Source organism: Giraffa tippelskirchi, chromosome 9 (genome assembly GCF_054371585.1).
Source record: "Giraffa tippelskirchi isolate mGirTip1 chromosome 9, T2T-mGirTip1v1.2.pri, whole genome shotgun sequence".
NCBI lineage: Eukaryota > Metazoa > Chordata > Mammalia > Artiodactyla > Giraffidae > Giraffa > Giraffa tippelskirchi.
The window spans coordinates 81,747,270-81,819,358 of NC_137283.1; the positions used below are offsets into that span (position 1 = coordinate 81,747,270).

Sequence of the window (72,089 nt, forward strand, 5' to 3'; positions counted from 1 at the left end):
TGGGGAAAATTTTATTTTTAAAATCTGTTTCTCCTGCAATAGGTCATCCAGAGGACCCAAGGCATGGTGGTTATTAATAGATTTCCCACAGTACTTCTTCATTCCACGTGGACTCCTACAAGGGCAGTGAGCATCACAGCTTCCCTTGAAGCTCTGGTAAGTCTTGGCCTCTATAAGAAAGTTTCATGCCTGTCTAATCTGGTTTTCTTTTATGGTATTGACATGATTGTTTTGAAACATAATTTACTTTCCGGTAATTTAAAATGTACAGAAAACTCCTAGCAATGGGAAAAAGTGCTCACATTTGCCACATCATCTAAAATACTCTGTGTGTTTTATCCAAAATGGGTGCATTCTCCTGAAGAACCAGCACATAATCTCCAAAATCAGGAAATCACATGGTTTCTACATTATAATGTAATCCACAGCCCCACTTCCCTTTCAGTAGTTGTTCAATTGTATGAATATATCTTTTCTTCCCATCCTTTTTCTCATCCTTTTTTTTTTTTTTTTAGAGTGTTATTGAGATTTTCAGTTATTTAGACAAACTTGATGGATTTAAAGAAGACATGGTGAATATGGGATCTGGGTGGCCTTTTCTTTATGGATTTTTTTCACTAAAGATGGTTTTAATGTTTATTCATGTTGTAACATGAATGAATCCTGCATTCTTTTTTTTCTCCATAGTAATTAAAAATAAATAACATGCCTTTTACCATTTAGATATTTGTAAGCACACAGTGTTGTAGTATGAGCTACCTTTACTTGTTTTGCAAACCAGTTTAATAATGTGTACTTGGTACATGCTTTGGAGAAACTCAGGAAACTGAGCCAGTGACTGAAATGGCCCAAGATATCATCTTAGATACCATCTTCATCTAAAAACAAAACAGGGGCTTCCTGGTGGTCCAGTGGCTAAGACTGGACACTCCCAAAGAAGGAGGCCCGGGTTCAATCCCTGATCAGAGAACTAGATCTCCCATGCCACAATGAAGAGTTTGCATGCTGTAGCTAACTATCTGGCTTGCCTCAACAAAGGTCGACCTGGCTCAGCCAAATAAATATTAAAAAAATAAAACCAAAGGCAAGGAAGGGTATGGTTGTTGTATAGATTTATGTCTTAGCTTTCCTTATTGATAAAAAAAAAAAAGAGTTTCACAAGACTGTCATCCTTCTATCTGGTATATACGGATGATTCCTTTGAAATGAGATTTCTCTGGTAAATGTGACTCACAGAAGAGCCGTCTTGAACTTGGGTTTCAGAGATGATCATGTGTCCTCTTAAAAAAAAAAGTTAATTAGGTCCAACTAATTCTCATGCTGGAGAGGTATATTTTGGGGTAGCATTTGCTCCCCTTCACTTTGGATGTATCCCAATTTGCTTACACGGTCATCTACCAAAGACATCCTGATATTTGGAAGTTTTTAGTTATTACAAGTAGAGCTGCTGTGTATAATTGTGTGATAAGTTTTGTCTGGACACTTTTTCAAAGCTGTTTATTAAGTTCTAGACGTGTAGTGTTCAGGTCACAGGTGAGCCTTGTTTAGCTGTGGAAAAATCCAGCTAAGTTTCTCTGGCATGTGGGATCTTCCTGGGTAAGGGATCGAACTTGAGTCTCTTGCATTGTCAGGCAGATTCTTTACCACTGAGCCACCAGAGAAGCCCCAACCCCCCCCCCGCTTTTTTTTTTAGTTTACTGGATCTAATAGGTACGCAGTTCTACTTCACTGTTGTTTTAGTTTGTAATTTCCTAATGATATATGATTTTGAGTATTTTTGATACGCTTATTTACTATCTGTATGTTTTCTTTAGCCAGGCGTTCAGATTTATACATTTTTAATGAGGTTGTTTGTTCCAGATTTTTTGGTATAGTTGGAATACAATCCTTTATCAATTATGTATTTTGTAAATATATTTTTCTGTGGCTTGTGTTTAAGTTTTGTGAATAAGGTTTTTCACAGTTTAAATTTATAAGTTTTTAAAGTTCATGTTATTAATTTTATATCCTTTTTTGGATAGACTTTAGTGGGTTTTTTTTGTTGTTGTTGTTAAATTTCATAAGCAAAACTAAGGTACTGCAGATACAGTTTTAAGCAAAGCTGAGGTACCATAGATACAGTTTTGCCTTTTGTCTGTTGAGAAGTTTGAGCAAGGTTGGTGTAAATTATAAAATTATGTCTACATTCATTTGATTGGATATGGCTTCTAATGATTTGTATAATTGGTTTTGGAGATGTCATGGGAAGTCAGTTTCCCCAAGGGAAACTGGGTGGGGTCCATGAAACATGAACTCTCTTCAATCCCTGGGAAACACATTCTGCTTTTTCTGGCTTTGGATTTGACTTGTTTGGATATCTCATACTAGTGGAATCACAGAACATTTGTCTTGTTTTGGTCTGGTTTATTTCACTTAATATAATGACCATAAGTTTCGTCCACATTGTAGCATTGTCAGAATTACCGACTTTGAAAGGCTGAATCATATTCTATTGTGTGTATACCACAGTTTGTTTATGGAATTGGCTGTCCATGGACACTTAGATTGCTTCTGTTTGTTGGCCAGTGTAAATCATGCTATTGTGAATATGACTGCAGAAATATGCTTTTTTTTCAGCCCCTTTTTCCAAACCTTTTGGGTACATAGCATGAATTAGAATTGAAATATATATTTATTCCATGTGTTAGTTTTGGAGTAATTTCTGTAATGTCTTGCACAGTAGCAGAACCATTTGCCTATTTTTTTGTATGGTAGAATACTGTTCAAGCTTTTGAATATACCCTGTTTTGCATATTCATTCACCCACTGATGGACACTTGAATGGGTTCTACCTTTGGGGTATTGTGAATAATGTCGGTATGAATATTTGTGTACCAGTTTTTGTTTGAATTATTATCAAATACATAGTACTATATATGAAAGAAACCACAAGGACCTACTGTATAGTTTAGGAAACTGTATTGAATATCTTATGATAATGTATAATGGAACAGAATCTCAAAAGGAATATATGAAAAAGACATAATAGCCATGATAATTATTGTGCCAACACTATGAGTTATCATAGCACACTACTCAACATGTATTTGTACATGCCACTAAAATATTCACATCTGTAGGTATATTTCACTGCTTGATTATATAAAAATAGAGAATTCAAACAGAGAATAAATAAACTTCCTGTCATTGCTCATCATCATTTATGCACTGTTACTACCTGTAACACTCATTGTATAAGTGCTGGACTAGGAATTTACGTTCGTGTAAACCAAGAGATTGTGAAGGTATAAGGAAGTATAACTTATTTAATCCCTTAACGAAGGATCATAGAACTCTATGTACATCAAGTGAATGAAAGTCAAACAGTTTAATTGAGCCACATTCTTACTAGAGTGATGAGCTTCCACCCCACCCAATGTTAGCTCACAATTAAATCCTGCAGTCATCTGGCCTCAATGTCTGCTTCCTGCCATCCAGAAAGTAAGGTGAGGAAGTCCTGACAAAATCGATGCTAGTTTTCTTTTTATGATTTGTATTTTATCGCAGGGGTTGGCAGAAAGAGGGCCTAACCTGTTTTTAGAGTTCCATCCCAAGGCTTGCTCTGGCTTGTTCCATATGTTGACAAACTGCTGATTATTTTCAACAAAGGACAATGATCTGCACTTTACTATCTGTTGCTTGAGCTGGAATAGTAAGCATCCCTTTATGTGCAGTCCTTCATGCTGAAGTAGGCATACCTGAAGCAGTACCATAAGATGAAAACATTTATCATGTAGACATTGCATCCCATGAATTTATAATAATTTTTCAGTTATACCTATCATCATTGGAGGAACTGACTTGTCCCAGTAATAACTGGAGTACCCAGCATAACAGTTCCTTGACTAAATAATACACTTACGAGTACTCCTTCCAATGTTCTTTCTCCTACTTCAGTCATGAACTGTAGAAGCTGATGGCAGTGGTTCTTGAAATGTATATCGATTCCTGTGTGGCACAGTTGGTAAATGATCTGCCTACCAGTGCAGGACACGTTAGTGATGTGGGTTTGATCCCTGGGTCGGGAAGGTAACAATTCATACACTTGTTTTACTGAACAAGTTTTATACTCATGAGTTTTTTCTTCTGTATAAAGAAAGCTGAGTGCAGAAGAATTGATACTTTTGAACTGTGGTGTTGGAGAAGACTCTTGAGAGTCCCTTGGACTGCAAGGGAATCCAACCAGTCCATCCTAAAGGAAATCAGTTCTGGGTGTTCATTGGAAGGACTGATGTTGAAGCTGAAACTCCAATATTTTGGCCACCTGATGTGAAGAGCTGACTCATTTGAAAAGACCCTGATGTTGGGAAAGATTGAAGGCAGGAGGAGAAGGGGACGACAGAGGATGAGATGGTTAGATGGCATCACCGACGCAATGGACATGAGTTTGGGTAGACTCCGGGAATTGGTGATAGACAGGGAGGCCTGGCGTGCTGCAGTTCATGGGGTCGCAAAGAGTCGGACATGACTGAGCAACTGAACTGAACAGAACTGAACTGAACAGAAAAACAAATGCTGTTCAAGGACACTGAAAGAAACTTAATGTTGAAAATCAGATCTGTATTGTGAGCAATGCTTAGAAATCCATGAATTGAAGCATAGTATTATGCCTATCATCCTTGTAGTTCCCTCAGTGAAATATTTTGAGAAAAGCTCTTCATTCATGGTATAGATTCATGAAGAAACTAAATAGATTAATCCTTTACGTTGACAACTGTGAATTTAAATCTCCTATGAATCATATGTGACAACCACACACATCAACATGATTTATTAATATTATATCAATATTTTTAGTCCTATTGTATTTCAACTAAAAATATCAATATACAACTGTATATGAAGTCAGGACATAAAATCAGTGCAAATACAAAATATTCCATCCTTTGAGAAAGGGAGTGAAAAATCTACATGCTTTGCCTATTGCATTTTTATGTATTAGATCCTTAAGTATTTTATTCACCACACCCAACTGAATGATTACAAATGTTTCAGAGAAGAAAGGATCATTTCTCTTTAACAATGAGTAGTTCAACTCCTCTCAAAGCAAATACCGGATGGTAATAACTATGAAGGCCGAAGTTGATTATTCATATTTATATTACTCATTCGTTAGCTTGATCTGTTACCACATTTTTTTAAAATAATATCCGCATGTGAAAGTGAAAGTGGCTCAGTCGTGCCTGACTCTTTGTGACCCCATGGACTATACAGCCCATGGAATTCTCTAGGTCAGAATACTGGAGTGGGTAACCTATCCCTTCTCCAGGGGATCTTCCCAATCCAGGAATCAAACCGGGGTCTCCTGCATTGCAGGTGGATTCTTTACCAACTGAGCTATTAGGGCCTCCCTGTGGCTCAGTTGGTAAAGAATATCTGCATAACTGTCTATAAATTTGGAATTAGCAATCTGTCTGTGAGCAGGACCAGTCATAAGCAGCTTCTGTGATAAAACAGAAGCACGTCTATCTGACTTTCTTCTACAAGGGTCATTCACTGTTCTTGTGCTAGTAAACATGAAAAGTATTAGATTCAGTTTCTAAGTGAGAATTACAGTGAGAAACTAATGGCTAATATCACAGCTGGCCATTTAAGTACTTAATGGGAGAGGCAATCCTAACTCTACCAAGTAGTAGCCATCATGAAATTAGCTATTGTCATTGTAGCCATTTTCCTTGAATTTGTAGTGTTATTTGCTGTGTTATTCAAGAATATGTCTTCACCCTGTTAATAACACATATTTCCATAACACATAGCGATGCACTAAACCGATGTGCATCCTACAGTAAATCCCAGCCCTGATGTCTTATAGGAGCCTCTCTGGCCATTGTCATAAGTGAGTCTAATTTTGTGTGAGACCATGAAAACTCAGTGTTTTTATTATGCTTGTGCTTATGATGGGAGGTCTGAGAAGGCGCTTCTGAAGGCTTATTCATACCAGTCGCTGTCATCTTTATAGAGTCTTTAAAGGTTTAATCACTGAGGTGTTGCTTCTACACTTCTACTAGGCTGAGTAGCAACATGCCCTTTCTCCCTAAGTGCAGTAGAAGTCATTCCCACTTCCCAACATGTCTGTCTTCTGTCCTCTGGAGTATGTATTGCTTGAGCTCACCACAGCCTAGTAGATGGAAATCGCCAGGATATTCTAGAAACCCTTTTTACTGTAGTCTCTTCAGGAGGTTACAACTGCTGCAAACCTCGGGATTTTACAAAGCACTTTTTACAACCTCAGATGAAGGATAAGTCAACACTCGTGACAGTCACAGGCTTCCATGGCCTGTACATTATCATGGGCTTTGCTTTCATAATCATCCTGTTTCTTATACCAACTAAGATATCACTGCATGTTTTTTTATCATCATTTTATCTTTGATGTTTTTTAGATATATTATGGATTTTCCTATATATCTTCACTTATTGATGAGGGTCTTATGTTAGTAGTAGTTACTAAAACTGACTGCCAGCCAGTTAGCTGTGGTAGAATAGGAAAAAGAATGACCAACTGTATATTATTAACATTATGTATTAATATATTATTAGTTTTTTTGTTTGTAGTCATCCAATTCTAACTCTCTGAAATAAACGTTCAGAAAAACCATGTCCTTTTGAATGTCCATTTGACTGTATAGGAGCACTGCAATGTTATTACATAAAATTGTTCAGTTTCCATTGTTTCTCCTGTTTGATGTAGATATTGGCCTTTGGTTCTACCACTAGCACTGCAAGTAAAAAAAAAAATTAATTAGAGCTCCAGTGGTAATTTTACTGTTAGCAATAAGTATAGCATAATGTGAACACAGAAGAGTAGACCAAATATGAAGGTTAGTTTAAAAGAAAATATACAATGTTGAATGATTACAGTGGGATTAAATTTATAGTTATGAAGTTCCTTTAATATAGACAAGTATCATTCTATCCTTTCAATTTCCTTTGCAGGGGTGTTAATGTAGAGATTCCAGTACCATGGCTAGAGTGAATAATACTGTCATTCACGAGAGCAACTCTACTAATTCTTAACGCTCATGTTACTCAAGGTATTTTAATACCTATTATGTTAGCAGTGTTTGTAGTTTGTGAAGTCACATAAGTTGTATTCATTCAAGCAATAGTATCAAACAGCTACGGCATCAATTATAGATGTGAATAGATATAGAATGTGACTCTTTTTCACTGTGATAAGTTATTATTTAAGGTATTAATACCAGTAAAAAAAAGCTGTGCAGAAATAATACAATATTTATTAAGAAAACAAGATTTACTAATTCATTTTATTATTCTATATTTCTTTTAAACTGATTTAATGACAACAGGCTTAACTTTTCATTAACTTGTATGACCATCAGCTGTTTGACCAAGTTGAAGAACATGACTCGTTCGTAGTCTTCCTCATCAGCTCATTCCATCTACTAGCTTTAAAATCATTTAGCACAGAGCTCAAACACTGTCTAGGTGTTATTCCAATGTTTTCTTTGATTATCATGCAGGATCATTTTAAAAGTTAAAGTATGCCTGTATGAGTTAGAGCTCTAATTCCAACAGTCCATGTAGAAGCTTCCACTGAGAAATATATGGTTTTTGCACAAATGCTACTGAAATTTGTGGACGTGGTATACCGCAAATAACAATAAGTGTAAACAGCTTCACATGCTACTTATTTGAAACCACCACTACTAATGACATTCTCATTCATTTGAGGACTAAATATAGCCAACTTAGGCTGTGCTTGCCAAATCGACTTTGAAGTATTCTTCTCATAGTCCTTCATTGGTCCATGGCTCTTGTCAGATCGAGGAAGCCCTCACTACATCAAGGTTATGAACAAGTATATTCATGTTTTGTTTGAGATTTTAAAGTCATTCTTCAGTTTTCTTTGAGGAATGGTTCTATATAAGCCCCGTGGATCCCCAAATTCACTGATGTTCATGTGTCTTGGGGCTTTCCAGGTGGTTCCCCTGGCTTTGCTTTATAAGCTGTAATTTTTATTTTCCTAATTAAAAAGAAAATTAAAAGCCTTTTGCTTTTTTTTAAATTAAATTAGTTTATTTATCTATTTTTTAACTTTACAATATTGTATTGGTTTTGCCATACATTGACACGAATCCACCATGGGTGTATATGTCTTCCCCCTCCAGAATGTCTCTCCCACCTCCCTCCCCATCCCATCCCTCCGGGTCATCCTGGTGCACCAGTCCCGAGCACCCTGTATCATGCATCGAACCTGGACTGGCGATTCGTTTCACATATGATAATTTACATGCTTCAGTGCCATTCTCCCCTATCCTCCCACCCTCGCCCTCTCCCATAGAGTCCATAATACTGTTTCTATTTATCTGTGTCTCTTTTGATGTCTCGCATACAGGGTTATCTTTACCGATTAACTAAATACCATATATACGTGTTAGTATACTGTATTGGTGTTTTTCTTTCCAGCTTACTTCACTCTGTATAATAGGCTCCAGTTTCATCCACCTCATTAGAACTGATTCGAATATATTCTTTTTAATGGCTGAGTAATATTCCATTGTGTATATGTACCACAGCTTCCTTATCCATTCGTCTGCTGATGGGCATCTAGGCTGCTTCCATGTCCTGGCTATTATAAACAGTGCTGCGAGGAACATTGGGGTACACGTGTCTCTTTCAAGTCTGGTTTCCTCAGTGTGTATGCCCAGCAGTGTATTCCCAGAATGTTAAGATGTGATAGCATTTCAATTAAATTTGTCATAAAAGGGATTTCAGAAGATCTTCAACCATTCTCCCTGGAGTCATTTTTCCAGGTAATTCCATGCTTGTGAATGAGTTCACAAAAATGTAGGTGGATTTTAAAAGAAAAAAATTATTGGTATATAGTTGCTTTACAATGCTGCTAGTTTCTACTGTACAGCAAAGTGAATCAGCGATTTGTATACATATATTCCCTGTTTTGGATTTCTTTCCCATTTAGGTCATCACAGAGCATTGAGTAGAGTTCCTTGTGCTATATAGTAAGTTCCTATTAGTTATCTGTTTTATACATAGTAGTGTACACATGTCAATCCCAGTCTTCCAATTCATCCCACCTCCTCTTCCCTGTTTGGTATCTATAAGTTTGTTCTCTATGTCCATGTATTCCTTCTTTGCAAATAAGTTCATCTGTACCAATTTTTTCAGAGTTTTTAGTTTGTTTAACATTTTTTCTTCCTGATACATATGACTAATTTCTATGAGAACAGGAAGTGAGATGTAATTTGGGCTTGCTTCCACATAATTAGGAATCTTACATTTTTAATAACAACATCCCTAAGCATCTTTTAGCAGATCCTTCTGAAAGCACAATTACAGAAACTCAAAACATACACAAATCCACAGTGTTTGCATATGAGCCTTGCTGCATCTAGTTAACAGAGAGAAAGTGTACCGCTGAGTGTGAGAAGGCAGTTACAGACAGAGATAAGTTTATTTTCAGGTTATTTTATTTCAGCAAGTCCTCTCCCTTTTTCTTGCTTTTATTCTCTACTGATTGAACAAATGAGTAAATTGAGGAAAAGTCTCGGAATGCAACACAAAGAGACAAATAGAGGGAAAACAAAGATTAAGCTTGTGGGGAACAGAACAAGAAATGCCAGTATTACATGGAGTTAAAGAGAAAGAACAGAGGGACTTCCCTGGTGATCTAGTGGATAAGACTCTGTGCTTCCACTGAGAGGGGTGCAGGTTTGATCCCAGGTCAGGGAACCAAGATCCCATGAGCTGTGCAATGTGGGAAAGACAGAAGTACTCAGTCTGAAAATATTCATAAAGTTCTGAGCAGACATCATAAAAGAAGGCAACAACAAGGACAAAGAGAAATTCTAAAAGTTATAAGAAAAAAGATGATTCCCTACAAAGGAGTGAGAATCAGAATGGCACGTAGGCAATAACGGATACAAGAAAATGAACACCTTTAAGACGATGAGGGACAATAGTTTTTAATCGAGAATTCTACAACCAAATTATTCACTACCAACCAGTGATCAGCTGTCAGCTTATAAACAATCTAAGATCAAATTAACAATCAGTAATTAGGGAAATAAAGCCTTTCTCAGAGACAAAATGACAGAAACTTGACCACTCAAAGACTAGAAAAATAAACTACTTAAGGGTATACTGAAAAGGAAGTAATATAAATGCACAAGAAAGTAATGAGATGCAGGAAACAGTAATGATGAAATGATCAGTAAAGCTTATTAGTAAATATAAATAAGAATTGACTGGAAAAGAAAAGTTTGATGTACTTATTTATAAAACAGTAAAAAAGTTGTAAAATTATCAAATGAAAAATTCCAGACAGGAGATGCCTGTGGAAGAAGGGAGAGTTACAAGGATGGGATGAGGTTACAGAGGCAGAAAAGACTTCTAAGGAGTCTAAGAAGCTAAGAGTTTTTTAGATTCACGAAGCACCATGAAGCTCAAGCAGAAGAAAGTTACTAATTACATCATAGTCAAATTGATGAAAAACCAAGAGAAAATGGTTGAAAACAGACATATAAGACACATTACCTACTAAGGGACAAAAATAAGTCTGACAGCTGATGTCGCAACAGAATAAATGGAAGCCAGAAGACAGTGGAGAGATATCTTCAAGAAATAATGACCAATAAAGTTTATTACAGGAAGGTAAGATCAGTTTAACATCCCCAAACCAATGTAGTTCACTATATTAAAAGGAAAGAAAGAAAAAAAATAATCACTACTTCTATTGAACATTGTACTAAATGTCCTAAGTAATCCAAGAAAGCTCCAATACTTGCCACCTGATGAGAAGAGCCAACTCATTGGGAAAGAACCTGATGCTGGGAAAGACTGAGGGCAGGAGGAAAAGAGGGTGGCAGAGGATGAGATGATCAGATAGCATCACTGACTCAGTGGACATGAATCTCAGCAAACTCCAGGAAGCAGGGAAGGACGGGGAAGCCTGGCATGCTGCAGTCACGGGGTCTCAAAGAGGAGGACACGACTTAGTGAGTGAACAACAACAGCAATGCAAGAAAACTTCTTTAAACTATACAACAACTGGAAAAGAAGAAACCAAACTCATTATTTGTGGGTGTCATAACTGTGTAGGTACATAATCCAAAAGAATTCACCAACTATTAGTATTAATATGTGGATGCAGTGAGAATATAACGTCAATATATAGAAACCAACTAGGTTTTCATTCTCCAGCAGAAAACAAATAGAAAAAAACTTTTAAACATTTACAATAGCATCAAAATAATAATCAAATATTTGGAAATTAATAAAAGATATGCAAAACATACACACTGAAAATTATAACCATTATTGAGAAGAATCTCAAAAGAACTAAATAAAAGAATGAATATTTCATATTTATGGACTGGAAGACGATACTGGAAGGTGAATTTTCTCCAAATTGACCTACAGATTCAAAGCAATTCAAATCAAAATCAGCAGAATTAAAATTTAGGAGCATATTTCAAAGTTGACATGGAAAGGGAAGGAGGCAAGAATATTAAAGATAAGCTTCAAGAACAAAGCTGAAGAAATTACACTGCCAGATATTGGCTTGTTCTAATGTTACAGTAATCAAGTCACAATGGTATTGCTGCATATAGACAAATAGGTCAGAAGAGAGTGTAAAAATAGAGCCACACATATACAGTTTGGAATTTAAGATAGATGGGAAAAGGATTGTCTTTTCCACCTAATGGTTTTGGCTCAATTGGATAGTCATGGGGGAAAAGATACTGATTCTACTTCATACACAAGTATCAATTCTAGGTGGATTATAACTCTCAGTGTGAAAGGTAAAATAGTAATGTTTCTAGACAAAAATATACAAGAATAATTTTATGATCCAGAATAAAGCAAAGATTTTCTAGCCAGGATACAAATAGCTTACACATAAAGTTTAAAATTAACAACCTATAGCACAACAAAATTAAGAACTTCTGTATGGGGACTGGTAGCCATAAATACATTTAATGGAGAACAAAAGTTGAAAATGAATTAAGAATTTAACTCTAGAAATTAAAAATACTATGCCAAGGTAAAACCCATGTAAAGAGAAAAGAAACAAAAACTGAAATTTACATAAATAGAATTCTTTATAAACTCTGAGAGTTAACAAGACTAAAATCTAGTTCGTAGATACCTCAGAGACAAGCCTTTGGATGGTTTGAACAAATAAAAATTAGACAAGGAACCAGAGAACACGTTTGGGAATGAAAGAGACATAGGTACAGGTGAGTTTTTTGTTGTTGCTGTTTTGTTTTGTTTTAGTGATAAAGGAAGGCTATGATTACATTTCAAAAGTTAAATTTGAAAAATTAGATGAATTGGACACTGTTCGAGAAAATAATAAATTGCAAACGTTTATACTTTTGTGATTCATGGCACACGGTTAAAATGAGATGGAATTCTGACTGAGAGGAATGATGAGACAGGTAAATTTTATTTTCTGTTAGACACTGAACTGTATCCCCCACAAAAAGTTATGCTGAAGTTCAAATTCACAAAACCTCAGAAATGATCTTATTTGGAAATAGGGTTTTTGCAGGTCTAGTCAAGCTAAGATGAGGTCATTAGGATGGGACCAACCTAGTGTGACTGGTGTCCTTATGTTACCGACCAGAGGTCTTGGCCTCCTTGATCAATAGAAATTGATCAGAGGCCAGATAATAAATTCAGGCGAGACTTTACTGCAGCTCCTTCTGCAGCGCTAGGAGAAAGAACAAACAACAGATTTCCCTGCTCCCTGAGGGGGTGAGAAGCAATCCTTAAATGGGGTGAGGGTAGAGGTGTGTCCAGGGGGTCAGACTGGAGGGGTGACTTAGGTGGTTTGCCCACCCCTTAGGTAGTGACGTGTGCAGGGGGCATGCTCACTACTCTGCCTTTGTTCCCGACACCCAGTTTTGCTCCTGTCACCCAGTTTTGCTCCAGGCTCTTCAAAAGTGGCAGTTGGGCTTTTCGGTCTCTTTGGATCTTTTGTCTAGAATCTGCCCCAACTGTGCATGCACACAGTTATTTTTAGCCCATATAATTTATTTGTGTTTTGTCACATGAGAGGTGTGTCCAGGTGCAATCACTGCAGTGCCAGGTCCCAGGTCCCAGCCTGTCTACTTATATAAAGTGAGACATTTGGGCACAGATGTGGACATGCACAGAGGGAAAGTGGTGTGAAGAAAAGGTAGAAAAGTTAAGGATTCAAGAAGCGAGGAGAGAGGCATGACCGAATTCTCTTTCATATCCCTTCCAAGGAACCCGTCCTGCCCACATCCTCATTTTGGACTTCTAGCCTCCAAAACCGTGAGATCAATAAACACCTACTGTTTCAGCCACCCAGTTTACTGTGCTTTGTCACCGTAGGTTCAGGGAGTGAACGCATGCACTGACTTTGAAAACTGTTCTGCTGTGTTTTGAAACACCTGTGGACATGGGAATTTAGCCACCGTCTGCACCACACTGCAAGGCTCAAATCTTCTCTTTGAGAGAGAGGAAAACAGATAGTTTCAAACCCTCTCATCCCTGGGTAAGTTAGATGTGCTGCCATAATTCCCCAGAAAGAAAAGAGAGACCTTGCAGGTAGAAAACATACCCAGTATCCAGAGCTGTGGTTGGAGGAAACCAGAGACAGAGGCCTGCCCAGCTGAGAACCAACATGAGTGTACTTAGGGCCAGCAAGCTGTACAGTGAGACATGGTGAAATAAAGACATTTTTTATTTTACCACAATAAAAAACATTTAAAAAAAAGAAGAAACCGGAAAATATTTTTCTACAGAAATACAAAATATCCAAATAGAAGAAAGAAGATAGACAAGTAACATGAAAAGGAAGATTTCAGACTATGAGGAAAACTTTTTTTTTTTCCTCAAAGAGGGATATACTTTTTAAAGAGGGGAAAAGCCACGAGCAATCTTTATTAAAATAGTTAACCGTGGAAACAGATACCTTTCTCAAAGCCACTTATGTTTATTTTACTAGATTATTCTCAAACACATATACTGAAAGCAGATATTCACAAACATCTACTTATAGATACTCAGTAAATTCTTACCGAAAGGAGAGCGCCTTAGGGTCTAACCAACAAAGCACACAGCATCAACTACAGGCTTGAGACTCTCCACTGCTACATGGCGGCCACATACACAGATTGCAGAAGCAAAATAAGAATATCTCAGGGGCTCACATGCAAAATACTGTGACTCAGTAACAGAGTGACAAGGGTCATCCACAGAAACAGATCATTCAGGAAAATAAGGATGCTTAGTGAGAAATCCACTGGGAAGAAGAAAAAGTGCACTTTTTCAAGCAAGGTCCAGTCATGAAAATATAGCATCTGAAAAAGTAGAAAAAACGAAATTCCATCTCATTGGTGCAGTGAGTTGCCAGATTTCAGAATCGGCACAATAGCCACAAAAGAATCCAGCATCCCATGGATGCCTTCACGTTTTACTCATCACGTCAGAATATAGTTGTTTTCAACCTTCCATTTATTAAAAGTCCATGTTGTTGTTGCTGTTGTTCAGTTGCTAAGGTGTGTCCAACACTTTGTGACCCCATGGAAGCAGTGCAACAGGTTTCCTTGTCCTTCACTATCTCCTGGAGATAGCAGAGATGTCCATGAAATAAGGTCCAATCTAGGAACTGTATGCAAAGGGTGCCTTTGTATTTCAGTGCACCCAGGACTGAGTGAAATTATTAACAGCACTCTGTGGGGTAGAGCTGATGGAGGTGATGGAATTCTAGCTGAGCTCTTTCAAATCCAAAAAGATGATGTGGTGAAAGGGCTGCTGCACTCAGTATACCAGCAAATTTGGAAAACTCAGCAGTGGCCACAGGACTGGAAAAGGTCAGTTTTCATTCTAATCCCAGAGAAAGGCGATGCCAAAGAATGTTCAAACTACCACACAGTTGCACTCATCTCACATGCTAGCAAAGTAATGCTCAAAATTCTCCCAGCCAGGCTTCAACAGTACGTGAACCAAGAACTTCCAGATGTTCAAGCTGGATTAGAAAAGGCAGAGGAATCAGAGATCAAATTGCCAACATCTGTTGGATCATAGAAAAAAAAAAAAAAACAGAGTTCCAGAAAATATCTGCTTTATTGAATACACCAAAGCCTTTGACTATGTGGATCACACCAAACTGTGGAAAATTCTTAAAGAGATGGGAATACCAGACCACCTCACCTGCCTCCTGAGAAATCTGCATGCAGGTCAAGAAGCAACAGTTAGAACCGGACATGGAACAATAGACTGGTTCCAAATTGGGAAAGGAGTACATCAAGGTTGTATATCGTCACCCTCTTCATTCAACTTATATGCAGAGTACATCATACGAAATGCTGGTCTGGATGAAGCACAAGCTGGAATCAAGATTGCCGGGAGAAATATCAATAACCTCAGATATGCAGATGACACCACCCTTATGGCAGAAAAGAGGAACTGAAGAGCCTCTTGATGAAAGTGAAAGAGGAGAGTGAAAAAGTTGGCTTAAAGCTTGATGTTCAGAAAACTAAGATCATGGCATCTGGTCCCATCACTTCATGGCAAATAGATGGGGAAACAGCGGAAACAGTGACAGACTATTTTCTTGGGCTCCAAAATCACTGCAGATGGTAACTGCAGGCATGAAATTAAAAGACGCTTGCTCCTTGGAAGAAAAGCTATGACCAACCTAGACAGCATATAAAAAGCAGAGACATTACTTTGCCGAGAAAGGTCCATGTATCCATGATTTATCCATTAGGCATGTATCAATGTGAGAGCTGGACCATGAAGAAAGCTGAGCACCAAAGAATTGATGCTTTTGTGCTGTGGTGTTGGAAAAGACTCTTGAGAGCCCCTTGGACTGCAAGATCAAACCAGTCAATCCTAAAGGAAATCAGTCCTGAATATTCACTGGAAGGACTGATGCTGAAGCTGAAACTCCAATACTTTGGCCACTGATGCAAAGAACTGACTCACTGGAAAAGATCCTGATGCTGGGAAAGATTGAAGGCAGGAGGAGAAGGGGACGACAGAAGCTGAGGTAGTTGGATGGCATCATCGATCAACTCGATGGACATGAGTTTGAGCAGACTCTGGGAGTTGGTGACGAACAGGGAAGCCTGGCGTGCTGCAGTCCATGGGGTCGTGAAGATTCAGACGTGACTGAGCATTTGATCTGAACTGAACTGAACTGTGGGGTAGAGCTGGTCTTCACATTCTCTCTCAGGTTGAAGCCAGCTCTTCCTATTTTTTTTTTTTTAAAGATCAGTTGTTCTTAGTGATTGGAATGGAAAGAGACACAGTAAAATACAAGGTTGACCATCATTAGGGACCTCACACATATTCTTAACCTCCCACTTGAAGGAGAGCCATCACTTGATTGCCTCATAGGCCAAGGAGAGATGAATGGAAGCAGAGTTCCCAATCTTAGTAACAACACAGGCTGAGTAGTACTACAGTGAGTACTGCAACACAGGCTGGGAGTACTACTGTGCTCCAAAAAAAAAAAAGTAACCCATGGAAAAGGATATTTCCTAGAAACCCACAGAATTTGGACAAGCTTGTAAGTCAGGGAAAATCATCAGAATTATTCTTGCTTCATCACAGCATCTCTGATTTGCCAAATTCTTTCCCACCAAGTATACCGCATTCATGAAAGAAAATGGTTTGGGCATGAAAGTGAGGCTTTATTTATGCATGAGTCAGACAGCTGTGTGTAACACCCTCTTTGATAAATAATGTATATATTTTTAAAACCTTTCTAGTCAAGAGAGATCAAAAGCTCTCCAGAAATTGAAGTTAAAACCCAGAATTGTTTATTAAACCTGAGAAAACTAGAATTCAAGAGACAGGAAAATAGAAGACTGAGTACAAATTTATACAGTGGCAACATGCTGCTAAAATGCATTCCATTAAGAGGTGAATACATAATTTGGACATAAAGGTGTAAAGTAATTTTTGAGTGTTGTTTTTTAAGTTGCTAGGTTGTGACTGACTTTTTTGTGATCCCATGCCCTCCAGGCCTCTCTGTCCATGGGATTTCCCAGACAAGAATACTGGAAAGGGTTGCCATTTCCTTCTCGAGGGGATCTTCCCAATCCAGGGATTGAACCCAAGTCTCCTGCAGTGGCAGGTGGATTTTTTTTTTTTTTAACCACTGAGGCGGCCAGGGAAAACCCAATTTTAACTACACATATTATATATGACTGTATTTCTAAGAATTAAATTTTAGAATATTATAAGTAAAACTAAGATCACTCCCCTAAAGCACTGATACCCTCTAAAATAGCCACTGTTTTCTCAGTGTTTTCAGTTTGGAATATATCCTCTCAAATCTTAAAAAAATGTACATACACACAGACATACACATATACATATATGTACGTGTGTGTGTGTACAGACACACTCGAAGTAAATAGTTTATGTGTGTATGTGTGTTTATGCATGAGGTCAATAAACAGCACATTTTCCATGTTAATACCTTCACCAAACACAACCATAAAATTTTAACCTTTGTGGCTATTTTTCTCATCCCATCACTGTACTAATGTTTCCTACTCAATCAGAGGTCTCTAAATTGACTTGAGAGGAATACAGATCTGAGTAGGAATGAAAAGAGAATTTTTTAAGAGGGTACGTTTGTGTTTGTGGGTTTTACTGCTTTAGCATCAAATGGGAAAACCTTAAGAGAAGCAACCCAAGCCCAGAATTTATGTACAACAATGGGTGAGGGAAGATAGAAGGAAAGAGAGATGACAGTTAGGGCTTCCCCAGAAGACTTTCCCAATGCTGCTGTCAAGGAACAATGTTGGGTTGATGCTTCAAGGGTCTGACACAAAAGTCACTTCAATGTCTAGGAACGGCAAGTGACGTCCAGGTGTGGCAACTTAAACATCTATAAATGTGTATACCTTCAATGTCAGGATCACATGAGGGCCCCGTGTGGACCATGGCAAGTGAGGACGTGTGCCCTGTGAAGAAGGCAGCTGTTACACAGCTGCAGCCAATTTTCACCATGGCGGAATGCAAGCTGGTGGTCAGACATTCCCATTTTTAAAGTGAAGCAGGGAAAAAAAAAGAACACTGGTATTTTAATGTTAAAATCTCTTAATTTTTTTAAAGGTTGACAATTTAAAACCCAAAGTCTCAAAACAACAACTCCACCCAGACTGACACTTGGCTGGTCACACTGGAGGCTGACTTTGCAAACAGGACAGCAGTTTGCAACTCTCCTCCAACTCCAAATGTCTTTCTCTGCTGGCACAATCAATGCTTTGATGAAACTTTGATAAGTTAACATGGAACAGTTCTTTATAAGGCACTGGGTCTTCTCACAGGTAAAGATCTTCCTGGCAATTGTAGCTCTTGTCTTTCTTCCCTTTCCATTTTGAATGAGTTTCCCAAAAGGGATAGATAGGACAAAACCATCCACTGAAACACCCCTTTCTGCATGTCTTAGGTATTTTTGGTTGTATCAGAAGAATTTCAGATTGTGTCACCTTGGAAATACATTGGCCACTGTATTTCATGTCCTCTGAGTGAAAGAAGATGCCCCCGATTTACCCAAGAGAGGGGACACAGAGCGCTGGTCACAGGAAAGAAGAGTTCTTGTGAGGGGACCTCGTGACAGCTGTCCAGACAAGTGCTCATGATGAGACATTACTGGGAAACAGGAAAGGAATGTAAGGGAGGGGCCTCTGTCTTCTCTGCTCTGCTTTGCAAGGAGAGCAACAGAAGAGTCGTAGTTTAAGACATGGAGCATTTAACCACAGACCATTCTCACCGAACTTCATCGAGAGGTTTAAAACTGCACACAGCAACCAGAGACTACAAATTCAAAACAATCATTCCCCTATTAGAGTGAAGTTTGTTTCTTCACTATTGGGGTTGAGGAACAGAACCTTGCGAGAGTTGAATGATTTTTAAGAACTGACTGTCAAGGTGAAAATATTAATGACACATGCCCTGTATAATAACAGTCATTGGCTGACAACCAAACAAACTTGCTCTTTTTCAAATTCAAGATGTGCTGGGCCCCTGATGCATGACATTTTATGCAGAGACTCATCCTACCTTGAAGATGAAATCAGCCATCAGAGGTCCTGGAATCTTAAAGGTTTGCCTCTCTGAGACCTTCGTAAATTCCACTGTTGTGTTTTCTACAACAAAAACTCCAGGGCTGTTAAAGCTGTGCTCTCCTTTGCTTCCTTCAAGTGTTTTTGATTCAATAACTAAAATTTAAAACTAAAGTTTTAATGAAAGTATCTTAAAAGCATTTCATTTCAAAAGATATTTTAGTACATGTAACTGCATCTGATATCAACACAACATCAGCACATCCACTCAGTTTACAAACATGGATTCAAATTGGTGAAATATATAAGCTTTTCGTATGTGCTAAGTTGCTTCAGTAGTGTCTGACTCTGTGCAGCTCTATGGACTGTAGCCCACCAGGCTCCTCTGTCCATGGGATTCTCCAGGCAAGAATACTGAAGTGGGTTGCCATGCCCTCCTCCAGGGGATCTTTTTAGTTGTCTATAAAAAGGAGCAAACAAGATTGCTAGGTCCAGTAAGGTCTACTCAACTCTGGAGTCATAAGGGCAAGAAGAAAACTTCCCTCTATATTTTTTCATGATGTAGTTATTACTTAAAGGTATGTTACTAATTTTCTCACCCCTTCAGATCATAGGCCTAGACTTTACTAAACGACAATAAAATTTGAATTTGCTTTAAGATTATTTTTTATTTTGAAATAATTATAGATTCACAGGAAGTTGAAAAAGTAGTGAAGAGGTCCTGTATACCTTTCATTCAGTTTTACCCAATAGAATGGTTACATCTTATCCAACGATAATGCAATATGAAAACTAGGAAATAGACGTCAGTACAATGTGTGCCTATAGTCCTGTGATATTCTGTCACACATCACCATAACCAAAACACAGAACTATGACATCACCACAAAGATCTCTCTCATGCGTCATCTCTTTAGTCACAGTGGCTTTTTTCAAAATTTATTTATTTTTTGCCCGTGCCACGAGGCATGCAAGACCTTAGTTCCATGATCAAGGACAGAACCCGTGCTCCCTGTAGTGGAAACATAGAATATCAACCACTGGCTCAACGAGGATGTCCCTCACATTGGCTTTTTTTTTTTTTTTTTTTGCTGGAGAAGACTTTTTTTTTCTTAATTAGTTTATTTTCTATTTTTTAACTTTACAATATTGTATTTGTTTTGCCATACATTGACATGACTCCACCATGGGTGTACATGTTTTCCCCTTCCAGAACCCCACCTTCCACCTCCCTCCCCATCCCATCCCTCCAGGTCATCCTGGTGCACCAGCCCCGAGCACCCTGTATCATGCATTGAACCTGGACTGGCGATTCGTTTCACATATGGTAATTTACAATGCTTCCATGCCATTCTCCCATATCATCCCGCCCTTGCCCTCTCCCTCACATTGGCTTTTAAATGAACACTAGTTCTTTCCGATCTCTAACACAACACCGCTTTAACCAAAATAACACTCCCACTTTATTTAAATGTTTCTTTCTTTCCTTTTCCTTTTTTTTTTTCCTTTCATTTTGTCAATGCTCCCATACTTAGTGGAGCTGATTCACCTGCATTTCTGGCTCCAGCTCTACTCCTAACTCACTGCCTTGGCTTTTTATGGCCTATTTCTAAAATGAGGAGTCAGAGCAGACAATCTCCCAGGTCCTCTTCTCTGAAACCTACACTTGACTCACTGGTATTCAGTGGTTCTTTAACCATCTCGAACAAAGGACACAACAGAACTACAACCCCACTCAAGCTAATAAAAAGCAACAAAATGATTTGGTTTTAAGAAGCTGCAACCCACATGGGGCTGTGCTTTGGCAGTTTTGTTTCTTTGGGGTTTTTTGGCCGATTTCTCTCTGCCACTGGAGCAGCTGCAGGAATTCAAGTGCCCTGGACAGACTGTGTAACAGGCGTTAGGAGACAACCCTGATTATCCCTGACAGACAGGCTGAGAACTTTTCTGGGAAAATTCAAAGACTGCACACGGGCTCCTTGATCTGCAGGAGTCATTAGCGATCAAAGAATAATGCTGGCTACTCTCAGGCACACAAAACCCCAACCACTTTGGCCCTGATCTCTGTGACCCCAGTAGATTTTTGGAAAGTGTGAGATTAAATTAATTTCCTAGTTCCAATGAAGATATAAAACTGAATGCTATAAAGCGAGTTGTCAGTAAAAATGAGATGGGAAACTGGAGATGGTAAGAAGGCCCTACACTGGATGAATTAGACCTTGAAATGAAAGGAGGAAAAATCATGAGCATTCAGGTAATATCAAAACATGAAATGAAGTTGGGCAAAATCCATCACTGCAGAGAAGGCATACAAAACACCAAGTTTCTAGACAGAGATTGAGCCTGAAGTGACTTGATTGAATTCAAGTAGTGTCTGATGGATTCAGCGGCTGTGTTGGGGCAGTGATTGTTTTACCACTGAGCTGACCTTCTGCATCACAGCTTGCCAAGCTCCATCTGGCTGCAGAGTTATGGTGGTGGCGGTGAGGGTGGGGGGTGGGGTGGGGGAGTCAGAGTCTGGAAAGGCGATCTAGGAGGAAGGGAAGACCAACATGACATCTATCTTTTGAATCATTTCTGTTCATTTGGTTTCATTATTTTTAATGTTTATTTAATTATCTACTTGGGCTTCCCACGTGGTGCTAGTGGTAAAGAACCTGCCTGCCAATGCAGGAGATAAAAGAAACTTGGGTTCGATCTGATCCTTGCATCGGGAAGATCCCCTAGAGGAGAGTACGGCAACCCACTCCAGCATTCTTGTCTCGAGAATCCCATGGACAGAGGAGCATAGGGTCACAGAGTTGGACATGACTGAAGTGACTTAGCATACATGCATGCAAGTATCTACTGCATTTTCTGCCTCCTTTAATTTTTTTTTTCATGACATTTTGTTGTTCTTTTGTTTTCATTTATTTTTAGGCCATGCCATGTAGCATATGGGACCTTAGTTCCCCAACCAGGGACTGAACCCATGGTCCCTGCATTGGTAATGCTGAGTCTTAACCACCAGACCACTAGGGAAGTCCCTGATGTTTTGGTTTTTGATTCTGAGTCCATTCTATTACCTTCAATGGTGTCCAAGGTCTTTAGTGATGAAGATGTGAGAATACAAGGTGCAAAACCAGTTTTCAAGTGCATATGAATTACCCAAACTACTCCTCTCCTCCACTTCTCATAAAATATCTTTATTCCAATTATTTCAAAAGTTTTCCCACTCTTTGGGTCACAAACCCTGGCTGCATACACAGGAGGTCAAAAGCAGTTCCCCTGACCTCAACTGCATGACTTGATTCAGAAATGGGTGATCAATAAAGCTAAGGGAAGTGCTCTGATGAAGCCACCTTTTGATGGTTTGTGGATCCCAACACTGCTGACCTTCAGATTAACAAGGCCTCTGTGATGAATTCACAGTGAAGCAGAGGCCAGTGCTGTTCTTCAGGTGTCGTCATTTTTATGTGGGTAAACTTGCTTCTCCTTAGTGCCTATGCCTCTTAAAAGTAATTGGCAGAAAAGGGGTTTTTGAAAATCAACAATTCAGACAATGTGTTGATTTATGGATATGTTTTTTAAGTTGTTATTTTTTAATTATTTATTTCTTTATTTAAATTGGAGGATAATTACAATATTGTGATGGTTTTTGCCATACATCAACATGAATCGGCCATAGGTAAATATGTGTCTCCCCATCCTGAATCACCCCTCACACCTCCTCCCCACCCCATCCCTCCAGGCTGTCCCAGAGTGCCCTGGGTTCCCTGCTTCATGTATCAAACCCACATTTGTCATCCATTCTACATATGGTACTGTACATGTTTCACTGCTATTTTTTCAAATTAAGGTCCAACACCCGGCGTATGTGCTGCAGGCTTACATTGTGATGTGCAATCCACAGCTCATGAGAACTTCACTCACAGCCCTTCAATCCTCAGAGCTCTCAAGGACCCTCTGTGTTCCTATAGTAGGACAGCTAGTGTTGGGTAAAGACCCCAGGAAATGTATAAATGCTCCCACACTGCAAAAGGCAGAGGATAACAGCCTCTTTTCCTGCTGCCGCTGCTGCCTTCTTTCTCCTCTTCAGGCTTAAATGACTGGGATTGCAGACAAGAGTCAAAGAAGAGATGCTATGTATAGTCAAATAGACGAAAGAGAAATACCCTATGGTATCGCTTACATGGAATCTTAAAGAAAGATACAAAGAAGCTTTGGCATTTGTTAGCTGGCTTAACAAAGAAACATATTGGAAATCCCCTTATCCTCTGCTGCTTAATCTGAAGAATGAAGTTAGTGTCATCGCAAGAATAAATAAAATCACATACCAGGAAAAAAAAAAAAAAAGGATCAGAAACCAAGACACTCTTTCATCCCCAAATCTTCACAACTCAAGTCTACAATAGTGCCTTTCCATATTTTGATCCACATTAGTTATTTTTAAAAGAAATGACTAGAAAGATGATGAATGCTCCTAACTGCTTCTGGCTGAAAGTCTTGCCCCGAGAAGTGTCAGTCCAGGCCTCTTTCGAAAGAGACAGGGTCATGCTAATTATCCCAAGAGGTCTCAAATTCTACAAAGGCCACAAAGCATTGTTAAGTAAGCATGTAATGAGCATTTAGCATGGCTGCCTTGGTTATAAATACATCAAACTTATGCTTCGAGTTGTATTTTATAGTGTATGCACACTTTACTCAGCATCCATTTCCTTTGAAGAGTCATTATGCTCATGCTTATATTTATACATCTCTATACAGTGAGTCCCCTAAATATAAACCTTCAGGTGGCAAATTTTCAGAGATCAGAAAGTGTGTTCGCATGTCCAATCACTAAGTTAGTTCACATGTCTGCGTACATTGTCACACGTGGGCATCCTCTACAAGTGATCGTGCTGTGTGCAAGTACAGTAGTACAGCATCTTTATTTCAAGCCCAGGATATCCAGAAGCAAGCAAAAATAGCAGTGATGTAGTTGGTACAGTGTAGTCAATTGTGTTAGTTGGGTACCTAGGGTAACTTTGTTGGACTTTCAAAACACTCTTAGGATGGAACCGTTTGCATGTAAGGAACTTACTGAATATGGTCATCAGCATTTAGAGGACCAGAAAAAAAAAATTCTTACAATCAATAATGGAGGTTTTCAGTTTATGGCATCTTGCCTTCTCCAGTTTATTGCCAGTCAACATATTTCATGGTGAAGTTTTGCTTCAATAAAGCAAAACTTTTGCAGTAACCTTCTTATTATTTTCATTTTTAAAATTTTAGGGAAATCTGGAGCTGTGTGCTTGATATAATACTGAGGCCAAGCTTGCAAAAGGACTGGAAATTCAGGCTCTAATCACCTCGAGGCAATATGCAAGATGGATATTCTGTAATTAAATTCCACAGCAAAGAGACTAACATTACGTTACTGACTGTCCTCAGTTTTTAATGATGTAGCCTTTTGGAGGGGGGCACTTAATACAGATCGTAAAAAGAATGATTTATTACTGCAAAGTCAGCTTAATTTTAGGACTGTATCTTTGGAATCAAATTAAGGAAACACTTGTACAAATCAAGAAAATAAAGCCACATCTATATTAAGATGTTAATAAATGCTAAATGATTCCTTTATAAATGAAACCAATTCATTCTCTTCACTGGCACAGAAAGGTAACTTTCAGCAACACTTCTGAGCCAGTTTTGAGAATGTTCAGAAAGAGAAATACTCCAAGCAAGAGATCTTATCACCTTTGGAGAAATGGGAATATTTTTGAGCTCTGTTCTTGGGACAGTGCCAGTCTTGAGTATTAAAGTTATATTTAATATGCCAGAACAGTTATGTACGTAAATGAGTATTTTACTTCAAAGTATTCATCTTTACTAAACCTGTTTACTGCCTACTTATTCTGCTTTTTGAGTTTATTAAGCTCTCTTTAGAGCTGAATTTTAAAGAACTGTCTTTAATATCATGAGAAAATCAGGCCCGGTCATTGCATGTTTTTATTTTCTAAAATATCTTTTTGATATGCTGTAAAACTCACATGCCATAAAATTCACTCATTTAAAATATGTGGTTTCAGCATATTCACAGAATTGTGAAATCATCACCACAATCTAAGTTTAGAACATTTTTGTCACCACTCCTCCAAAGAAACCCCATATCCATTAACAGTCCCCAGACCTGCCACCAACCCGACACCCTCGCCCTACACAACTGCCAGCCAACTTTCTGTCTCCTTAGATTTGCTTACACTGGACACTTTATATAATGACAATCATGTATTAATAATATGTGGCCCTTTTGTGACTGACTTCTTTCACTTAGCACAATGTTTTCAAAGATCCTATCTATTATAGCAGGCTTCCCAGGTGGCACTAATCGTAAAGAACCTGCCTGCCAATGCAGGATAAGAGACTTGGGTTCCATTTTTAAGTAGGGAAGATCCCCTGGAGTAGGAAATGGTAGCCCACTCCAGTATTTTTGCCTGGAGAATCCCACGCACAGAGGAGCCTGGCGGGCTACAGTCCACAGGGTCACAAAGAGTCAGACATGACTGAGCACAGAGACATCTATTGTAGCACATGTCAGGGACTTCATTCTTTGTTATGGTCAAATAATATTCTACATATGCCACATTTTATTTAGCCATTCATCTGTTAATGGACATTTGGGCTGTTTTCACATCTTGGCTATTATGAATTACACTGCTATGAATGTTCAGGACTTCATAGTTTTGAACCAAAATGTTATTTTACAAAGTGACCATTCAAATCATTCACAGAATTTGGATCTAAATGATTTTCACCTGTTTTCAAACATCAAGTTGGCATTTACAAGGATGAAGATTTATTCTCATCGAGTGTGGGCTGGGACTCCCCTGGTGGCCCAGTGGCTAAGACTCTATACTCCCAATGCAGGGGCCTGGGTTCCATCCCTGGTCAGGGAACTAGATCTCATGTGCCATAACTAAAGATCCTACATGCCACAACGAAGACCTGGCACAGCCAACTACATAAATTTTAAAAAAGAAAGAGCTCTGGTGGGCTTTGAGCCATTTTAAGAAGCAGCCTTAAAAAATGTTTTGATGCATCATTCTAGAGAAAGCCTTGAGTGAACTGACCACTATATGGTTGTAAACATTTTAATATTTTAAATAGATCAGCCACACTCTTTTAGTCATAATTCATACAATAAAGTAGGGTTAAAAAAAGAATTTCCAACAATGGCTCACTCTCACTGTCCTAAACATATTCTCTTCCTTCCCTAATTTAGGCCATAATGTATTATGGAATTTCTTTTTTTTTTTTTAAAGATTTTTAATCTGTATCCTTGGTGACGAACACATTTTGATATAAACATTCCTCAAAGGATATTGCTGGTTAGAATATCAGTACTGAATCTAAAGTTTACAAACACAAACACACACATGCACGTACACACTTGAAAGCTACAGAAAATGTACGACGATTATGGCCCTGAGAAATTCTTACAACTTGAAAATCTAAGATGGTGGCTCAGGAGAAACAAAAAGGCAAAATATGCAGCATTTTAATCCAGTGGACCTTGATTTGTGTGGCTTTAAAATAGTTATATTTATAACTACTTAGTGTTTTGTACTTTTTACAGAAAGATAGAGCTGAACACAGTGAGCTTCTTCAACGCCAGGGACCCAGTCTTGGCAGAGACTCAACTTCCCCAGAAAAAGACTAAGAAAGTCCTTCGCATGGCCACAGGAAACCCTGGGAGAGGAATATACAAACTTCGGTATTCCCAGTTTCTTTGGGTCCTAAGAGACTAGAAAGGACTTCCCTCATGGCTCAGTTGGTAAACCATCTGCCTGCAGTGCAGGAGACCCGGGTTTGATTCCTGGGTCAGGAAGATCCCCTGGAGAAGGAAATGGCAACCCACTCCAGTATTCCTACCTGGAGAATCCCATGGACAGAGGAGCCTGGCTGGCTACAGTCCATGGGGTCGAAAGAGTCGGACACAACTTAGCAACTAAACCACCACCGAGAGACCAGAAAAGCTAAGACAGAGGAGATGCCATGTGACTTTGACCAAAGAAACATACAATCCCAACCCTTTATTGTTTCAAACTCTTAGGATTCTGGGAAACCAGTGTTTACTTTCAGTGCCCCCTAGATCTAGGCTGTGATGTGCTGTCAACAGAGCTTGTACTTGTCAGCTGTATTCACTGATGCAACTCTGTGTTTTAAATTTTGTTTTGCTATTTTTTTTATCCCAAACTGTTGAGATCGCCAGAAGACTCCTGAATCAAAGTTTAATCTCCACGTAAAAAATAGTTCATTTCACATATAACTTGATTTCCTCTCCTGTGAGGGGATTAATCCCAAACTGGTATACTTCCCACTAGGACATGAGAACTAAAAAAATCAGGGTTATAGATCATTCCCTAGACATACAGACTATTTCAGTGGGCACGCTCAGTTGTGTCTGACTCTTGTGACCCCATGGACTGTAGCCCGCCAGGCTCCTCTGTCCATGGGATTTCTCTGGCAAGAATACTGGAGTGGATTGCCATTTCCTTCTCCAGGGGATTTTCCTCACCCAGGGATCAAACCCATGTCTCCTGAGGCTTCTGCATTGGCAGGCGGATTCTTTACCACTGATCCACCTGGGAAGACCTAGACTATTTCAAAGTGATAAGCAAAACCATTAAGATGTTGACCTATTCATTAATACAAAGCAGTGTATATATATATATATATATATACATACACATACATTTTCTTTACTAAATAAGCTTTCAGAAAAGAAGAAAAATGTTAAGATTAAATCTTGCTTACAGAGATGTGCAGGTCCTTTCACTGTAATTCTCACACTTCAACTTCCCAAAGGAACAGCAATTACATTTTCTTCCCCTAGGAAAGAACACAAGACAAATGCAATACAACTTCTGCACTAAAGGCCCATTGAAATAAGCAACTCAATCAAAACTAAGGGCATGTATAAACTGTTCTTAATTGTATTTCATTTCCATCTTCAGTCAGGAAATCTTCAGAAAACAGCTATTGTGTCTAAGGCATATTAATATACTCACATAATTTCATTTAAATATTGGGTTGGCCAAAACATTCGTTTTTTTCTGTAAGATGGCTCTAGCAGTGCTTAGTTGTCTTTAACTTCATTAGAAACAATTTTGTTAGACTGTATTAAGACAGCAGTCATATCAGTGTGCATTTAAAAAAATAACTTACCAAAACTGGTGAATTTTTGTGTAGCCATGTTAACAATAAAGATGGAAGAAAAAAAGCAACATTTTCAGCATATCATGCTTTATATATTTTATTATTTCAAGAAAGGTAAAAACGCAACTGCGAAGCAAACAAAGATTTGTGCAGTGTATGGAGAAGGTTCTGTGATTAACTGAACATGTCACAAGTGGTTCGTGAAATTTCGTGCTCGAATTTCTAGCTGGACAATGTTCCATGATCCAGTAGATCAGTTAAAGTTGATAGCAATCAAATCGAAATATTGAGAACAATCTGCATTATACCACGCAGAGATAACCAACATACTCAAATATCCAAATCAAGTGTTGAAAATCATTTGGACCAGCTTAGTTATGTTAATCATTTTGATGTTTGGTTTCCACATAAGTTAAGAAAAAGAATCTTCTTGACTCTGCATGTGATTCTCTTCTTAAAAAAAGTCCCATGTTTTAAAACAAATTGTGACAGGTGATAAAAAGGGGATGCTGTACAATACTGTGGAACAGAAGAGATCATGGGACAAGGGAAAAGAACCCATTAACAACACCAAAGGCCAGTCTTCATCCAAAGAAGGTGATATTGGGTGATATGGTGGAATTGGAAGGGAATCCTCTATAATGAGCTTCTTTTAGAAAACCAAATGATTAATTCCAACAAGTAATGCTCCCAATTGGACCAACTGAAGACAACACTCGACGAAAAGTGTCCTGAATTAGTCAACAGAAAACCCATAATCTTCCATCAGGATAATGCAAGATTGTATGTTTCTTTGATGACTAAGGCAAAAACTGTTACATCTTGGCTGGGAAGTTCTGACTCATCTGCCATATTCACCAGACACTGCTGCTTCGGTTGTCGTTTCATTTTGGTGTTTATAATATTCGCTTCAGGGAAAAAATTTCAATTCCCTGGAAGACTGTAAAAAGCACCTAGAACAGCTCTCTGTTCAAAAAGATTAAAAGTTTTGAGAATATGGGATTATGAAGTTGCCTGAAAAATGGAAGAAGGTAGTGGAACAAAATGGTGAATACATTATTCAATAAACTTCCTGGTGAAAATGAGAAATGTGTCTTTTACTTTAAAAAAACTGAAGGAATTCTTTGGCCAATCTATTTTTCTAAAATATTTAAGAAAAATTTAAATAAATGCACTGATCAACTTGAGTGAGTCCACAAACTAGGGCCCTAAGGTCATACTCATTCATTTGAGGCTGCTGGTGCCCTACAAAGGCAGAGGTGAGTAACTGTAACAAAAACAGTATGGCTCACAAAGACTGATATACTTACTACATGGTTCTCCACCTAAAATTTTTGACAATACCTGGCCAAAATAATTATTTAATGGAAATCCTGGCCCCTGTAGATTTTTTTTTCATGCTGTTACACATTCTGAAATTAATTTTCATGACCACATAATAATCCAGGGGTATATGAAATTCTATCCCCCAGTCTCCTATTTGATCATCAAGTCTATGACTAAATGATATTAGCACATCATCAACAATATGAATAACTTCAAGTAGATGTTGTGTTTTGTTTGTTTAACTTACAGAGTAGAATTTTTGATAGCCTCTGGGTGAAGTTGTTGAATCAAAGGATGTCACTATGTTTATTGACTTGTTTATAAGTTTTATTAAATAAAAATACTTATTTACTATTAAAATTAGAAAATTCAAAAAGCATTCCAGACAAAATAAAGCTATTTCCAATCCAACTGCCCAGAGATCATCACTTCTAGCACTGTGAAAAATATCCTTTCCTGATTTTATATTTGTTTGTTTTTGACACACATACATGTAAAAAAATGAACACTGTTTAAATGTTCACTGTTTGGGGAGGAGCTAGATAAACAGAGATACGTCCAGGCAAAGGATCTTTACAACCCAAGGATTGAGCCTGTGTCTCTTCCATCTCCTGCACTGGCAGGTGAATTCTTTACCACTAGGATCACCTAGGAAGCCCTGAAGGAATACTCTACAACTGATAAAAGTAACAACAGGAGGCCACATTACTTGATGTGGAAAGACTGCTAACACATATACTGATTGATGAAAAAAGCAAGTTAAAAAATAATTATATGGCCAATTATTTCTTGAATATGATGTCAAAACCATAGGTAACAAATGAAAAACATAAATTGGACTCCATCAAAATTAAAGTTTTCCACATCAAAGGGTACTATCAATAGAGTGAAAAGGCAAGGCATGCAGTGGGAGAAAATATCTGTAAATCACGTACCAAATAAGGGGTTAATATTCAGAACAGATACAGAGTTTCTACAACCCAACAACAATGACAACAAAAATCACCCCAATTCAAAAAGTGGGCAAAAGACTTGAGCAGACATTTTTCCAAAGAGGATATACAAGTGTCAATAAGCACAAAGAAACAGGCTCAACATCACTAATCATTAGGGAAATGCAAATCAAACCCACAAAGAGATATCACTTCACACTCATTAGGACGGCCGTTATTAAAACAAACAAACAAACAAAATAACAAGTGTTGGTCAGGATGTGAAGATATTAGAACGCTTGTGAACAACTGATGGAAATATAAAATATTTTTCGATCACTATGGAAAACAGTTACTCAAATCATTAAATATAGAGTTACAACATGATTCAGCAATTCCACTTCTGGGTATACCCCAAAGAACTGAAATCAAGGACTCATATAGATATTTGCACATGCATATTCACAGCAGCATTATTTCAGCCAAAGATGAAATCAACCTAAGTGTCCATTCACTGATGAGTGGAAAGCTGTCACATGGTAAATATATACAATGAGACATTTTTCAGCCTTAAAAAGTAAGGCAATTCTAGGACTTCTCTGGTGGTCCAGTCGTTAAGAATCTACCTTACAACGCAGGGGACGCAGATTCAGTCCCTGGTGGGGGAACTAAGATCCCACATGCCTCAAGTCAACTAAGTCAGCACAATGCAACTACTGAGTCCATGTGCTCTAGGGCTGCTGCGCCACAGCAAGAGAAATCCATACACCACATACTGCAACTAGAGAAAGCCCGCATGCTGCAACAAAGGGCTGGGGTGGCCAAGATGAAAAAACAATTAAAAAGTATTTTTTTTTAAAAGTAAGACAATTCTGACACATGCTATGACACATAGATAAACCCCAAAGATACTATGCTAAGTGAAATACTCCAGTCACCAAAGGATATGTATGATTCCATTTATATGAGGTATGTTAAGTTCATAGAGACAGAAAGTAGGATGGCTTTTGCCAGGGGATGGGGTAAGACATACTGTCACAATCTATCTCCAGAACTTTTCTCATCTTGCAAAACTGAAAGTCTGAGCCCACTAAATAATAACTCTCCATTCTCCCTCACCAAACCATTGACAGTGGTTTCCTCCCAGGAAAGAAAAGAATTCTGAGAGTGCCTGGATGGAAACATAGTTCTATATTTTTTGAGTTTTCTATAATAAAAATGCACCAATGAGTTACTTTTAAAATACAATTTTTTAAAAAAGCTAAAAACATTATTTACAGAGAAAAAAAGAAAATAAAGGACCAGAGCCAAAATGTTGTGCTGGATGAGTTTTGCAAAACCTTAAGCAAACAAGCAAGTTGCAGATAATAGGAAACTGAAAGCTTCCCAGTTAGTGAATACCAGCTAAAATAATTGATACCCAAACCAAACACAGAGATCACATAAATAAATATGTGAACTAAATCTTAATTATAACTATGGATGTAAAAATAATAAATACAACAAAGCAGATAAATTTCAGAACTCTATCCTAAGGATCACACATCACGACTAAATACAGTATATTATAAACATGAATGATTGGTTCAACATCAGAAAAAGTATTAATATAATTGGTTATATTAACAAATCAAGTGAGCTAAATATTATGAACATTTTAATGAATATAAAAAGGTATCTGACAAAATTCAGCATGCATTACAATAAGATTCCTTTTAAAACCAAGGACAGAAAGAAACACCCTCAGCTTAATAAAGAATCAGAAGCCATGAGCAGATTTAACGGTGCAATATTAGAATTATTTCCACCATGGTTAGGAACACAACAAAAATTATCATCATTTTCCCCTCCCACTCTTATCTTTGTCAATGTTTAAGTAGAAAATAAATTAGAGGAATATATATTGGAAATAAAAAAAACTTAAAACCTTAGTTGCAGACAATATAACTACTTAAAATTTAAGAAGAAAAAAATTACTAGAGACCAATATTCCTAATGAATAGAGATGCAACATGTCTCAATAAAATAGTAGCAAACCGACTTCAGCAGCACTTTAAAATGATCATACCCCATGATCAAGTGGGCTTTACTCCTGGGATGTAAGGAGATGGGACACTTCATCAAATATGAATCAATCAATATAATACATCACATTAATAGAATAAAAGAAAAATCCTATTATCATCTCGATACAGAAAAAACATTTGACAAAATTCAATAATGATAAGAACTCAACAAATGAGGCATAGAAAGAACATATCTCAAAATAACAAAGGGTGTACATGACATACCTACAGCCAACATCATACATAATGTGCTTTTTATGCTTTGTTCTGTATTTTCCAATTTTATATAATAAAAATTGTATTTTTTCCTACAGTGTTATTTTTTTAATTATTTAGGAAATTTTCCAGTGGCTTCAGATTTTATGATGGCATCTCCAATAATAGAGAATGACGAGGGTCTCCAAATGGATCAGAAGAATAACAATTCTTAATAAGCTGAGGCTGGCCAAAATCCAAAGGACAATAACCAAAAACCTGTATACTTCATTGTGTCATTATTTAAGGCAGAAGAGTCAATAATATTTTGTTGATGAATACACAGTACAGACAATTTAACTTTTTATTTGCTGACTTCTGTGAGAAATACCTCTATTTTAAAATGATAAAAATAAGGAAATCATAAAATAAGCTTTAAATAGGTCCACAGATACATGGTCTTCATTTTTCTTTCTTCTATACTTTCAAAGTTCTCTGCAATGAAAAGGGCTTGGAAGCAAAAATTCCTCAGTGACAATAAGTACTGCCTATGTCTTGGGCTCTAAATACCATTCCCCACAAAAAAGAATCAAGATTTCATGGAAAAACAAGCAAAAAAAACCAACAGGCAATTCTAGGTCTGGAGAAGGAAAAAATATTCAAAGTGAGCCTAGAACACCCTGTTGTTGTTTCAGAACGCAAAGCAGTGTTTAAAGTCCAAAGGAATTATGTCAAAAGGGTTCAGCTTGAACTGCTCCCACTGGCCACATTTTGGACAATATGCAGCCCCAGATGAATAGTGTCTATAATATGACAAAACATTTAAAAACAAATAATCTTTGAATACAGAGTGAGAAATGAAAAACAAAAAAAGACTGAGGAGCTTCTTTACAGAAGAATATCAGAAAGTAAATACAGAGGTAAGGAAAGAATTAGAAAATTGCCATTTGCAACCAAACCCCAGTATAAGCACTATTTCAAGCAAGGGTCAACAACAGATGCTAAACCCCATGTGAGAAACTGTTGCGAAACAGAATATTTAACACCTGAGATAACACTCTGTAGGTTTCTTACAAGCAAACACGGATCTGCATAAGATAGTGATCTGTGTTTCCCCACCTTAGACCACTGATCAAACGCAACACGGCTATGTCACAGACTTCCTGATGTGATGCAACATAAAGCACTTTGTACCATGGTTGACATGCTCCTACCTGAACAGGTGTTCAGTCCAGTTCCAATCAAGCCTTGGACCTCACTGCTCTGTTTATAGGAAATATTGAGAGAGGTCCACAAATAAAGAGGCAATCATACAAGCCCAGAATATGGGAAATTCTGTAAGACAAATGGGATGAACACTTTACAAAGTCAATCTTATGAAAAAATAAATGGTCTAAATAAGAGACACATCTGTTGAGAAGGAATGTTATGGAGGCTTTTTCAAAGAATAGCTACACTGGCCAGGGCTTCTTTGGTGGCTCAGTGGTAAACAGCCCACCTGCCAATGCAGAAGACCCGGGTTTGATCTCTGGGTCAGGAAGGACCCCTGGAGAAGGAAATGTCAACCCACTCCAGTACGCTTGTTTGGGAAAATCCCATGGCCAGAAGAGCCTGGCGGGCTACAGTCCATGGGGTTGTAAAGAGTCAAACATGAATGACTGACTAAACAATAACAACAACAAGAGAGACATCTATGTAACGAAAACTGTTTTGAAAATAATAAATAAGAAATCTTTCCTAAGAAATCCTCTTTGGGTAGATCAACTGGGCTAAGTAACTCTCTTAGAAAATCTTTGTGAACTTAGACTGTAGTGTCTTTGAGAGAAGCATTTATCCTGTGTGTGTATGTGTGTGTGTGCACACATTCCAACTGCCATTCATTGACAATTAAACACTCAAGTGAAACCTCTCAGACTAGAAACCCTGGCACTTTGTTTTAGTCAGATGGTTCACACTTGGGGGAAACACATGGCTGTGTAGAGGGACGTGAACCCCCAGCTGCTTACAACACTACCTTGTCGGAAACGCACATTGCAGGGCAGCTGGGCAAGGCTAGGAGGGCAGCCATCTGCAAGAGTCCTCACTTAAGGATTTAACATCCTTAGATTACAGAAAACTTACCTCCACTGTACAGTTTTAAATGCTGTCTCTCCTACACTGTAATTTCCGTCTGTTTCTGTAACTCTCCATAGTATATTAATACTTGATACATCTCATGTCTCCGTGGTACTTTTACAGAGCAGCACCTCCCAGAATTAACTTGAGAACTTATTAAAACACAGATTACTGCTCCTCCCACAGAAATCCTGTCCCACAAGCTTAGGGTGGAGCCCAGGAATGTGTCCATCCAGCAGCCTCTGTGTGATGCTGCTATGGAGCATCTGTGAGCTGTGTTTCCAACAGCACTGAACCAGGGCAGAGTGAGGGAAAACTCCAGGTCTTTAGGACAGGAAGCAGGGTGGTTCTACAGTCACAACTTTTCAGGATTTCCCCACCATTCTGCAGAAAGGCACAATTCTAGGTCTGACCAGAATTAGAGAGAGAACCCTGATGAGGAAGAGAATTTTAATGAGGGAGGGGCCAGCAGTACTAAATGCTCTTCCTCTGGGGGCTTCAAGTGCCTTTTGGATGAAGCAGTGAAGAGCTTGCTAATGGGATTCATAAAGACAGTATCATGCATGTCAATGTATGGCAAAAACTATTACAATATTGTAAAGTAATTAGCCCCCAACTAAAATAGATAAATGTATTAAAAAAAAAAAAAAAGACAGTATCAACTGGGCAGTAAGCACAGGAGGCTGCCATTTGAGGAATAAGTGACAAAAAAAGGAGACACAGGAAATGCAAACAGTTTTTCCAAAAGTTGTCAATAAAGCTAAGTGAAAGATTAAGGTGGCAGCTGGAGATGTGGAGAGTTTAAAAGATCTATATACATATACACATATATTATGTATATAATTATGTAAAATATATATGTTGTTGAGTTGCTAAGTCGTGTCCAACTCTTTTACGACCGCATGGGCTGCAGCCTGTCAGGCTCCTCTGTCCATGGGATTTCCCAGGCAAGAATACTGGGGTGGGTTGCCATTTCCTTTCCCAGGGGATTTTCCCAACCTAGGGGTTGTATCTGCATCTCCTGCATGGGCAGATGGATTCTTTGCTGCCGAGCCACCAGGGAAGATATATATATCTTATACACACACACATATACATACACACATACACACATACACACACACACACATATATTGTGCAAATTATACTTCCATTTAAGATGGAAGAGATCTGGTCACATTTAACCCTGATGGGAAAAGGAGAGAGAGAGGTTAAAGGAGAGAGACGGTAGGTGGGGTGAGATCTCTGAGGAAGCAGAGGAGGCTGGAATCCAGGACACAGATGGAGGGATTAATTAGCCTTGGAAAGGAAGATGGACACTTGTTCCTCTGTAATGGGAGGGAGCAAAGAATGGACGGGCGCAGCTGCAGGGCGAGGTCTCTACTAACAGTTTCTGTTTTACTGAGTTTTGGGGTTCTTTACAATCTTCTTTGGAGTCTAGCACAGAATCAGTTTTTGCAAATGGTCCATAAATGCTTCAAAAGACAGTATGTTCCCTCAAAATGCAATGCTCAATAATACCTGTTAATGTAACATGACTTAGTTCCTACTAAGTGTGTTCAAGTCTTCATAACAGTTTTATTTGCTTCAATTTCTTCTTACAGACCTATAGGGGCTATTGTTTTCTTTGTACTTTGTTTAATATTTATTTTGGGGGCTTTCCAGGTGGTGCTGGTGGTACAGAAAAGCCTGCCAAGCAGGAGACATGGGTTCCATCCCTGGGTTGGGAAGATCCCCTAGAGAAGGTAACGCCTACCCATTCCAGTATTCTTGCCTGGCAAAACCCATGGACAGAGAAGCCTGGTTAGCTACAGTCCATGGGGTCACAAAAGAGTCAGATCTTAGTGACTGAGCATGCATACATGCAAGATTCTACTAGCTTTGATATTAACACTGCTAACATGCTTTCTTGTCTCCCCTGTTACACTGGGATACTTAAACCCCAGACAAATGGCCTCCAGGTAAATCGCCCCCAGTTTGGAACTAACAGGAGCAAGCTGCATCTTGTGTTTCAGGACAGGTGAAGCAGACACCACTTAAACCCTCCTCTCACAAGTTTGCTTATGAGGTCACCAATCAGGTTTGATTTGGGGGCCACTTTAAAATATTATACTCTCTAATGGTATAGAATCCAGTGGTTGAGAACATGGCAGACGGCAGAAGGTTTCTTCTCTACCCCATCTAAACAATGTTCATAACAGCAGGTCCACGACTGGGAAATCTAGGTTTGGTGGTGGTGTTGGGAACTGGTTCCTGTTGAACACCTTCACCGTTTGGAACTACTTCAAAACATTTCCATTGAAATTTGGGGTGAGAGATCCTTGATACTGTTACTCACTATGTCATCTTCTAGGGCTTCTTCTCAACACACTCTGCATTTTTTTTTTTACTCTACAAACTACTGGGAGAGGAAATATGGAATCATGGCTAAGATCACAGACCACAGAGTCAGGCAACCTGGGCTGGAATGCCAGCTTCACCGCTTACAACCACTGTGCGACTTTGGGCAAGTTTCCTACCTTCTCTGTGCCTCAGTTACATGTGTAAAATGAAGATAATAATCCTTGTTTCAAGGAGCTGTTGAGAGGATTTGATAACATAATACATACAAAGGATGTAGAAGAAAACTTAATGAGCAGTTGGGCTGGGTGAGCGCGAGTTATTAAAACCAGGCTGAACACATACGATGCCCCCAGGCACGGTCCTGGGTAACTTGAGAAAACTGCCTCCTTTGTTCTAAGAAAAAGCCATTCCTACAATTAAGAAAACTGAAGTTCTGCAAGTTTAAGTGACTTGTCCAAGATCACAGACTTCCCAAGCAGCAGGGCTGGGGTCAGAACCAAACACTGCACCCTTAACCCTTCACTGTTGAGACCCAGTTGTCACTGTATAAACTCCCACTCTCCCATCACAAGTACATTCATCACACTTTGATTTTATGGGCTTCACTTGTTTGATTTTGCAATCACTGGGCTGACCCAAGGATCTATTACATTTGCTTCCACTGACTTCCCTCCCACACATAAACGCTCAAGTCCAGCTGTTCCATCATATTTTTTCTATGACTCATTTCCTGCTGCAGAGATCACCGCTTTGCTAAGTAGCAACATGCGCAGGAAATAAACTGTCCACACAATATTAACTAATCAATAAATGTCAGTTTCAGCCCAGGAAGACTGCAATTTATACCAGATCATTTATTTGCACTATAAAGTCAAGATAGAACTGCACTCACCTAAATACACACATTCCAACGTAACACGAGAAAAGAGATGAACTCTTCAATTACCATCTCTTTGACAATCTCATTCCCACTTTTCCATCTCTGGTTTTTCATTTGTTTTTAATTTGTTTGGGTATTTCGCTGAACAAAACTTTCAGTCATGCATATTTCATGTTCTTTTTTGACCTTGCATTTTTTATTCTTCCGCTTTTTTAGGGTCACACACACACACACACCACCCTCCATCTTCTCTCCATTCCCAAAGAATAGAGGAGCTTTTTTTTTAAAGAAGAAAAGTATTGAATAAATGCTAATGCTGATAATAATAATAATTCTATGAAAAAACTGAAAATAATATTTATCTTCCTTTAAAATGAGATAACGAGTGTGAAAGCATTTTGTAAATTGAAAAACATATAAACACAAAAATAGTGTTTATTAATACTCTTACACACATATAACCACTTGGCATCATTTAACCTAAAACAACATTGTATAGAAAAGGGGCTGCCAGCTTTCCAAACTAGGTCAGTCAAGTTTTGTTCTGTCTTGTTCCTGCTTCTTGGTCATGCACCATGGCATGCGGGATCTTAGTCTCCTGACCTGGGATAGAACCTGCACTTCCTGCATCAGAACCACGAGTCCTAACCACTGGACCACCGGGAAGGCCATAGAATAGTCAAGTTTGATGTAAGTTTATCTGTGCCTTCATGGGTGTGGTGGAAGACTGGGAGATGAAAGAAGAGAAAGCCAGTGTGTGGCTACATGGATTCTGAAAATGAAGGGCTCCTCGTATACTTCCTTTTGACACAGAGGTGGGACAGATGAAACGTGCCAAGGAACAAAGTTGGGGAAAATAAAAATCAGAAATTAACAACCACCTTTTTTTTTTTTTTTTACAACCACCTTTTAAAAGCAGACAGGGGGCTCGGCAGGGATTGCATTTGGTGTGAGAAACTGCTGCAAGCTGAAACCCAATTTCTACGCCTCTGCTGTAATTACATCCCTGCCCTGAGCTGCTCCTGTGCTACATCACGTATGGTGTTTATTGCTGCATCTGCAAATGAGCGTCCTTAGCTATTAGCCTTGGTATCTATGTAGAAATATCTGATCCCAACCTGGAGGTGTAGATCTTTAATGGCTTAAAATGCCTTTACCCCAAAAGAATATGTAACAGGCAGAGTGTCTAACAGTACAGGCTACTGTGCTGGTTTCCAGGGCTAGTTTTGAATAGCAAGTGGCAGAGGGAGCTGTGGCCTTCCCTGGTGGCTCAGCAGTAAAGAACCTGCCTGCCAATGCAGAAGACATGGGTTTGATCCCTTGGTTGGGAAGATCCTCTGGAGGAGGAAATGGCAACCCACTCCAGGATCCTTGCCTGGAAAATCCCATGGACAGAGGAGCCTGGCGGGCTACAGTCCATGGGGTCGCAAAAGAGTCAGACAGAACCTAGCTACAAACAACAGAGGGCTCTATTTTACATACAGCACCTGACAACATTGTCCAATGTTTCCCAGAATCAGGGTATAACCCTTCTTCTCTGCCCTTGACACTGCAGCTAAGAAATCCAGTGCCTGGTAAGGACTAAATGGCCACTTGCCTCGGACTCTGTAATGGGATACCCCCAAATATGCCATTTTGGCATACCGATTATTGGCATACAGCCAGCGGTAGCTGCGCTTCACTGGACCAGCCTTGAGGAGATACCCCACGTCCAAGGTCAGAGAAACCCCAGTAAGACGAGAGGTGCTGGAGCACCTGTGAGGAGATAACCCGCGTCCAAGGGCAAAGGAGAAGCCCCAGTAAGATGGTAGGAGGGGCAAATTTGCATTTAGAATCAAATCCCATTCCTGCCAGAGATGCTAAGAGGGCTCAAACAAACCTTGTGCACACCAGGACCCAGGAACTCCACAGAGACTGAGACAGAACTGTGTTTGAGCATCTCCTGTGGAGGTACAGGTCAGCAGTGGACTGCCACAGGGGCAGGGGCTCTGGGTGCAACAGACTTGGGTATGGCATGAACCTTCTTGGAGGAGGTCGCCATTAACCCCACCATAGAGCTGCCAGAACTTACACAGGACTGGGAAAAAGACTCTTGGAGGGCACAAGCAGAACTTTGTGCACCAGGACCCAGAAGAAGGAAGCAGTGACCCCACGGGAGACTGACCCAGACTTGCCTGTGAGTGTCCAGAAGACTAGAGTGGAGGCGTGAGTTGGTGGTGGCCTGCTGCAGGGTTGGGGACATGGACTGTACCAGTACATGCCTGGGATCTTTTGAGGGAGGTCACCATTATCTTCATTACCTCCACCATAGATTGGCCCTAGGTAAATAGCAGGGAGGGAACACAGCTCAACCCATCAACAAAAAATTGGATTACAGATTTACTGAGAATGGTCCTGCCCATCAGAAGAAAACCCAGTTTCCCTCTCAGTCAGCTTCTCCCATCAGGAAGCTTCCATAAGCCTCTTATTCTTCTCCATAAGAGGGCAGGCAGGCTAAAAACCACAATCACAGAAAACTAACCAATCTAATCACATGGAACACAGCCTTCTCTAGCTCAATGAAACTATGAGCCATGCCATGTACGGCCACCCAAGATGGATGGGTCATGGTGGAGAGTTCTGACAAAATGTGATCCACTGGAGAAGGGAATGGCAAACCACTTCGGTATTCTCACCTTGAGAACCCCATGAACAGCATGAAAAGGCTAAAAGATAGGACACTGAAAAATGAACTCCCCAGATTGGTAGGTGTCCAATATGCTACCGGAGATCAGTGGAGAAATAACTCCAGAAAGAATGAAGCGACGGAGCCAAAGCAAAAACAACACCCAGTTGTGGATGTGACTGGTGATGGAAGCAAGGTCTGATGCTCTAAAGAGCAATATTGCACAGGAACCTGGAATGTTATGTCCATGAATCAAGGCAAATTGGAAGTGGTCAAACAGGAGATGACAAGGGTGAATGTCGACATTTTAGGAATCAGCGAACTAAAATGGATTGGAATGGGTGAATTTAACTCCGATGACCATTATATCTTCTACTGTCGACAAGAATCCCTTAGAAGGAATGGAGTAGCCATCATAGTCAACAAAAGAGTCCGAAATGCAGTACTTGGAAGAAAAACTCAAAAACAACAGAATGATCTGTTCGTTTCCAAGGCAAACCATTCAATATCACAGGAATCCAAATCTATGCCCTGATCAGTAATGCTGAAGAAGCTGAAGTTGAAGAGTTCTATGAAGACCTACAAGATCTTTTAGAGCCAACATCGAAAAAAGATGTCTTTTTCATTATAGGGGCCTGGAATGCAAAAGTAGGAAGTCAAGAAACACCTGGAGTAACAGGAAAATTTGGCCTTGGAGTACAGAACGAAGCAAGGCAAAGGCTAATAGAGTTCTGCCAAGAGAACGCACTGGTCATAGCAAACACTCTCTTCCAACAACATAAGAGAAGACTCTACACATGGACATTACCAGATGGCCAACACCAAAATCAGATTGAATATATTCTTTACAGCCAAAGATGGAAAAGCTCTATACAGTCAGTAAAAACAAGATGGGGAGCTGACTGTGGCTCAGATCATGAACTGCTTATTGTCAAATTCAGACTTAAATTGAAGATAGTAGGGAAAACCACTAGACCATTCAGGTATGACCTAAATCAAATAATAGATTTACGGGACTAGATGTGATAGACAGAGTACCTGATGAACTATGGACGGAGGTTCATGACATTGTACAGGAGACAGGGATTAAGACCATCCCCCCAAAAAATAAATGCAAAAAAGCTAAATGGCTGTCTGAGGAGGCCTTACAAATAGCTGTGAAAAGAAGAGAAGTGAAAAGCAAAGGAGAAAAGGAAAGATATACCCATTTGAATGCAGAGTTGCAAAGAATACCAAGGAGAGATAAGAAAGCCATCAATGCAAAGAAATACAGGAAGACAATAGAACTGGAAAGACTAGAGATCTCTTCAAGAAAATCAGAGGTACCAAGGGAATATTTCATGCAAAGATGGGCTCAATAAAGGACAGAAATGTTATGGACCTAACAGAAGCAGAAGCTATTAAGAAGAAGTGGCAAGAATACACAGAAGAACTGTACAAAAAAGATCTTCACAAGCCAGATAATCATGATGGTGTGATCACTCACCTAGAGTCAGACATCCTGGAATGTGAAGTCAAGTGGGCCTTAGGTAGCATCACTAAGAACAAAGCTAGTGGAGGTGATGGAATTCTAGTTGAGCTATTTCAAATCCTAAAAGATGATGCTGTGAAAGTGCTGCACTCAATATGACAGCAAATTTGGAAAATGCAGCAGTGGCCACAGGACTGGAAAAAGTCAGTTTTCATTCCAATCCCAAAGAAAGGCAATGCCAAAGAATGCTAAACTTACTGCACAATTGCACTCATCTCACACGCTAGTCAAATAATGCTCAAAATTCTCCAAGCCAGGCTTCAACAATATGTGAACTGTGGACTTCCATATGTTCAAGCTGGTTTTGGAAAAGTCAGAGGAACCAGAGATCAAATTGCCAACATCCGATGGATCATCAAAAAAGCAAGGGAGTTCCAGAAAAACATCTACTTCTGCTTTATTGACTATGCCAAAGCCTTTGACTGTGTGGATCACAATAAACTGTGGAAAATTCTTAAAGAAATAGGAATACCATTCCACCAGACCTGCCTCCTGAGAAACCTGTACGCAGGTCAGGAAGCAACAGCTAGAACTGGACATGGAACAACAGACTCCAGGTACCAAATAGGAAAAGGAGTACGTCAATGCTGTATATTGTCACCGTGCTTATTTAACTTATATGCAGAGTACATCATGAGAAACGCTGGGCTGGAAAAAGCAAAAGCTGGAATCAAGATTGCCAGGAGAAATATCAATAATCTCAGATATGCGGACGATACCACCCTTATGGCAGAAAGTGAAGAACTAAAGAGCCTCCTGATGAAAGCGAAAGAGGAGAGTGAAAAAGTTGGCTTAAAACTCAACATTCAGAAAACTAAGATCATGTCATCTGGTCCCATCAATTCATGGCAAATAGATGGGGAAACAGTGGAAACAGTGGCTAACTTTATTTTGGGGGGCTCTAAAGTCACTGCAGATGGTGACTGCAGCCATGAAATTAAGACGCTTACTCCTTTGGAAGGAAAGTTATGACCAGCCTAGACAGCGTATTAAAAAGCAGAGGCATTACTTTGCCAACAAAGGTCCGTCTCGTCGAGGCTATGGTTTTTCCAGTGGTCATGTATGGATGTGAGAGTTGGACTATAAAGAAAGCTGAGTGCCAAAGAATTGATGCTTTTGAACTATGGTGTTGGAGAAGACTCTTGAGAGTCCCTTGGACTGCAAGGAGATCTAACAAGTCCATCCTAAAAGATCAGTCCTGAGTGTTCATTGGAAGGACTGATATTGAAGCTGAAACTCCAAAACTTTGGCCACCTGACGCAAAGAACTGACTCATTTGAAAAGACCCTGATGCTGGGAAAGATTGAAGGCAGGAGGAGAAGGGCACGACAGAGGATTAAATAGTTGGATTGCATCACCGACTCAATGGAGATGAGTTCGAGTAAACTCCGGGAGTTGGTGATGGACAGGGAGGCCTGGCATGCTGCAGTGCATGGGGTCGCAAAGAGTCAGACACGACTGAGTAACTGAGCTGGTTATTTTGAATTAAAGGTAATAAGAAACAGCCAGTGCAAGGGCATTGTGTCCCTCCACTGGAGGAAAGCAGGGCATAAAGCTTCCAGGGGAAGGTACCTCCCTGTACTGAGGGGTAGAAGGCATCCTTATCACCAAAGATAGGAAATTTCGAGTTGAGAAGCCCATGTAAACCAATATAAACATGTAAAATTTCCTGGGCTCTTTAGGAAGACAAGCCATCTCTGTGGAACCTTTTCATTAGAGCTTTGGAAAACTCTTCCTATGAGATCCTAGGACTAACTTCTCTGACCTCCATTCCACCTCAAGTTTTGTGCTTTTTAAAATAAGGAATAAAGTACAAATACATTTAATAGATTTTCAGAACTAAAAGATGTCTTAGACATGATCTGTGCTAACACATTCAGGACACAGATGAATAAGTCCAAGTTCCTGTGATCTTGCCTAAGATCACAGACAGTGGCCAAGCAGAGGTTATTACCCTAGTCCAAAAATTCCAGTCCCAAAATTCTGTTGCACAATATTTAGTCTCACCAAAAACATAACGGGAAGCAGAGCTATCTCCAGTGAAGAACCTGTATTCATTTGTGCAACATTTACTGAGCTCCTCTGACGTGCTCAGTACCCTAGGAGCTCCAGGAATAAAATGAGGAAAATGATAGATACAGAGTCCACTTTTGCAACATCTGACCAGTAGGAGAGACAAATTAAGCAAACAAATACAGCTCTCTTTTGAACAACACAGGGCTTAAGGGCACTGACCCTACATGCAGTTGAAAATCTGGATATAATTTATAGTTATCTCTCTGTGTCTGTATCTAAGTTTCCACAGCTGGGGATTCAGCCAGCTGAGGATCATGTCGATACTGTAGTATGTACTATTGACAAAAATTTGCATATACGTGAGCCTGTGCAGTTCAAACCCATGTTATTTAAGAGTCAACTAAATGAAACAATTACTTCTTGCAATAAAGGCTAAGAAGGAAATAGAAAACAGAAGGGCTGACTTTAGGCAGATTGGTCAAGGAAAATATCTTTGAAGAGGTGACGCTTAAGCTCAAGGTTGAGAAAGAGACAGCCAAGTTAAGAGCTAGGAGGAGTGTGTTCTAGACTCAGGGATTGGTCAATCCAAAAGCCATGAAGGAAAAGGGCCCTGAGAAGTCTAAAATCTTCCAGAAAATCGAGACGACTAGAGACTAGCGAATGAAGGCAAGGCAGCGCACATGACATGACATAAAGCCAGATACATAAGACTTTGAAAGTCATGGGCAGGGGCATGGATTCTAAAATAAGTGTAACCATAAAGGCAATTTACAAAGAGGTATTAACCCAGGAGTTCCTGGCCAGTGTGGCTACTCTGTGAAAAACAGCCTCCATAACATTCCTTCTTAACAGAACCTACATGTCATTGTCCTCGTTTTTCTTTGCAGAGGATATAGAAGATGCACAGAAACATGTGGAAGAGCAAGGCAAGGGTGAAAGCAAGGCTTCAGCAATACATGAAGCGTGAACTTCCGGACGTTCAAGCTGGATTTCGAAAAGGCAGAGGAAGCACAGATCAAACTGCTAACATTCGTTGGATCAGCAAAAGAGCAAGAGAGTTCCAGATCAAACATCTATTGCTGCTTTACTGACGATGCCACAGCCTTGGACTGTGTGGATCACAATAAACTGTGGAAACTTCTTCAAGAGATGGGAACCCCAGACCACCTGACCTGCCTCTAGAGAAACCTGTATGCAGGTCAGGAAGCTAGTTGGAACTGAACATGGAACAACAGAGTGGTTCCAAATAGGAAAAGGAGTGTTGCAGGCTGTATATTGTCACCCTGCTTATTTAACTTCTATGCAGAGTACATCATAAGAAACGCTGGGTTGGATGAAGCACAAGCTGGAATCAAGAATGCCGGGAGAAGTCTCAATAACCTCCAATATGCAGATGACACCACCCTTATGGCATGAAAGTGAAGAAGAACTAAAGAGCCTCTTGATGAAAGTGAAAGAGAAGAGTGAAAACGTTGGCTTAAAGCTCAACATTCAGAAAGCTAAGATCATGGCCTCGGGTCCCATCACGTCATGGCAAATAGACTGGGAAAGAGTGGCAGACTTTATTTGTCGGGGCTCCGAATTCACTGCAGATGGTGACTGTAGCCATGAAATGAAAAGACGCTTAATCCTTGGAAGGAAAGTTTTGACCAACCTTGACAGCATTTTAAAAAGCAGAGACACTACTTTGCCAACAAAAGTCCGTCTAGTCAAGGCTATGGTTTTTCCTGCAGTCATGGATGGACGTGAGAGTTGGACTTCAAGAAAGCTGAGCGCCGAAGAATTGATGCTTTTCAACTGTGGTGCTGGAGAAGACTCTTGAGAGGCCCTTGGGCTGCAAGGAGGGCCAACCAGTCCATCCTAAAGGAAATCGGCCTTAATATTCTTTGGAAGGACTGATGCTGAAGCTCCAATACTTTGGCCACCTGATGGAAAGAACCGACTCATTGGAAAAGACCCTGATGTCGGGAAAGATGGAAGGCGGGTGGACAAGGGGACGACAGAGGATGAGCTGAGGGGATGGCATCACCGACTCGATGGCCATGAATTTGAGGAAGCTCCGGGAGTTGCTCATGGACACCCAAGACTGTTGTGCTATGGTCCATGGGGTTTCAAAGAGTTGGACACGACTGGGCAACTGAACTAAACAACTTGCAATGAATCATCAAGAATTTCAATCAGGTCAATTTTCATTAATCATTCATTAAAAGGCCAATTTCAATTATGAAGTCAAAGGCCAAAGAACAGTACAATGGGAGAAAATGCATAAAATTCATAAGATATAAATAATAATTAAAAGAAGCTTAGAACTGAGTCCAAAGTACCAACATATCCATTCGTGGGCTCTTTCAAGTAAGACTGTTCAAATAGAGGGACAGCATATGGCCACTTTGAACGAGACAAAAAAAATAATACAAGAAGGTTACAACTTTATGATGAATCAAATATTATCAACATTCCCTAGGAAAGCAATGAACAACATTATCCAGGAAAGGCAAACCGTACTTTTTCATGAGGCCAATTTCACAGAAAAAAAAAAAAAAAAGGTTCATAATGAACTGCTCAAGGAAGCTACTAAATAAACTTTCAGAAAAGTTTAATAGTTTAAAAAAAAAAAAAAAGGTGAAGGAGAACTATACCTTTTCCATCTATGTGAATTTAGGTTTCAACTAGTTTTCTCTTGGCCGTTACATAAGGCAAAAAACCCCACAACCTCCCCCACCCCCCGCAAAAAAACACAGTGTTTTTAATATATTGAGCTTTTGTGTGCTCAGTTGTCTCTGATTCACCGCAACTCCACGAACTCTACACAGCCAGGCTCTTCCGTCCATGGAATTCAGGGCAGTTTTTTCTGTCACAGTAAATGCCCACCCCGGGTGACCCAAAGGCAAGGGCTCAGAGGCTCCTGAGAGACTAACTCCTTTCAGCTGAGCACAGAGCTGGCTCCTCACTGGGATGCCTGTGGCCTGGGGCTCCCAGAGGGGAGAGCCGCACTCGCCCCACCGTGTGGTCACTGCTGGAAGTGCAGGCTGCTCCTCACTCCCCCTTTACAGTGTCCCTGAGGGCAGACCAGTGTGAAACTCTTCAAGGTGGAAAGTCAAACTCAGGTGCAACCAAACTTCCCACAAGGTCTCCAAAACAACTCAGGAACAGGGAATTGGAAACTGCAGGGGATGACATGAATGGAGACGGAGACTTGACACCTTCCACCAAATTCACTTCCAGTGATCCCTAGACAAACTTTCCGCGAACACTTGTCGCAAATCTAGAAGAACAATGAGCACAAATTGGACACGTGCTTTGAGTCTTCACACACAAAACTAAAAGGCAATCCACAAAAAAGCCCAGAGAATACAGTGGACTTTGCAAAATCAGAGATATCTACTGTGGTAAAGATCTTATTCCAAAAGCAAAAGACAGGTAATACATCGTGAGACAAAGAATTGCAAACACATAGCTTATCAAGGACGTGTCTCCAAACAGACAAAGCACACTAACAAAACAAGCCTGTGAAAACTAGGGAGAGGTCTGAAGGGACACCAGACCAAGGAAGACACACACAGAGTATCCCCGATGATGTCCAGCACTGAGGGCCTGAAGAAACTACAGTCTAGTTGCACTCCCTCAGTCCTGCGTGACCCTGGATTAGGCCTGTGTTTCCCGGTGGCTCTGAGAGATGGACAGGGAGGAAGGGGAAAAGAAATCATTTGCATTTCTAATACTCACAGCAAAGTCTTCCAATGAGAAGGGAATTATCACCCCCACTGACAATGACACTCACTGAAGTGATACCCACGAGTCCATCTAACCCAGAAGCCAAGGAAGGACCTGTTCTCAGAAAACGGCAAGAGATGGAAGAAAGAAGATCAAGCCCACAGAAACCACTGGAAAGATAAGCTGTGCTCATGGCTTGAAAGAATTCCTATTGGGAAAATGATGTCACACGCCCACAAGGCAATCCATAGCTTCGATGCTATTCCTCCCAAAATACCAATGGATTTTCGCACCAAACAAAGAATGCCAAAAGGTGTATGGAAACAGAAAAGAGCCTAAATAGTCAATACAATCCGACGAAAAAGCCCCGATACAGACATACAAGGTTGTGTGAAAGGAAATTAGACTACAAAACTAGGATCCTCAGGACAGTATCGGAGAAGGCAATGGCAACCCACTCCAGTACCCTTGCCTGGAAAATGCCCTGGACAGAGGAGCCTGGTAGGCTGCAGGCCATGGGGTCGCGAAGAGTCAGACACGACTGAAGCGACTTAGCAGCAGCAGGACAGTATGCTACTGGTAATCCAACAACACACACAGATCCAGATCGATGGAATAAAGTTGAGAGTCCGGAAAGAAACCCCAGCATCTATGGTCAACTCATCTCTGACAAAGAAGGGGAGAATATACAAATGGGAACAAGAAAGCCTCTTCAGTAAATGTCCATGGGAAAACCAGACAGCTACATCTGAAGAATTCTATTGGTTTTTATCTCAGACCACCTCAATATCGGTGAAAAACCTCAACCTAAAGACTGATGTCATGAGATAGCTAGAAAGAAGCCTAGGTCAAAGGCTCCTTGACATCAGAGTCTCCTTGACATTTGGTGGGCGGAAGTAGAAATGGGTCTCTTCAAGTAAGGGAAAGAGGAAAACGAAGTACACCAATGGGTGTCCATCCAATGGAACATCTTCACAACAGAAAAGCTAAGCATTCACCAATCCAAAAGATAGGAAACGGAACATGAGTGACTCCTTGCAAGTGGTGGATCTGAGAAGGGGTTCATAGGTAAAGAGACTAAGAAGGCACAGCACTCAGATTCCAAGCAACACCACCACCACCCTTGACCCTTCCCCCAAGACCAACTCCAACCTAAAGCCTTTCTCTCCCTCTAACCTATCCCTAAAACATAGCCCTCATCTAATCATATACATGTGCATGCAGAGGCATCCATCCATCCACGCAAGAGAGAGAAAGAGGAAGACACAGACTGAATTGAGAAAGGAAAAGAGAGGGACACAGCCAGAGAGAGACACGGAACCAAAGAGAGGAAAGGAGTAGACTGTCCAGACTTTTCGTCAATCTATCTCGACGTTAGAAGCAATGACAGTGCCCATCCACCCCAGAAGGGGGAAAATGACCCAAGCTTATGAGAGTCAAAGGCAAGAACGCAGGGAGCCATCGTTATAAGCTAAGCCACCCACAGAAGCCGAGCTGGGACACTTGAACAGAATCTCAATGGAAACAGAGGACCGGAAAGTTGGCTACTCTTTTCTATAACAGAGGGAGACCTTCGAGTCTTCCTTTCGGTCCTCTAACTTGGATGCGGGGTCTCAAAACAGTCAGGAGGGAGAGTGCCTTTTCCTGGGTACCACAGCGCATCCAGGCCTCGTTCTGCCCCATTCTGTGCTATGTCAGCCCTGTATCGAATCTTTCTTTCTGAAGTCTCAGTGCACAAGCTCCATGGGATATCGGCCCCAGGTGGAAAGGCATGGAGGTGCTCGTAGGCCGACAGACCTAGGAAGCAGATGGGAGAACGACCCCCACTCTGCAGACGGAGAGACTGGGGAAACCCTGAGGGGAATATGCTTGTCCAGGGCCACATCACTTATGAGAAGAAGGAGCCTGGTCTGAAAGCAGCGGGGTCCTCAGAGCTCAGGCCCTGGCTGCACCCAGGCCTCCCCAAGGCTGTGGGGTGGGCTGTGTGGGTGTCAATGTGCCTGCACATGGCCTAAGGGGGTGGTGGAGCAGTCAGAACCCCAGAGATTCCCTTGCGGAGCTTTGGGGAAGGGACCTCAGCACCAACCCCAGGAAATGATGTCACTTCCCGGCAACAGAACCCAACAGAACCCGGCACCCGGGTATCCAGGCCTCCAGAGCGGAGAGGAGCCCCCGGCCAGATCACTTGCTGCCAAGATGTCCTGCTGTTTGCCCCTGCCCAGAGGCCGGGGCCTCAGGAGAGCTCTCAGGCAGAGGGTGTGGGAACCCTGTCGACGCTGGCTCACGGCCGCCCCGAGAGGCCTCCGGCCCTTTGCCCGAAGGAACAGAAGGGTAACAAGGGGAGCCCCAGGCCGGGCCAGGCCACCTCGCCCATGCCCCCCGGAAACACTGGGTCCTTTCCCTGTGTGTGTGGATGCGGGTTTCTCGGGGTGTGTCTCCCTCAAGTAAGCCCAGGTGGATGTGGGGTCAGAAGCCTGTGGACAAGTTGTGTCCACACCCCAGGGGAGAGCAGGCTGGGCGGGATGGGGAGAGTGCACGCAGCGCCGGCCGCCCAGGCTGACCTCACGCCCTCAGGTGGGTCTTTCCTCCCGGGTGGGGATCTGAGCAGACACACGTCTCTGCCCCTTCTGGGAGCAGAAGTTGGAGCAGGCAGAAGCAGCAGCTCTACTGGCCAGGCCCAGCTCGGAAACCTCCAAGCAGGGCTGGCTGACGGTCCCTGTCGTTGCAGAGCTTCCCACGTGATGAGGCCGAGGACGGGGACACCCCATCCACCTCCCCGAGGGAGGGGTCGGAGCACCACCCCTCGCCCGTGAGGCCCAGTGCAGGCTCCAGGTGAGCGTGCCCCCGGAGGCTTCAGCCCAACCGGGGGCCAAGCGGAAGCGGGGAAGGCCTGCTGGCCAGACACCACCCAGGATACACCCGGCGGCCCAGTCTCAGGCTGCCACGGAGCCCAGCACACCCGGCTCCGACCCAGAGCCCCGAGAACCCCTGCCTCTGAGGCAGCAGGAGGACCTGGAGCCCAGCACGCCAGAGCACAGAGGTGAGGACGCTGGGGCTGGCGCACGGGAGTGTGTGGGGAGGGGGTGCTGAGCTACACGGGGACGAGTCCCCGGAAGCTGTTGCTGGGCCTGGAGCACACGCTGGCCTCACACCACCCATCTTGCACACTTCGGTCACAAAAGACATCCGACGCTGGGTATTCTTTGGGAATCTCTCAGAAGCTTTCTGTCCCGGGATACGCACAGGACAAGGCTGGCCTGTGGGCAAACTTTTCTTCTTTCCCCTCTCTAGCACTGGCCTCCAATTGCAACCAGGCTCCACTTCCCACACCTGTCCCTACAGAGGTGGTGGCTCCAGGTGCAGGACCCAGGGATCCACTGAGTCGGGAGATGGAGACCCGAGACCTGCCCTCGCAGAGACACCAGGCCAGCTGGGTACCGGCCAGCACACCGGGCAGATCGGATCTCCGTGCCTGCAGGACCCCCAGCCCCAGGCACTGACGTCCCACCGCCTCAGCGAGAACCTCCTTCTCCACGTGCGCCTGCACCTGCTCGGGCTTTGGCAGGAGACCCCGAGGCGGAGGAGGAGTCACCGCCTCGGCAGGGAGAGCCGGCCCTGGCTCCTGCGCGACACCCGGACGCCCGCGGTGACTCAGCCACCCCTGCAGGGAGAACGGGCCCCCGCTCTGGACAGAGACCCAGAGCCCTTGCCGGAAACACCACGCCCAGGGCAGCGGTCGGCTCTGCAGCCTCCATCCCTGTCTGCTCACCGTGGACGCCGTCACCTCGGTCCGCCCCCAGGGGACATGGAGTTCCTTTCCCCTGAATTTCTTGGCATTTGGTTTGTTTCCACCTTTCTGGTGATGTTTTATTTTTTGTATGGTTGCCTGTATTTTTTTTGGTTAAGTTTGGACTAGTAAACTTTATCATCATTGTTGCAATTTGGGAACACTCTTGTGGAACTCTGCTGATGCTGTGTCACCATCACCACTTCGTAGTTTCAGACCCTTTCCATCTTTATGCCCCACCTCCCAACAAAGCCTGTATTCATGGCAAGCACGCCCTGTTCATCCCTCCCCCTGATTCTGAACACACTTTCATCTTTTCTTTCTGCATTGCTTCCTATGTTCTGGGTGTCCCCAATCAATGACTATCAGTGAAATGACTGAAGGAGTTTTTTTCGGACTCCCCACATACTGGAAGACTACATTTGAGAATTCTCATTTTGATATCATTTGAACTAGCCTTTGATATCTGAAAGGACGGTGTACGTCCTTTCAAGATACCATGTGCCAAACGAAGCCCTTTTGGCAACTGCCGTCATCATCTCCAGGTAGGCATTGCTGTTTGAAGGGTGACATCTCAGCCAGAAGGCAGATGCTGAGCTCTTCTTGTTGCACAAGCTCACAAAAGAAGGCAAGAAAGGGAGCTGGAAAAACAAACCACCCCAACACCCAGTAAAGCATTCCTCATGAGAGAAGGCTAGAAAATGACCCAACCTCCTTGTGGCCCAGAAACCCTCTAGAAAATCAGTGTGCCGTAAAAAAGAGAACACACGGGAAGTTCCAAGGAGAGGCAATGCCCATGGCCAGTGTAGTTTAGAGACGGCCTGACGGTTCCGAGGAAGACGCACACCAATGGAAATCCTTTGGAAACAGCGGTGATAGTCCTCACCGTCGTAAGGGTTTCCTCTGGGGACAACCTGCCCTGGGCACCACACGAGGGAGCAGACCGGCTTCTCTTCCTCTGCCCCCACACCATTCACTCATGAAGGCAGCTCAGGCGCTATCACGCCTTGCCTGCCTGCCTGCCTGGCTCATCCATGAACTGGGACCACCTCCAGGGCAGGACACCACCTTCTCCTCTCTGGGTACCGTGAATCTGCACACAGTGGGCTTTCAGAAACTCAGGAGACCGGAGCCATTCCCACTAGAGCCAGAACCCTCCCCAGGAAGGAAAACAGCTGTGGAGTCATTTTGGCCCCAGCCCTGGTTCCGGAACCCTGGCGGCTCCTACAGCCTCTACGGTGTGAAGAAGGAGGTCCCTTTTTACAGAGCTTTCCAGCCGTCAGACCTGAGCTGTTGTTTCATTGTCAGCTCTGTCTCTTCCGTTGCAGCCACGTGGGCCACGCTGCTCCAAAGGAGCTCACAAGCTGACTTTCAAGGGAGGTATTGAAAGGACAGGGATGGCTACAACCTGCTGCCAACTGAGTGAGGGTCCACACAATACTCAGCAAAGGACTGTGGTGTGCAAGTGGGGAGTAGAGGGCCCCCAAGTTCCAAAGGGAGTGAGGTACTCGGGAGCAAAGGCCCTTGGCTGCTGCGGTAGCAGCTGCAGACGGCAGCTCGTCCACAGTGGACATCGAACGAGGTCGCACGAGCGGGACTCTGGAAATGGCTCAGACTTCAAGAGAAAGGGGTCAGGGTATGTGGGAATCCGGAGAGGGTGGTGGGGTGGATGAAGGGAGGTGTCCTTCCTCTCTCCAGTGCAATTTGGTTTTGTGAGTCTCAAAGCTACCAGAGGGCACTTCCCAAGTCAGGCCCCCGCAGTAATCAGGGTGGGCTGCGTGCCTCGGCCCCTGCCACAGGGACAAGCCACACCAGTGGCTTCCCTGAGCTCCAATGGCCGGATCTGGGGGTTCTGTCGGGGTACACACCTCCTTGCTCTTGCCAAGTTACCCTCTTCTCTGAGCACCAGGTTCATCCTCTCGAATGAGGACATCGATTGCTACCTTAGCACGTTACTATCTTCATCCTGTGAAGACTCATTAGGGTTATCCTACTATTAATATCTGGCCCGAAGAGATATCCCCTGAATCCAGATGAAGCTGGAGTCTCCCAGGGTCATCTGGCATGTCTTCCCTGAAGTCAGCCACAACCCACACTCTTGCATTTCCAGGGATTCCCTTTAGCCAGCTGCGCAGAAAACCCAGCGTAGTTCAAACAAGCTGACAGACAAGCAGGAGAGGACTCACGGGCAGACGGCTTCCCTCAGGTCTCGGGTGGAGCTCTGGGATCACAGCAGCAACCGGCGACCTCAGCCCCTGGGCTCAGCAGCGTCCTCGTTCTCAGGCTGGCAGCTCTGCCCTGAGGGGAGCAGGAAGGTCACCAACTGCCCCAGGCGGACCTCTCGCCCCTCCCACTGCTGGAGCCTGACCTCCCCCGGCCCCACCCCTACCCCTACCCGAGCAGGCTGAGAGCTCGTCTTCCCCTTGGTTCCTTCCAACGTCAGGCCCCGCCCTGGGCCCCGATTGGGCACTGCCCCAGTCCGGAGCCAATCACAGTGGCCAGGGCGGTGGAACACACCGATTGGCCACGGCCAGGTCACGTGACCATCCTCGCCAGCAAACTCCTGAACTTCTCACCCTGTGCCAGGGCTGGTGACTCTGCGATGCCCCAAGAGCAGGGCTGAGAGTCCAGTCAGTGTGTCCACACGCTCAGTGTCCTGGGATATGCCTGCACATCCTCTCTACACACCACACTGTCCTTTGTAGACAAAATATTCTGGACACACCTCTTCCCTTCCAAGCCCTGTTCTTCGCACCCAGGTTCAGGGGAGCAAGGCCTCCTGTTTGAAGATGGGTTTGGAGATCCTCTCCCAGCCTCTAGGCTTCTTTTGTGTGTCCTATTAGAATGACGTGTTCAGCCCAAAAACACCCACGGGCACCGCCGCATGCTGCTCTGTGTTTTGAGGATTGTTGGCTGTTCTGAGTAGACGACACGGCCCAGGGGCCTCCCAGAGGGATTGCATTTTGTCCAGAGAAGCACCTGAGACAGGGAATCACTGAATCACTTTGCTGTACACATGAAACTAACACCTCATTAAAAAGCAACCATAGTTCAATTAAAAAACAAAAGGCTATTCACGCCTCAAAAAATGGTTGTAAAATTTGTCAAGTGTTTCTTTCAAGTGTTCATTCTTCTTATGTCTCTAATTGCTTCGGTGGTGTTCTGTGAGGTAGGGATCCAATCTACTTACCCACTGGATACCAAAGAGTCCCAGTGGGCCTCCTTTCTCTATTTACATATGAAGAAGCATTTTCTAAAATCCCAAGTATCAAGGACTTCAGACCTTTTGTCATTTGGGTAGCACCCCAGAGGCAGGTGTCCTTTTCTGCGTCTTCTCCTCGCATTTGGCTTTTGGCAGTTTCTAGTATACACCACAACCCCCAGAATATTCTCCGTAGTGAACCATGTGTGTTACAGAGAGGACAGAGGATCTGAGCATGGAGGAGGGACTGAGTCCATAGTGACCACTGACCATGCTGAGCAAGCCGAACATTCAGCCTGGCTACGACTTCCGAAGGCAAGGTCTGTGTTTCTTCCTTTGGAGTCTGCATGCGCACAGTAAGGTTGGTGGATTGGGACTTTGGTCTCTGGGGCCTGCACAGTGCAGATTCATCTCCTCAGCAGATTAGACCCACAGCCTGATTTTCTGTTGGGTTTCCTCCATGTGGGCTCTCCTGAGCTGCTGTGGAGATATTTCGGGTCCATTTCTGCTAAAGTCCTGAAAGGTAGGCAATCCTTCTGCTTCCCATCCCCTGCCTCGTCTGTACTTCTGTCATTTTTGTAAATCTATTTCATGATCCATGTTGTTAGCCCTTGTGGCATTCTGACACTCGGGCACCTGTGGTTTAACAGACCTGCAGCTCCCGAGAGCTCTTTTCCTGGTGGAGACGTGAAGAACTCAGGGAGCAGCACCACATCACACTGGAGCCTGGACCAGACAGAAGCTTCTTTCAAGGGAGGCTCCATCCCTGCTGTGAGGGGATTCCGAGGTATCACTTCTGATTTGGCATCCCCCGCTCCTTGGTTCAGGCCCCACTCTGAGAGCTGGAAAGGAGGTGGCCTCCCTCCCTGACCCACAACTAGTATCATCTTTGCCCTCGTCCTCGTCCAGCCCCATCTGGCTGCCTAGCTGCACCCTTGACCGTCGCCCACAGGATGAGGGGAGTCCAGTTCCAGAAAAGTTTCACACGAGGAGAGCCTGCTGGAGACCCTCCAACCCCCTGGTCTCAAGAAGCATTTCTTTTTCGTTTCACAACCCTGGGAGGAGGTACTGGTTTGGCGTCCATTTTGCAGTTGCAGTGCTTGAGCCTCAGGTCACTGCGTGATTTGCCCAGGGTCACACAGCAGGTTAGCGAGGCAGCAGGGATTTCAACCCAGACTTCCTGTCTTGGAACCCTTGACTCTTTGCAAGTCTTTCAGCTCCTGGTTTACATTGATTTCAAAGTATTTGATTCCTTTGGATGCATTTCTAAATGGGACTGTTTGCTTCATTTCCCTCTCTGATGCTTCATCTCTTGTTATCTTGAGGAATTTATTAGTTCTAATAGCGTTTCCTGGTGTAGTTTTTAGGGTTTCAGATAATATCATCTCATAATCACGTCGTGACAGTTTGACGTCTTCTGTTCTAATGGGGATGCCTTTTCATTTCCTTTTCATGTCTAACTGCTCTGGGGAGGACTTCCAATACTCTTGAAGAAAATTGGTGAGAGCTGGCATCCTTGTTCTATTCCTGATCGTTTAGGGAAAACCTTCAACTCTTTACCACTGAGTCTGATGTTAGATGTGGTCTTGTCTTCTATAGCCTTTCCTATGTTCCGTGTAGAAACACTTTCGTGAAAGCTGGAATCAAATATAGAGGTTACACTTGATTAAGAGCTTTTTTGGCAACTAGTGAGGTGATCGTACGATTTTTACTCTTTAGTTTGTGCATATTCTCTACCATATAGTTTGATTTGCAGATAATGTCATCTCTGTAGCCCTAGAAATAGTTCCATTTGATTAGAGTGTAAGATTCTTTTCATGTAATTTTGAATTTGGGTTGCTAATATTCTCTTGGGGATTTTTGCATCCATTGACACCATGGTCGGGCCTCTCCGGTGGTTCAGATGTTAGCGAATCTGCCTACAATGCCGGAGACCCAGGTTTGATCCCTGGGTCAGGAATGTCCCCTGGAGGACGGAATGGCTACCCACTCCAATATTCTTGCCCGGAGAATTGTTCGCACACAGGAGCCTGGCAGGATACAGTCCATGGCTCACAAAGAATCGGACACGACTGCGTGAGTAACACACACGAGGGTCCCTCTTGACATTCATTACATTTCAATTGAGACTGTTATTTCAGTGAAAAATTACACTCCAAGGAAATTTACACAAGGCAACGTGTCCTTAGAAGCAAGTGGCAATAAGGCAAAACACAGGAAAACACTATTCCAAATAACTTACTTTGCATATGGCTTTTAGATCTTCAGGGCAATTCTCTCTAAACTGAATGGAACATGAAAGCTTTCAGTTGAAATAGAAACCTATTTTGCCACTCTATTTCTAGGATGAGACTGACATTTTTCTAATTTATAGAAGATACTGAGGAAGAGTGTGGAGCTATGAACATCGTACTTTCCAAACCTTTATGGAATGAATAAGCACTGATACAAGATTGCTGGGAGAAGTCTCAATAACTTCCAATATGCAGATGACACCACCCTTATGGCATGAAAGTGAAGAAGAACTAAAGAGCCTCTTGATGAAAGCGAAAGAGAAGAGTGAAAACGTTGGCTTAAAGCTCAACATTCAGAAAGCTAAGATCATGGCCTTGGGTCCCAGCTAGTCATGGCAAATAGATTGGGAAAGAGTGGTAGACTTTATTTTTCGGGGCTCCAAAATCACTGCAGATGGTGACTGTAGCCATGAAATGAAAAGACGCTTAATCCTTGGGAGGAAAGTTATGACCAAACTTGACAGCATTTTAAAAAGCAGAGACACTACTTTGCCAACAAATGTCCATCTAGTCAAGGCTCTGGTTTTTCCAGGATTCATGGATGGATGTCAGAGTTGGACTTCAAGAAAGCTGAACGCCAAAGAATTGATGCCTTTTAATTGTGGAGCTGGAGAAGACTCTTAAGGGTCCCTTGGGCTGCAAGGAGTGCCAACCAGTCCATCCTAAAGGAAATCAGCCTTAATATTATTTGGAAGGACTGATGCTGAAGCTCCAATACTTTGGCCCCCTGATGTAGAGAACCGACTCTTTGGAAAAGACCTTGATGTTGGTAACGATAGAAGGCGGGTGGACAAGGGGTCGACAGAGAATGAGCTGGGTGGGTTGCATCACCGACTCGATGAATATGAATTTGAGGAAGCTCCGGGCGTTGCTGATGGACACCGAAGACTGTTGTGCTATGGTCCATGGGATTTCAAACAGTTGGACACGACTGAGCAACTGAACTAAACAACTTGCAATGAATCACCAATAGTTTAAAGAAGGTCAGTTTTCATTAATGATTCATTAAAAGGCCAATTTCAATTATGAAGTCAAAGGCAAAGAACAGTACAATGGGAAAAAATTCGTAAAATTCCTAAGATATAAATAATAATTAAAAGAAGCTTATTACTAAGTCCAAAGTACCAACATATACATTCATGGGCTCTTTCAAGTAAGACTGTGCAATTATAATCAAAGCTACAGTTTTTCCACTTGGCATGTATGAATATGAGAGTTGAAATATAAAGAAAGCTGAGGGCTGAAGACTTGATGCTTTTGAACTGGGGTATTGGAGAAGACATTTGGGAATCCCTTGGGCTGTAAGGAGATCCAACCAGTCCATCCTAAAGGAGATCAGTCCTGGGTGTTCATTGGAAGGACTGATGTTGAAGCTGAATCTGGAATACTTTGACCACCTTATAAGAAAGAGCTGACTCATTTGAAAAGACCATGATACTGGGAAAGATTAAAGGCGGCAGGATAAGGGGATGACAGAGGATGACACTATTCGATCGGATCACTGACCCAGTGGACATAAGTATTGGCAAACTCTGGGAACTGGTGATGGACAGGGAATCCTGGCATGCTGTAGTCCATGGGGTTACAAAGAGTCAGACATGACTGAATGATTTAATTGAACTGAACTGACTGAACCTTGGGCCATTTTCCCCCTTCTGTGGGTGACTGAGCTTATAGTGGCTCCCTGCATTCTTGTCTTTTACTTTCATAACCTTAGGTCATTTTCCCCCTTCTGGGGTGGATGGGCACTGTCATTGCCTCTAACTTCAAGATAGATTGATGAAAAGTCTGGACAATCTACTCATTTCCTCTCTTTGGTTCCATGTCTCTCTCTGGATGTGTCCCCCTCTTTTTTTTTTTCTAAATTCCGTCTATGTCTTCCTCTTTCTCTGTCTCCTGTGGATGGATGGATGGCTATGAATGCACATGTATATTGTTAGCTTAGGGTTAGGTTTTAGGGATAGGTTTGAGTGAGATAAAGGGTTTAGGTTGGAGTTTGTTTTGGGGGAAGGGACAAGGGTGGTGGTGGTGTTTTTTAAAGACCGAGTGCTGTGTGTTCTTAGTCTATTTTACGTATGAACCCCATATCTGATACACCAATTGCAAATTGTCTCTCATGTACAGTTTTTTTTATTTGACTTGTGAATGCTCAGCTTTTCCGTTGCAAAGCTGTATAATTGGATGGAAGCCCATTTGTGTACTTTGTTTTCCTATTTCCCTTACTTGAAGAGACCCATTTCTGCTTCCATCCACCAAATGTGATGCAGACTCTGATGTTAAGGATCCTACGACCTATGCTTGTTTCTAGAAATCTCGTAACATCAGTCTTTGGGTTGATGTGTTTCACTAATATTGAGGTGGTATGAGATAAATACCAGTAGAATTCTTTGCATGTCTGGTTTTTCCATTGACATTTATTGAAGAGGCTTCCTTGTTCCCATTTGTATTTTCTCCCCTTCTTTGTCATAGATGAGTTGACCATGGATACTTGGGTTTATTTCTGGGCTCTCAACTTTAATCCATGGACCTGGATCTGTGTGTATTTTTGTATTACCTATACCATACTGTCCTGAGGATCCTACTTTTGTAGTCTAATTTCCTTTCACACAGCCTTGTATGTCCATATCAGGGCTTTTTCATCAGATTCTATTGACTATTTAGGCTCTTTTCTGTTTCCATACACCTTTTGGCATTCTTTGTTCACTCAAAAAATCCATCGATATTTTGAGAGGAATAGCATCGAACTTCTGGATTCCTTGTGGGGGTGTCATATCCTTTTACCAATAGGAATTCTTTCAAGCCATGAGCACAGCTTATCTTTCCAGTGGTTTCTGTGGGCTTGATCTTCTTTCTTCCATCTCTTGCCGTTTTCTGAGAACAGGTTCTTCCTTGGCTTCTGGGTTAGATGGACTCGTGGGTATCACTTCAGTGAGTGTCATTGTCAGTGGGGGTGATAATTCCCTTCTCATTGGAAGACTTTGCTGTGAGTATTAGAAATGCAAATGATTTCTTTTCCCCTTCCTCCCTGTCCATCTCTCAGAGCCACCGTGAAACACAGGCCCAACCCAGGGTCACGCAGGACTGAGGGAGTGCAACTAGACTGTTGTTTCTTCAGGCCCTCAGTGCTGGACATCATCCGGGATACTCTGTGTGTGTCTTCCTTGGTCTGGTGTCCCTTCAGACCTTTCCCTAGTTTTCACAGGCTTGTTTTGTTAGTGGTCTTTGTCTGTTTGGAGACACATCCTTGATAAGCTATGTGTTTGCAATTCTTTGTCTCACAATGTATGACCTGTCTTTTGCTTTTGGAATAAGGTCTTTACCACAGTAGATATCTTTGATTTTGCAAAGTCCACTGTATTCTTTTGGGGATTTTTTTGTGGATTGCCTTTTTGTATTTTGTGTAAGGACTCAAAGCTCACTTCCAATTTCTGCTCGATTTTCTTCTTGATTTGTGACTTTTCATGGAAAGTATGTGTAGGGATAATTTGATGTGAATTTGGTGGAAGGTATCAAGTCTCCATCTCCATTCATGTCATCCCCTCCGGTTTCCTAGTCATTGTTCCTGAGTTGTTTTGGAGACCTTGTGGGAAGTTTGGTTGCATTTCAGTTTGAATTTCCACCTTTAATAGAGTCACACAGTTCTGCCGGCAGGGACACTGTGTAGGGTGAGTGGGGTGTAGCCTGCACTTCCGGCACTGACCACAGGGTGGGGCGAGTGCTGCTCTCACCTCTGGGAGCCACAGGCCACAGGCATCCAGTGAGAAGCCGGCTCTGTGTGCAGCTGATAGTAGTTAGTCTCTCAGAAGTCTCTGCAACGTTTCCTTGGGTCACCCACGTGGGTATTTACTGTGAGGGAAAAAAATTGCCCTGAATTTCATAGACAGAAGGGTCTGGCTGGGTAAAGTTCGTGGAGTTGAAGTGAATCAGACACAGCTGAGCAGACACAAACACAATATATTAAAAACACTGTTTTGTTCTGTTGTTTGTTTTTGCCTTTTATAATGGCCAAGAGAAAACTAATCTAAACCTAAATTCATTTTAGCTTCACATAGATGGGAAATGTATAGCTCTCATTCACCTTTTGTTTACAAAACTATTTAACTTATTAAACTTAAAAGCTTTTGCACAACGAAGGAAACTATAAGCAAGGTGAAAAGACAGCCTTCAGAATTGGAGAAAATAACACCAAATGAAGCAACTGACAAAGAATTAATCTCAAAAATATACAAGCAGCTCATGCAGCTCAATTCCAGAAAAATAAACGACCCAATCAAAAAATGGGCTAAAGAACTAAACAGACATTTCTCCAAAGAAGACATACAGACGGCTAACAAACACATGAAAAGATGCTCAACATCACTCATTATCAGAGAAATGCAAATCAAAACCACAATGAGGTACCATCTCATGCTGGTAGGGATGACTGCTATCAAAAAGTCTATCGACAATAAATGCTGGAGAGGGTGCAGAGAAAAGGGAACCCTCTTACACTGTTGGTGGGAATGCAAACTAGTACAGCCACTATGGAGAATAGAGTGGAGATGCCTTAAAAAACTGAAAATAGAATTGCCATGTGACCCAGTAATCCCACTGCTGGGCATACACACTGAAGAAACCAGAATTGAAAGAGACACGTGTACCTCAGTGTTCACTGCAACACTGTTTACAGTAGCTAGGACATGAAAACAACCTAAATGTCCACTGACAGGTGAATGGATAAGAAGGCTGTGGTACAGATACACAATGGAATATTACTCAGCCATTAAAAAGAATGCATTTGAACCAGTTCTAATGAGGTGGAAGAAACTGGAGCCTCTTATACAAAGTGAAGTAAGTCAAGGAAAAAAAACACCAATACAGTATATTAATACATATATATGGAATTTAGAAAGATGGTAACGATGAACCAGTATGCAAGACAGCAAAAGAGACACAGATGTAAAGAACAGACTTTTGGACTTGGTGGGAGAAGGCAAGAGTGGGATGATTTGAGAGAATAGCATTAAAACATATATATTACCATATGTGAAATAGAAAGCTAGTCCAGGTTTGATGCATGAGACAGGGCACTCAGGGCCAGTGCACTGGGATGACCCTGAGGGATGCGATGGGGAGGGAGGTGGGAGGGGGGTTCAGGATGGGGGACATATGTACACCAATGGCTGATTCATGTCAATGTATGGCAAAAAAACCCACTACAATATTGTAAACTAATTAGCCTCCAATTATATGAACAAATTTTAAAAAACTATTAAACTTATTTAAAGATTTATCTAGTAGCTTCCTTGAGCAGTTCATTATGTAGCATCTATTTTCTATGAAATTGGCCTCATTAAAAAGTACTGTTTGTCTTTCCTGGGTAATTTGGTTCATTGCTTTCTTAGGGAAACTGAGTAATGTTTGATTCATAATAAACTTCTGATTTTTTTGTATTTTTTTTCTCTAGTGCAAAATGGCCATATGCTGTCCCTATAATTGCACAGTCTTATTTGAAAGAGCCCATGAAAGTATATGTTGGTACTTTGGACCTAGTCATAAGCTTATTTTAAATTACTGTTTATATCTTATTAATTTTAAACATATTTTCCCATTATAATGTTCTCTGGCCTTTCACTTCATAATTGAAATAGGCCTTTTAACTAATCATTAATGAAAATTGACCTTTTACTTAAATAACTGGTGATAGATGGCAAGTTGGTCAGTTGTTCAGTCGTGTCTGACTCTTTGCAACCCCAGGGACTGTAGCACGCCAGGCTTCCCTGTTCATCACCAAGTTCTGCAGCTTACTCAAACTCATGTCGATCGAGTTGGTAGTGCCATCCAATCATCTCACCCTCTGTCATCCCCTTCTCCTCCCGCCTTCAATCTTTCCCAGCATCAGGGTCTTTTCCAATGAGTCACTTCTTTACATCAGGTGGCCAAAGTATTGGACCTTCAGCTTCAGCACCAGTCTTTCGAATGGTAAGAGGAACTTACCATTTTTCTGCTGACAGTTTATTAAGACATTTAACCAATGATAGCAGTAAGATGGATTTCGAGCCATTACGGGGTTTGGCCATATTCAGAACTGATTTCCTTTAGGATGGACTGGTTGGATCTCCTTGCAGTCCAAGGGACTCTCAAGAGTCTTCTCCAGCACCACAGTTCAAAAGTATCAATTCTACGGCACTCAGCTTTCCTTATAGTCCAAATCTCACATCCATACATGACTACTGTAAAACCACATCTTTGACTAGACAGACCTTTGTTGGCAAATTAGTGTCTCTGTTTTTTAATATGCTGTCTAGGTTTGTCATAGCTCTTCTTCCAAGGAGCAAGCGTCTTTTAATTTCATGACTGCAGTCACCATCCGCAGTGATTTTGGAGCCCAGGAAAAGAAAGTCTGTCACTGTTTCCATTGTTTCCCCATCTATTTGCCACGAAGTCATGGGACCAGTTGCCATGATCTTAGCTTTCTGAATGTTGAGTTTTAAGGCAACGTTTTCACTCTCCTCTTTCACTTTCATCAGGATGCTCTTTAGTTCTTCTCCACTTTCTGTCATATGGGTGGTGTCATCTGCATATCTGAGATAACTGATATCTCTCTCGGCAATCCTGATTCCAGCTTGTGCTTCATCCAGCCTGGCATTTCCTATGATGTACTCTGCATATAAGTCAAATAAGCATGGTGACAATATACAGCCTTGACGTACTCTTTTCCCAATTTGCGACCAGTCTGTTGTTCCATGTCCAGTTTAATTGTTGCTTCTTGACGTGCATACAGATATCTCAGGAGGCAGGTAAGGTGGTCTGGTATTTCCATCTTTTGAAGAATTTTGCACAGTTTTTTGTGAGCCACACAGTCAAAGGCGTTTGCATAGCCAAAAAGCAGAAGTAAATGTCTTTCTGGACTTCTGTTTCTTTTTCTATGATCCAAGTTGGAGGTTGAAGTTTGGCCTCAATCCATGGTTATTTCTTTTCCAGTTGTAACTGCTTGCTTTCAACTCACTGACAGGCATTCGAGAGTTCCAAGCATAGCTTGGGTCACTAAGTAGTAAAAATCAAAGACTAAGTTAAAAATCCTTGAGTAGGAACATGAGATTTCAGAGGAACTTAAAATTTCTCAGCAGGCAGTTTATTAAAACATTTAACCAATAGTAACAGTAAGATGGATTTCAAGCCATTACGGGGTTTGCCCATTAATGTTGATGTACTATGATCTGTGAATCCTTTAGGCTGTAAGCACTGTGAAGCAAAATATAATTTTCCCCACAGAAGATAAGAAAAGATCACATATCCAAAGTTTCATCAAGAGCATGTCTCCCAAGGACAAAGTCATGATATTTGTAACCTGGAAAGTTGTGTGAGTGTATTTTTCACATTGAAATCATCAGTCATGGGTTTGTTTTAGCATTGTTTAAATTGTATAACCATTTCAAATGAGGGCACAGTGAATGTCTTACAGTATGTACATGACTTCATACTCTTGCCCGTGTAAGTAACAGTAATGAATTGATGGTGGCATTCAAAGATGCAGTTAGTCTCCTGACTTTATCTTTTGTTTCAGGGCTGATCATTTATCATGTGACCTGGGTATCTGGCATATATCAGTACAGTTTCTTTGTGGCAATAGAGAACAGAGCAATTGAGAGGGAACATTAAAAATCTTTAAAATTGGTACATTTATAGAATTAGTATTGCAGGTTAAAAGTGCCCAGTGCCTGAAATGCCTGAGTGATGGCACCTTTCATGGGACCCATTTCTAAAATTTGCCTTCAGTTCATTAATTCCAGAACTAGTTCTAAATATGAATCAGATTCTCTGTTTCAAAGTAATGTTTTAAAGCTACATATCAAGGGAAGCATTTGCAGTGGGGGAGGCAGAGTGTTATCTTAATTTACCTGAAAGGCATATATCTTTGGTATGGTTCATGGACCATTTGAACGATGGTGTCTATTGTGTTGTAACTTGCCAGCAGTTAACAAAGACTAGAAACTTCCCTGGTGGCCCAGTTGTTAAGACTCTGTACTTCCAATGCAGAGGGTGTAGGTTCGATCCCTAGTTGAGGAACTAAGATCCCACATTCCTTGTGACCAAAAAAAAAAAAAAGACTAAGTAACCCTTTCCCATCTTCACTGTATTTAACTCTTTTAGTATTCAGAGCAATACTATTTCACCTGATTAGCTAATACGGGACAGATACGTCTTCGACTGGTTTGTACCAGAAGGTGTCTGTATTCCTTTGGATTCATTCTTCAGGTAAAGTGTGCATACTAATCGCTACTGATTTGGCAGCTTGTGATCCTGATGTCCATGAGATAATGCTCGTGTATAATTATGATTTTCCCTAGAACATTGAAGAATATGTGCACAGACTAGGGTAAGTCTATGGAGTCTGCCCACCTACTCCATGTTAGACCCCTCATTCTCCTCACAGACTGTCCTTACCTGGAAAAAGAGAACCTTGATTTTCCTTCTTAAAGCATGATCACAAAACCCCTGGAATGTGCTATTTGTACAATTGCAGGTGAGATTGCAAATTGCTGTTTGAATGACTAAATCTTTTTAAAAAATTGAAGTATAGTTGATTTACAATGTTGTGTTAATAACTGCTGTACAACAGTGATTCAGTGATACATATATATATATATATACATTTTTAATACTCTTTTCATTAAGGTTTATCATTTGATTTTGAATATATTACTAGTTCCTTATACTGTGTAAACAGGACCTTGCTGTTTATCCATCCTATATATTAAAACATCCATCTATTAACCCAACCTCTCACTCCATCTTTCCCCCAAATCTCTCCCTCTTAGCAACCAAAAGCCTGTTCTCTATCTCTGTGATTTAATTTCCATATCATACATAGGTTCATTTGTGTCATATTTTACATTCCACTTATAAATGATATCAAATGATATTTGTGTTTCTCTTAGACTTACTTCACTTAATGTCATAATCTCTAGGCCCATCCATGATGCTGCGAGTGGCATTATTTCATTCTTTTTATGGCTGAGTAGTACTCCACTGCATATATGTAAAACATCTTCTTTGTCTGAATGGCTAAATCTTACTGCATAATACGTAGAAGGTCTCATGAAAGAGTTGAGGTTTTTCTGCTGCTGTTTTGGTTGTACGTACGAACTGTACAAAAAAGATCTTAATGACCCAGATAAACACGATGTTGTCATCACTCACCTAGAGCCAGACATCCTGGAGTCCACAGTCAAGTGGACCTCGGGAAGCATCACTATGAACTAAGCTAGTGGAGGTGATGGAATTCTGGTTGAGCTATTTCAAGTACTAAAAGATGATGCTGTTAAGGTGCTACACTCAATATCCTAGCAAAATTGGAAAACTCAGCAGTAGCCACAGGACTAGAAAAGGTCAGGTTTCATTCCAATCCCAAAGAAAGGCAATGCCAAAGAAGGCTCAAACTTCCACACAACTGCATTCACCTAACACACTAGCAAAGGAATGCTCAAAATTTTTCAAGCGAGGCTTCAACTGTACATGAACCGAGAACTTTCAGATGTTCAAGCTGGGTTTAAAAAGGCAGAAGAACCAGAGATCAAATTGCCAACATCCCTTGGATCATAGAAAAAGCAAGCGAGTTCCAGAAAAACATCTATTTCTGCTTTATTGGCTACACCAAAGCCTTTGAGTGTGTGGATCACAACAAACTGTGGAAATTTGTTCAAGAGATGGAACTACCAAACAACCCTACCTGCCTCCTGAGAAATCAGTATGCAGGTCAAGAAGCAACAGTTAGAACCTGACATGGAACAACAGACTATTTCCAAATTGGGGAAGGAGTATGTCAGGGATGTATACTGTCACACTGCTTATTTAAGATTATGCAGAGTACATCATGCAAAATGCGGGGCTAGATGAAGCACAAGCTGGAATCAAGATTGCCAGAAGAAATATCAATAACCTAAAATATGCAGATGACACCATCCTTATGGCAGAAAGCAAAGAAGAACTAAAGAGCCTCTTGATGAAAGTGAAAGAGGATTGTGAAAAAGCTGGCTTAACACTCAACATTCAAGAAACCAAGATCATAGCAACTGGTCCCATCACTTCATGGCAAATAGATGGAGAAACAATGGAAACAGTGAGAGACTTCATTTTCTTGGGCTCCAAAATCACCTCAGATGGTAACTGCAGCCATGAAATTAAAAGACACTTGCTCCTTGGAAGAAAAGCTATGACCAACCTAGTGACAGGGTAACAGGCAAGAAGGCCAGCGGTCTCCACACGGAGGAAATAGGCTGCAAGTGTCAGACATTTTTTCTCTCTCCTTTATGGGGCAGGAAGAAACAAACTGTAAGTGTCAGATTATTTTTCTACAATTCTGTGTTGCCATGACAACACCTGGTGTCACCTGAACTTAACTTTTCTCAAACCTTGAGCTAACAATGCATTTTTCTTATGGAAATGTTTTTCTTAAGCATTGTTAATGAAACTATGTATTTGCTTTGGAATTTGCCTTTCTTCAAAATGGTTCCACCTAAGACTAACTTTTTTCTTTTCTCAAACCTTAGGCTGATAATGGCTCTACAAACTGGTATTCATATCACTTGTTTTATGGCTGGGTGATGACACACCTCATGCCATCCCATCTCAAAAATGCATATTGTGGGCGAGGGGCCTGGTGAAACTCCTTCAGCCTTGAGGTGTCTCTCTTATCTGATTAATAGCTTTCTAAAAGACATAAAACATCCAGCTAAAGACTAGCAGGGGGGCAATCTTTCTGTCCCCTTCTAATGTCTATGTCAGAAGCTGTCTCTATCTCTTTTATACTTTAATAAAACTTTATTACACAAAAGCTCTAAGCGATCAAGCCTCATCACTGGTCCCAGACTGAATTCCTCTCCTCCAGAGGCTAAGAATCCCTGCGTCTTTCATGGCTCAACAACATCCTTTCACTAGACATAATTAAAGCACATTAAAAAGCAGAGACATTACTTTCCTGACAAAGGTCCATATAGTCAAGGCTATGGTTTTTCCAGTGGTCATGTATGGATGTGAGAGTTGGACTATAAGGAAAGCTGAGTGCCAAAGAATTGATGCTTTTGAACTGTGGTGTTGGAGAAGACTCTTGAGAGTCCCTTAGTCAGCAAGGAGATCCATCTAGTCCATCCTAAAGGAGATCAGTCCTGGGTGTTCATTGGAAGGACTGATGCTGAAGCTGAAGCTCCACTACTTTGGCCACTTGATGCGAAGTACTGACTCATTAGAAAAGACCCCGATGCTGGGAAAGATTGAAGGAAGAAGGAGAGGAGATAACAGAGGCTGAGAGATGAGATGGTTGGATGGCACCACTGTCTCGATGGACATGAGTTTGAGAAAGCTCTGGGAGTTGGTGATGGACAGGGAAGTATGGCCTGCTGCAGTCCATGCAGTCACAGAGAGTCAGCGTGACTGAGAGACTGAACTGAACTGAACTAAATCTTACTGCATCATACATAGTTGGGCATATGAAAGACGTGAGGTTTCGCTGCTGCTGTTTTTGTTCTATTTTGATAGCTGAATCATTAATATAAATTATAAATCAAATTACATGAACTTCTTTCCCCCTTGAAGGAGGACTGGGGTATCTATTACCCTTGTCACTAGAAATGATTGAAAGTTTCCCAGTCAATTAATTAATGTTCTGGAAAGAGCAAATCAGATAAGAATATGCAACTCTATTTTCTAAGGTTCAAGTTTCATTTATTCCAAATACTAGGACTTACTGCATGTCAGGAAATACAGATAGTTAACAAGTAATTAGGTTTAATTAGGTAAACAAGTATTAAGCCCAAAATGAAATTTTTCAGCTTCCCTGTGGCTAGATGGTTGGAGAAGAAAATGGCAACCCACTCCAGTGTTCTTGCCTAGAGAATCCTGTGGATGGAGGAGCCTGGTGGGCTGCTGTCCATAGGGTTGCAGAGATGGACACGACCGAAGTGACTTAGCATGCATGCATGCATTGGAGAAGGAAATGGTAACCCACTCCAGTATTCTTGCCTGGAGAATCCCAGGGGCAGAGGAGCCTGGTGGGCTGCCATCTATGGGGTCGCACAGAGTTGGACACAACTGAAGCAACTTAGCAGCAGCAGCAGTAGCTAAATGGTAAAGAATCTACCTGTGTTGTGTGAGACCCAGGTTTGATCCCTGAGTTGGAAAGATCCCTGAAGTAGAGAATGGCAACCCAATCCAGTACTGATGCCCGAAGAATTTCAAGGATGGGGTCACAAAGAGTCAGAGATGACTTTGCACACATGCCACCCCTCTATCTTTATCTGTGCCCTCAATCCTAGTTAATCTATCTTAGGATGATTAATTCCAAAATGAGAAAAATACTTAAGCATATAATGAAATATAACGGAATTACTATAACCTCTTACACCTGAGCAATGAGGTGGTAATGTATTAACTGGAAATGCATAACTATTTTTTTGTTTTGTTTTTGGCTTTTGGCTATGCTTTGCAGCTTGTGAGATTGTACATCCCTGACTGGTACTGAATGAGGGCCCTAACAGTGAAAGCGCTGAATCCTAACCATTGGACTCTCAAGGATTTCCCCATAAATCTTTTGATCCAGTAATTCTGCTGCACTTAATTCTAGTACAGAGGCATATGAATAAACTATGGAGAAAAACAGATCTTATAAGGGATTAACACCTATAACATTGAGAACTCTGAAAACTGAACATAAACAACCTGACTAGAACATGCACAAAGGATTTGAATAGACATTTCTCCAAAGACACACAAATGTCCAACAAGTTAAAGATGCTCAGCCTCACTAATCACTAGGGAAGATGAGGATCACCTTCCTTCATTAGGATGGCACACAACATCAATTGTGGTTTTTTGTCTGTTATTTTTTCAGAGTTCATGATTTTTCAGAGATATAGTTATTTATGGTACTGTGGAAGCATTGGAAACATGCTGTCAGTGTGAAGAGATGACTGATTCTAAAAATAATGATGTTTAAAAATGTAGAATTGAATATTTTATACTTTCTTTGATAAAACTAAAAGTATTTAAACTGAAGTTGATAATTTTTTATGGAAAACATATATAGCCATAAAGTTTCACTTTTTACTATCTTCAAAGAAAAAAAAAGTTAATTTTTTTTTCTCCTATAATGTTGCTAAAAGAAGGTCAGTCTAAAGGGTTCATTTAAAGCTTGTTAAGGTGTAGTCATAGTAGTGAAAATGCTGTTAACACCAGAAATGTTTTTCTATGATAGAAAGTCAAGCTGGTCTGTCTTTCTCAATAGCCTTTAATTTTGTGCTTACTACATAGTGTTTCTTTTGATTTTTTTTAATTGGAGAATAATTACTTTAAAATATTCTGTTGGCTTCTGCCATACATCAACATGACTCAGCCACAGGTATGCATAAGTTCTCTACCTCCTGAAACTCCCTCCCTTCTCCCTGCCCATCCCACCCCTCTAGGTTGTCATAGAGCACTAGGTTGAGCTCCCTGTGTCACAGAGCAAATTCCCACTTGCTCTGGTTTTACATAAGGTAATATATATGTTTCCATGCTATTCTCTCAGTTGGTCTCAGCCTCTCTTCCTCCACTGTGTCTGTTCTCTATGTCTGCATCTCCATTGCTGCCTTACAAATAGGTTCATCAGTAACATCTTTCTAGATGCCATACCCATGCACTAATATACAATAGCTGCCTTTCTCTGACTTACATTGTGGTGGTTTTTTTTTTTTTTTTTGGTGGTATTCTTAATACTTGACCTAATTTGCAATGAAACAGTAAAAGGATTTCATGGGGCCAAAATAGCAACAACTGTGTGTTAGATTTTAGCGTAGTACTTCAGGCCCAAGTAAATCTAGGGTAAATTCATTTCTATGACAGCTTCTTTGGCTGAGCACATTCACTACTTTCCCCTGTTGTCAGGTGTACAATTTTCTGTTCCCTACATGATACTTAACATGTGTCAAGTATTGTCTGTCAGAAGTTGTACAGCAATGAGGGAACATGTTCATAAGGCATAAACCACGAACACCCTACAAAAGGTGTATGTAATAAGAATGCATTTTGCAATGAATTTCATTGCATGAAAATACCTTTAAAAAATTGAAAAACTGACATTAATATGGGTTATAGATAGGTTTTCAGTGAAGGTGGGCTAGGCTAACAGCTAGGATCCCATCTTTCCTTAAAATGCAGAATTAAATGTAAAAGGAATACACAATGGAGAGAAAAAAAAAGACAGTCTCTTCAATAAGTGGTGTCGGGAAAACTGGTCACTGACTTTTAGAGATGGGGAAACTTAAATTCAAAAAGACTTGCCTGGGCACCAGGGCATCATCTGCACCAGCCTCTCGCCCTCCTGACTTGGCTGGTGCTTATCCAATTCCCGACGTGCAGCACAGCCATAACCTAGCCTGCAGGGGTGCATCGGGTCTTCCAGACCTTGCCCCTGAGCAGAGGTTCCCAAGGCCAGCCTGGCTCTCAGGGGCTGAAACAACCTGCTGTACTCAAGGCTGGGATGGTAGGCGAGTTTTCCCAAATGAATGGGAGGCAAGACTAAAGCAGCCTATGACTGAAGTCCAAGGCTCCACTGTTCTGGTTGGAAATGTGTTGTCCTAGACTCTGAACGTTCATGACATACACTCGCTCTGTGGTCTGTGGCTCTGACTGCAGCCTTTCAAGCAGGTCATTCGGGTGACCCTGACTTGAGCAGACACAGCTCTGTAGCCCTGCCATTAGGCCTCCCATCTCTGTTTGCAAGAAAGGTAGCTGGACTGAAGGA

At 41.4% G+C, this 72,089-nt stretch overlaps 1 protein-coding gene and 2 long non-coding RNA genes across 3 annotated transcripts; 2 read left to right on the forward strand and 1 right to left on the reverse strand.

The window, feature by feature from the left end:
• Positions 1-3,527: 3,527 nt before the first annotated feature.
• Positions 3,528-6,637, forward strand: LOC145521472 (uncharacterized). Its single transcript, XR_014065404.1, has 3 exons — positions 3,528-4,143; positions 4,544-5,099; positions 5,877-6,637. It is a non-coding gene; the product is annotated as an uncharacterized LOC145521472 (long non-coding RNA).
• LOC145521470 (uncharacterized) lies at positions 5,992-54,232 on the reverse strand. The gene is made up of 3 exons (XR_014065402.1): positions 54,022-54,232; positions 27,864-27,938; positions 5,992-6,758 (listed from the first exon to the last, which is right to left on the reverse strand). It is a non-coding gene; the product is annotated as an uncharacterized LOC145521470 (long non-coding RNA).
• On the forward strand, positions 50,421-51,988 carry LOC145520842 (uncharacterized). The gene is made up of 3 exons (XM_081528285.1): positions 50,421-50,451; positions 50,863-51,088; positions 51,340-51,988. The coding sequence occupies exons 1-3, from the start codon at positions 50,421-50,423 to the stop codon at positions 51,962-51,964; spliced, it is 882 nt and encodes a 293-aa protein (XP_081384411.1). The 3' UTR covers positions 51,965-51,988.
• Positions 54,233-72,089: the final 17,857 nt, after the last annotated feature.

What these genes read in the sequence shown, in the direction of transcription:
- LOC145520842 (XM_081528285.1), top strand. Translation starts at nt 50,421, where the DNA reads ATGCCCCCCGGAAACACTGGGTCCTTTCCCT. An exon ending in AAACACTGGGTCCTTTCCCT is followed by an intron (nt 50,452 to 50,862) that starts GTGTGTGTGGAT and finishes CTCGCCCGTGAG; the next exon opens with GCCCAGTGCAGGCTCCAGGT. An exon ending in CAGCACGCCAGAGCACAGAG is followed by an intron (nt 51,089 to 51,339) that starts GTGAGGACGCTG and finishes TCCCCTCTCTAG; the next exon opens with CACTGGCCTCCAATTGCAAC.